The 72,089-nt window shown below is 46.8% G+C and overlaps 1 protein-coding gene across 1 annotated transcript; it reads left to right on the forward strand.

Annotated features, from left to right (window-relative positions):
- The first annotated feature begins 24,388 nt into the window (after positions 1-24,388).
- On the forward strand, positions 24,389-25,435 carry LOC136483984 (uncharacterized). Its single transcript, XM_066481149.1, has one exon. The coding sequence runs from the start codon at positions 24,389-24,391 to the stop codon at positions 25,433-25,435; it is 1,047 nt and encodes a 348-aa protein (XP_066337246.1).
- The last annotated feature ends 46,654 nt before the right edge of the window (positions 25,436-72,089 follow it).

Genomic DNA, 72,089 nt, shown 5'->3' on the forward strand with positions numbered 1-72,089 from the left:
GGTACAGGATCCTCGATCATGGCTTTGACAAGGACTCCTGACATAGAACGATCTTCAGAGTGCCAGTGGAGCTACTGACCAAAACACTACAGACTTGCTTGAGAATAAAAGGATATTTGAATTCTAGAGGGTATCCAAGAAACAAGATCTAGCTCTTTTTAGTGAAAGGAGAGCATCAGACATTCAGAGCAGCAGCATCATTGCCTAACAAAGCAAATTTCTACAATGCCAGTTCAGTGGGGGTTTATTCGGGTTAGAGTGGAATTTTGTTTCTACTTTTCATTTTTTTGAATCTATCCTCACATATGTCCCTGAAGACTACATCTACTCAAGATCATCAACCGATATAGGATACGTACTGGCAGTGAAGCACACGGTACTCCGTTGCCCATGACCCTCACGTGTCTGCTGCATCTGATATGTATTTCCTTTTTGCCTCCCTTTCCCACAGGCAATGGCTTCTCCCCAAATATACTGAACATACACTGCTCCCTGTGCCACTAACCATGTATGTATAATGTATTTCCTTTTAGCCTACCTTTCCCACATACATTGGCTTATGCCCAAACATACTGAACATCCTACTCCCCTGTGCTGCTAACCCATTATAACTAGTGTGGCAGTGCTAGCTTCCATTCTATTGAGGTATTGGGGAACAGAAAACTTTATATATATACTTATATATAAGGAGTCATGCATGTGATCCTAGCGAGGGTGGAACTCATGTTTTAGTCAGTGCAGAAGGTGTATTTGTGGCAGTAATTTCATGTTATTGCTACACATTCAGTCTTGAAAACAACCATATATTGCATGGAAGAGAACAGCTCATCAGCATGGAAAGACAAAGGATTTTGATTAAGAATAATAGACTGAAAATTCTGGTCCCTCATATGAGTTAATTAGGTGCTCTCCTACTACTAACATAAAACGATGCATGTCCATAGGTGCTTACAAATTACGAATAATATATATGTGGATAGATGATAATTATCTACCATGATGCAAATTTTGAGCTGCAACTGAACTTGTGCGAGGAGAATAGAAAGGGAGAAATCTTTGTGTGAATAATAGTGGGTCATTAGTATGAGATGAACAGTTCCAACATGCACTATTCATAAGACAAGTTTTATTTGCAACTCCAATTTTGCATGATGGCATTTTATATCACTTTCATATTTAGTGATCTTTATATGCAATTTAATGTTTTATTTTCCTGTGTAAGCTCAGAAGTAAGTGATTAAGGTGGACTAGAGGAATCGCCATAACTGAAAATTAAGTGCAGATTATGGGCACATACTAGACTATATCAAGGTGTAACTACACAATACACAATACAAAAGATCATATCATTTTACATTTATTTCTTTTATGACGCTACTTTAGTTCCCCTCATCTCTCCCCTTCTAGAAGTATTTTCAATGGCTAGAGAAGTGAGGTCCTACTTGGTCATGGTCTCCCAGTTCTTGTAGTCCAAGAATACATTCTCCATAATGATCACACGATATTTTGCCACCCTTGACTGGCATGCTTGTGGTCGAAGACTTTTGTATTATCCGATGCCGCCTCCCTTGATGTTTGATTTGACCTGACATGCATTTCCTTATTTCCTCCTGTTCCCAACACATAATGGCTTCTTCCCAACTATCTATTGAACACCTGGGTTCCTTCAACTACTAGATTACTATAAACAACAATAGCCAGTGCTGCGTTGCCATATCTTCCATTCTATCGATTTATATAGTGGTTGTGCATGTTATGCCAGTGACAGTGGAACTTGTTGTGGCAGGCATACATATCATTTTAATGGGAGATCTGCTGATCTGAACTGTGAATGCACTGACATGGGAAATTCATTTTTGAAGGACTATGCATGTGCACGTAGGCAATATAATATGTTGAGCTCAGTTTAGATATTTGTAGCCTGAGAGCAGACTAGTATATTTCAAGAATAATAGATGCACAGTGTGTGCTGCAGTGATATTTGCATCTGCTCCAACAACTCAAAACATAGCATTTTTTTACAAGATTGATCGTTAATACACAGAAAATGAAAAAAAGGGAGCGCGGTAAGAGATATAGACAGACAGTTTTCTATTTTGTGGTCCGGGTGAAACTCTACCTCCTCACAACTGAATATTATGGTCCATAGATGAATGAACAACATGTGTGGCTGTGCCTTCCCCAACTCTTATCCATTGATCTTCGGTGAGGTTACTGGTGTGGCGTTATGGGTTTAAGGGTGCTCTTGCTGTTATCTGACACCCTTAGGTTTGGCATTCGTAGACCGCACCTGAGGTGGTGGCAAGCATGACGAGGTGAGGTGGCAGTATCGTCACTAGGCTTACGGTGAAGGAGGTCCCTGTTGGGTATTCTAGCTAGGGTGGAGGCGATAGTGACAATGACAGTGAGAATCGAAGATGGAGGTGGGAGCGACAGGCCGGGATCATCTTGTGGTAGCAGCCACGATAGAATCTTGTTTGAGCCCTGTGTTGCAGTAGGGTGGGGTGGTGGCGATCACACTCACACCGGAGTATAGACTTCCAGCAGAAATAAGAATGGATGAAGAAAAAGAAGTTCCAACTGCTATATGCAGACCAGGTTGAGAAATTTGGGTGTGGGAGTGTTGATCCCTGGCTGCCCTGCACAGGTAAGCAACTACCTTAACAATACACACACTCAGTCACTATGGCTAAAGGTAGAAGAAGAGATTGAGAACAGCGCACACACACACTCTGCACAAGCACCAGCGTTGGCCGAAGCCCTGCCCTTTGGTTTGTGGTAACTGAACTAAGTATTTCATTGCCCTTTGGATGGAATATATACAACTCTAGCTGTACCTTTACCATGTACATAGTTGTTGACCAACTACCTACTCCTGAGTACAAGGGTACACCAACTACCTACTCCTAAGGTACAGGGTACACCAACTACCTACTCCTAAGGTACAGAGTATACCAACTACTCCTAGCAGTACAAAGCTTACCTCAGCCCACTACCAGGACATGGCTGATGTAATAGCTACCAAATAATGTACTAGAGGTGGCCTATTACAATACTACTACAGCTACAGGAACTAGTCAGCAGAGCCGATCAGGCCCCAACTCCCAACAGGGAGTGATCGGCCGAGCCGACCAGTCTCCAACCAAGGAGAGAATGGGGAGCAGCAGATTATGTCTAACAATTCTTCCCCTAATCCTGCTGCTAGCTATCCTGATGCCTTGACCTCATCCATGCCAATCATCTTCCTCAGCTCCATGAACCGCAGGAGTCCGAGTGACTTGGTGAGGATGTCAGCGAGTTGTCTGTCGGTCTCGACAAACTTGATGACAATCTGCCCTCCATCGATGCAGTCCCGGAGGAAGTGGAACTTGATGTCGATGTGCTTGCTCCGGTCATGGAGGACAGGGTTCTTTGCGAGGGCGATGGAGGGCTGGTTGTCCAACATTAGAGCTAGCGGGTGAGCTTCCTCACCGATCAGCTCGCCCAGCAGCCGGCACAGCCAGGCAGCCTGGCACGCCGCCGTGGCCGTTGCGACGTACTCCGCCTCACATGTCGATAGCGCCACAATCTTTTGCTTCAGTGACTGCCAAGCAATGGGGCCGCTCCAAAGAAGACGAGCACGCCGGAGGTGCTCCGTCGCCCATCAATGTCGCCCGCCATGTCCGCATCGCTGAAAACAGTGAGCTCCGGCTCACATTCCTTTGCCTTGGGGGGTGCCTCACTGAACACCGTGAGCCACAACCCTCCCTTACCACCACTCTTGGGGAAGATGATCGCTTGATCGAGCGTCCCCTTGGTGTAGCGCAGCAACCTTTTCACTAATGAAACTCCAATGATCTTCACGTGGGTCCTCCATGAAACGGCTGACGTACCCAACCGCGAACGCAATGTTCGGTCACGCTACTACACAAACTTTACTGGAGGCGGGCGTTTTTGGTTTCCCGCGGCGGGCAAAGCCGTCCGCCGCGGCCTAGAGGCCACGGTAAATCGTGGCTTAACTGCGGCGGGCGGCTTTGCCCGCCGCGGTTAACCAATTTACCACGGCGGGCGGTGTAACGTGCCCGCTGCGGTAAATATAGTTTTACCACGGCGGGCACGTTACACTGCCCGCCGCGGTAAATTATTTTACCGTGGCGGACACCTTTTGTGGCCCGCCGCGGTTATGTTCATTAGCCGTGGCGGGCTTTATTATTTGCCCGCCTCGGTAAATTATTTCCTGAATTAAAAAAAAATTACATCAGGCATATAAATTCAAATTCAAATCACATCCAGATTTTACAGATTAAACTTAAAAAGTATGCAGGCATTACACATGAGATAATATACATATATATACATTCATTTAGTCGTTCTTGTCATCGTTAATTCATTATATTTACATATTAAAGTCGTTATACATGCGCTATGGTGTAATCCTGCAGACGCATCATCGTGGGCCATTTCCTCAGCCTCTCGTACTCCGGTAAAATCGCTAGCGGGATGTTCTCATTGAAGAACGTGCCCCCTTCAAGCACGCATTTGTCTAAGACAAACTTACATATGTCCGCCTTTGTCTGTTTGAAGCTGTGTTGGGTGCTCTGCATGTCTCTCGACCAGTTCAATCCATTCTTGAGCACCCTCCAACTGCTGCTGTACTGCTTGCACACCCTTAGGAACTCACAGGCGTAGAAGCCACAGGTTTGTGATCCTACCGGTTGTTTGGCACACTGCATGATCGATACACAAGCATTACAACACAGGCATTAGAACGCATATGAATGGAAAGCATAATTAAACCTTTCAAATACTTACCGGAAAGTTGGGTCTGATTTTGATGCGGTTCTTATGCTTAGCCTTAAAATTCTCTATTCTTCGATCATAGCATTCAGGATCCTTCACGTACTCCTTATAAGCGCTATACGAAATGTACTAGTATTAGGCAGGGCATTAGAACGCATATGAGAAGACAGTTCAGTCACTTACACTCTGAGGCAATCTTCAAAGGCCTTGTACCCTTTTAAGTTTGGCACTGTCAATGAATCAAATACGCATGCCCTGCCATCCTGAGGGTAGATGATAAATGCAAAATGCAACCCAGTGACCCTCGAGGCCTTGGTTGCGCCATTGAAACAAAATACATATTACGACGAGAAATAATAATACTGGCTAGCTACCCACTTATCTCTACAGGCATGTCTTCGACTTACCCAAAGTGGTAGGCAGCTAGGATACACCCATTTCCCCTGATCTTCTTCATTGCTCCTAGTATGTACCTTGAAATGTTCAACTTCTCATTGTCCATCAGTTTCTTCCTGTGCGCCTCTCTCTGTCACTTGGTCAAGTCTTTCATGGTTGGATGATTGTCATCTAGGTGGTAACCAATGATGATTCTTTGAGCAATATGCATTGGAGATAGATAGATAACATCAAGTTTTAGTTCCTTGGATATATAGGCCATCAACCTGCAAGGACAAGCCATCATGGCATATATAAGTAGTCTTGACCGATTCAAAGGCAGGTGATATGTGAAACTCGCAATTCATCACTTACATAGAGAACAAGGTGACTTGGGCGATGTCAAGGTCTTGTTCCCGCAGTAGTTTGTACATGTCGTGGAAGTCCACGGGGAGTTCTACATCGTTGCCGGGCAAGTGGAAGTACTCCGCCACAACCTTGACTAGAAAACCATGCAGGCCAGCTTTTGCCGCTTCCATGTACTAGAGATGAAACCTCCTTGTCTCCCACCTTTCCTCGTCGACGAGCTGGGCCTTGGTTATCATGAACTTCCCATGCTCGTAATGGCCGGGGCAGTCATCCGATTCAGGAAATAGATGGAAAGGTGATCTCGGCCTGGGATAGAAATGTTAGTACCATATTATGGCAAAGAAAAGTTATTAGCAAATTATGCTCGCCGCTACCATACCTTTCGAACTCAAGTGAGTATGTGAGCTTCCCTTGGTCGCCTTTAGTCTTCGCTGGCGGTGGAGGACAGTGGCTTGTGCTCGCAATGGCAGTAGGCGATGTCTTTGCCCCCGGTTCCTCCGTGCCTCCCGGTCCTTTGCTCGTGCCCTTAGACGGACTGCCGGGAGGGGGAGGTGGACTTGTTGTTGGAGGAGGAGAACGAGGGTGAGGGCTTGTGCCTCCCGGTCCTTTGCTCGTGCCCTTAGATGGACTGCCGGGAGGTGGAGGTGGACTTGTTGTTGGAGGAGGAGAATGATGGTGAGGCCTTGTGCCTCCCGGTCCTTTGCTCGTGCCCTTAGACGGACTGCTGGGAGGTGGAGATGGACTTGTTGTTGGAGGAGGAGAACGAGGGTGAGGGCTTGTGCCTCGGGGTGAGTTCCTTCCCTTGTCATCCCCGCCATTGCCTTCGTCATCGCCATCGCCGTGATCCGGATCATCGGGGGGACAAGATTCGGCAATGGATGGTTGTGATGCTGGTGTCGCAGTCAGCGTAGAAGTTAGCGTCGAGAGAATTATCTCTATGTCGTCCTTGTTCCACAGGACTTCGGAACCCAAGGCAGCTCCAAGGATCATTACCCCTTCTGCAGTTGGATATTCCATTTCAAATTCTTCGTATTCGGTCGCATACCATGTAAGTATCACGACAGCATAGTTGGTAGGGATCTGGTCTTGGTTGAAATCTTTGATATCTTCTTTGGGGTGCATGTAACCCTCACCCACGGTCAACTTTTTCGCCCTACCGAACGGGTCATGAGGTGGACGCGCATGGGTTCCCAGATGTCGTCGACGGGGTGCCTTGGGCGATCATCGATCATCGGCAGTGGTTGCCCTTGTGTCTGCCCTTGTGGAACTTAAGGCACGGCCACGCCAGCCTGGCGAAGCATCTGTGACCTCATCGACACCATATCTGGGTCATTGCTCGTGAAGGCTTCTTTTATGGACCGACTGATCATTTCGGCCACACCTTGATCATAGCCCTTCTGAAAGATGCCCTCCTTGTACCTCTGCCTTGACCGGTATGTGGCAGCGTCGGATTGCCATGACTCCACTAAGTTCCAGCTCATCTTCGACGACATGCCACGGACGCAGCCACGGTGCTCGGGGGTTCCCAGCGCCAGGGTCAGCAAGTCCTGGCCCCTGCGAACCTCGAAGCTGTCCTTGGATTTAGCGGCCTCAATGAGAGCCCTCTCCACCTCCTCGAACTTGGGCTCATTGAACTTGCTCGCGCCCTCCTTGAGCTTCTTCGGCTTGTGGGCATAGATGAAGTCCTTAGCCCTCAAGTCTACACCGTCGTACGGATTGGGAAGCCCGGTGGCAGCTCTAGCCCTTTCTTCCTCCCACCACTGGGGCCTCTTACTAGCAAACCCAGCCATGCCCAAGTGGTGGGGGTGCAGGTTCTTCTTCGCGAGTGCGCTGAACTTGGCGCTCTTTGCCTTTGCTTCTTCTGTTGTTCTTTGTTTGCAGAACTCTTCCCAGTGATGTTCCTTCACCATAGTGTATTTGACACAGGGTGACTTGCCTAGCTTCAGGTAGTACCTGGTCAGCATGGACTTGAAGTTTCTAAAGGCTCTTCCTGCCACGTGCATGACCCACTCCCTGCACTTGTTCAGATCGGGCGTCCTCGGGATAATGGAAGCTCCTCGTCACCTCACCCCAGATATGTGTCTTGTAGTTGACCGGGACATTGTTCCACTCCTCCCAAGTGATCTCCACCTTGTCCTTGACTATACATGCCACTTGGTTGCTGAACTTGGCAAGGACCATGGGTGGCGACAACAGGTTTCCCTCTGGTCCCACCTCATGGATCACATGGACTTCGCCATGGGTTTCCCTCCGGTGCCTCCCGTGTTCCCCCCCTTCTCAGCTTTGTCCTCAGACCCCTAGACTTGCCTGAAGTGGTTGGAGATGGAGCGGGGGGTTCTTTGTCCCTGACTTGTTCCTCCTTGAAATTCAATTCTCGAGGCACCACCGGCATCTGTTCAGGGTTTGGAGACCGCGCACTTTCAACTTCGTCGTCCCTCGGTTGGTAGGTCGGATCATCTTCGTCCTCTGTATGATGTTTCTTTGTTGGCCTCGGGGTCATAGACACTTGGCTCTCGAGGCTAGTTGATGATGATGCACTAGGGGTAGGGTCGCGCCATTCGCTTATCGGTTCCTCCGCCATTGGAAAGCTACAATGAATACATATTTCAGTTGTATAGACACAGTTATAGAGTAGTAAAGTAGAGTAGTACGAGAGTAGTAAAGTAGAGTAGTACTAGAGTAGTAAAGTAGTAGTAGTTGGCTCAGATTTGCCCCATTGTCATCACATCGCTTTTAAACTGGTTGCTTATATCTAGTATACAAGCCATCCTAGTTTAGCGGGGGCACTCGATCATCATCGCTGCTACCTCAGCATAAATGGGTTCACATCATTGCATATGCCACTGCCTCAGCTTAGAAGTGTGAAAAGAATCATCATTGCAAACACCAAACAAAAGCCATCAAGATAGTTTCAAAATTTGGCCCCAAAGGGCTAAGTCCTTCGGCCATCAAGATAGAGTAGAAGACTAGAGGAGGTGAGAGTAGAGTAGAGTAGAGTAAGAGGAGTAGAGTAAGAGCTGTACAGCTCAAAAGTTTGTTTGGCATCATAGGCAGCAATAAACCCCCATCACAGCTCAATCAAATTTAGTCAGTAAGAGTAAGAGTAGTAGAGGAACTGCTCAATTTAGTCAGTAAGACAGCAGCCAACAAGACAGTAGTAGTAGAGTTCAGTAGTAGTAGTGTTAGCAGAGTTTAGTAGAAGATTGAGTAGAGTTTAGTAGTAGATTGTATAGTAGTAGTAGTAGTAGTATTCTATAGTAGAAGGACACTGAGCACTCAAACAGAGCACACAGTAGTAGGGCTAAGTCTTCGACCATCAAACTGAGCACTCACACTGTTGTAGAAGGAAGCAAGGGAATGCAAAATTGCATCATAGGCATCATAACCTATTAGAGGCATCATAGGCAGTGGCATTGCTCAGCATTGAAGTCTGGCATCACAGGCAGCAACATAAATCCAAAAATTGACACTACCAAAAATAGCATTGAAGTCTAGCATCACAGGCAGCAATAGAAATCCAAAAATAGGATTAGATACAAGCCCACTTGATCTCATCACCAAAAATAGGATAAAATAGCATCACATCACAGTATAGTATTATAGAGAGATAGGGGTAGTAGTAGGGATAGGGGAGGGGGGACTGGGGATGAGCTGCGTGAGTTGATATGCATGAAACTAGAACTATCTCATCGTCGCTGCCTCAGCGCAAGAAGAACCACATCATTGCATGCCACTGCCTCAGCACATGTTTTTATAAGTTTAACAAAAAATCATCATCGCAAATGCCACACAGATAAGACAGTGTCAAAAAATAGATCCCAAATCCATCCCAATTTATCAAAATTCATCCCAATTCCATCCCAATTCATCCAGGCATTATGCACAGTCAACAAAAAAGCATCACTAGTAGCTGCAAGTTGAAAAAATCATCACAGGCAGCATATAGGCAGTGGCATTGCTCAGATTACTATTGAAGTTAGGCATCACAGGCAGTAAGGGCATCACATATGCCATTCATCACAGGCAGCAGTTCGAATTCATCACAGGCATTGCTCAGAAATGGACACAGAAGGGAGAAATCACATACAGTTTCAAACCTCGGAGATGGAGCTGGGGAAGAAAGGAGTGAGCACGGTGCTAGGGTTCCGGCGCGCAGACAGAGGTGGCGGCCCTTGGCGTCGGTGTGGTCGACCAAAGTCAGCGGGGGCGACGGCGGCGGCCCTCGGTGTCAGTGGTCGGAGCTATGGCTCCAACCTCCGAGGACGGGGCCCGGCATGTGGACGGTGACTGGGGAGGAGGACGGGGGCGGGGGGCGCGTGCGGTGGCCACGGAGGAGCTCGGTGGCTGGCGCTAGGGTTCCAGGGACGGGGTCCAGCGCGGAGGAGCTCGGCGGCTGGAGCAAGGGTTCCAGGGAGAGGAGGATGGGGGCGGGGCACGGGCACGGGGGAGGAGGACGGGGCGGGGGTCACCGCGGAGGAGCTCGGCGGCGGGGATGGCGGCGGTGGCGCTAAGTTTCGGCAGCCCTTCGGGGTCGAATTCGAGGGCGCGAAAGACTTAGAAAATTTGGGCGAGTAGCGGCACATATATAGCCACGGATTAACCGCGGCGGGCAATATAATCCGCCCGCCGCGGTAAATGTTTATTGCAGCGGGCACCTTAGACTGCCCGCCGCGATTAATCTATCAACCGCGGCGGGCGCTGTTATGTGCCCGCCACGGTTAATATTTTTGCATTTGCTCATTCAATCTAACACTAATATTTATTATCAATCTAAAACTTATTTTTGCATTTTGCATTTGCTGTGTAGTAGTAGTAGTAGAGTAGTGCTATGTAGTAGTAGAGTACATGTGAGTAGTAGAGAGTAGTATTAGTACAATAGATAGTAGTAGTAGGTTGAGTAGTATTGTAGAGTAGTAGTAGTAGATTCAGTAGTACTAGTAGAGTAGTATGGTTCCATGATATTAATAATAAGTTACAAAACTTGTCTTCAATAGATCGAGCTATATTATTACATATATGTCTCTGGGATACATATATCATTTTGGTGCAGGTGTTTTCACCGTCCTCTTCTCACCGTCGGGGCGGGCCCACGGCATCATCCTGGACTTGTTGAATCGGTCCTCGACGGCCTTGATCTTCTTTGGATGATCGGTAAAAAGCTCGAGCTCTACGTAGTTCTTGTATTGTTCGGGACTCTGCACCCATCAGCTCCCACAATCCGCTGCTTTCCAGACACAACCACATGCCTTTTTGGGTCCTCTGCATATATATAGTAGGCCACTTGCGCGACATTGGTTGCTAGTACCCACGGGTCATCTTTGTAGCTGATACTTTTGAGGTCCACGGTGGTTAGCCCATAACTGTCCACTGCAACTGCATTCAGTTTGACCCACTGGCAACGGAAAACGGTTATTCGTAGGTTTTGGCCGTAGTCAAGTTCCCATATTTCTTCGACTTGCCCATAGTATTGCCTCCTCTAGCCCGTGGACTCTTCTTCGCCCTCGTATCGAACACCGCAGTTCTGTGCCGAGCTCTTCTTGTCCTTGTCTTTCGTGTGGAACCTGTAGCCCTGGACGTCATACCCTTGCCACGTGGTGATTTGGCTGGATGGGCCTAACACAAGCCTCTGAACGGTCTCCGTATCTTCATCAGGGCATCCTTCAAGGGGTATGTGTTGCTCTTTGAGCCACTCTATGAAATTGCTCTTGTGATGGTTCTGGACCAATGCCTCCGTGCGCTATCCATCATTAGTGGCGCGGATCTCTTCCAGGTGCTTTTCAATGTATTTCTCCATGCTCACTAACTGATGAAGGATGCTGTAATGAGCTTCTTGCACCGTTCGGTTTGCCACATTGGTGCGTACTTTTCGGCCTGTGCACCCCATCCCTGAGGTTTTGCATTCGTGGTGATGGACAAGCAGCCCAATCACCCTCCCATCTCTTATGTGCCTCATACACCAGCTCACAGCCTCCTTCATTGTGTATGTCTCGATCATAGAGCCCTCCGGGTAAGCACGGTTATGAACGTATCTATTGAGGGTGGACATGAACCGCTCGTACGTCCACATCTGGTGTAGGTACACGGGGCCCAGTTGATGGATCTGATCAACCATATGCATCATTAGGTGTGGCATAATATCAAAGTAAGATGGTGGAAAGCACATCTCGAGCTGGCAAAGGGTCTCCGCGATGAACTCCTTCAGGGCAGGCAGCTCAGCCTTATCAATGACCTTCTGGGTGATGCGGTTAAAGAAGTATGACATCCGTGTGATGACCATCTTCATGTACTCTAGATGGATAGCCCTAATCACAATTGGTAGGAACACCGTCAGCATGACGTGGCAGTCGTGTGAGTTGTAGCCGGTCATTATGAGGTCTTTCATGGAGACTAGGCTCTTGATGTTGGAAGAGAAACCAGTCGGCACCTTGATACCCCTAAGCAACTTAAGAAAAGCCGTCCTCTCGTCTTGCATTAGGTTGCAGGCCACACCCGGGATATCGACTTTACCGTTCTGAGGCGGTCCCAGGTGAAGGTCTGGCCTGATGCCCAGATTGACAAGATCCATCCGTGACTTGATACCATCCTTTGTCTTGCCCTTGATGTCCAGCAGGACACCGATCGTGCTTTCGAAGACATTTTTCTCCAGCTGCATGCAGTCGATGGCATGGGGTGTATTCAGTGTTTTCCAATACGACAGGTACTTGAAGAAAATTGACTTCTTCTTGAAAGGAACGGCGGCGGGGACTTCCTCCGTCTGGTCCCACTTTTGCTTCCTTGTTTGCTTGGGCCCCTCTTCAGGCGGCTTCTTCTTCTTTCCAAACTCCACCTGATCCATGTCCTTGACCATCTCATACACCTTTGTCCCCCAACTAGTCTACGTCGGTTGATCACGCTGCGGCTCGTCCTGATTGTCAAAGTATTTGTTCATAATACTTCTTCTATACCTATGATTTTTGGTGAGGAACCGTCTGTGCCTCGTGTACACCATCTTATTGGATCCCTTAAGGTAAGTGTAGCAGGTCCCGTCGATGCAAATTACGTAGCCGGTCTTCCCTTTGATCTGCCCCAACAGTGAGAAGAGACTGGGGTAATCGGTGATGGTGACAAAGATGATTGCTTTTAGTGTGAACTTCTCCTTGTGGGATGCATCCACCATCTGGACCCCAACATCAAATAGTATCTTCATTTCCTCCATGAACAGCTCCAAGAACACATCTATATCGTTGCCGGGCTGCTTCGGTCCAGAGATAAGCATGGTCAGCATAAGGTACCTACGCTTCTGACATAGATGGGGAGGTAGGTTGTACATGGTGAGCATGACGGGCCAAGTGCTGTGCGAGCTGCTAAGCTCACCGAACGGGTTCATCCCGTCAGTACTCAGCGCAAACCTAACATGCCTGGGCTCCTTGCCAAACTCCAGGTAGGCCTCATCGAAATCCTTCCACTGCTTGCCATCGGATGGGTGCCGTAGCATGCCATCGTCTTTCAGGTAGTCAGCTGATGCATGCTAGGACATGAGCTTGGCATCATCTAGGTTCCCGAATATTGCACGCAGGCGATCGGTCACGGGCAGGTACCATACCGACAGTGCTGGACTTTTCCTGTGCGTGTAACCCTCTTCTTCATCGTCCTGCTGAGCCGAGATCTGTTTGGCTACACTGCTCTTCTTTGCCCCCTTCTTGTTCTTCTTCGACCACCCCGCAAGCCTCCCTCGTGTTCTGCATCCACGCAACAACCAGCATTTTTCTTGTACCGACTAAAGCCGCAGTGCGGACAACTCGTCAAATTCTCATACTCATTGCCCCGATACAGGATGCAGTGGTTAGGGCATGCATCAAACTTTCTAAGCTTCATCGCCACTGGCCGGATCAACTTCTTGGCTCGATAAGTATTGGCGGGCACCTTGTTAGCCGTTTGGTACATGGTGGCAAGGTAGCTTAACAACTCATTGAAGCTAGTGTCAGACCAACCATGATGAGCCTTCAACATCAACATATGGAGGTTAAAACGGAGCGTCGTGCACTCCTTCGGACAATCGCCGCCGTCCTTATAGAGAGGATCAACTGCCGCCTGCTTCAACTCTCTGAAATTCTCCAACCACTTTGGGCAACCCAACACAACGTCGTCTTCATCGAAGTGTTTGACTAGATCTTCAACAAGCTGCACATCCTCGGGTTGGCTCACAGTATCCTGACCATCCCCACCATCGCCGGCTTCATCGGCCATGTCTTGCATTAGATCATCCATCGTGATGTAATCACGACAACTGTTGTCACTGTCGGCTGGCGCAGCTGCTGCTGAAGATGATGAGGAGCCGAGTGCTCCTAAAGGATCTTTATTCACTGGTGGTGCTGTCATCGTCAGCGTCGAAGAGCTCACTCCAGACGCACCGCCACTCGCACAAACTCTTTCGCCGTGAAATGTCCAAACTGTGTAGCCCTCGACGAAACCATACATGATCAAATGAGTTTGCACCTCACTGTCTCGGTGGGCTTTCAGGTTCTTGCAACGAGAACATGGACATATGGTTGTCATCCGCTTCAGTCTCTCACGGTGAGCTTTACCAGCAGCAATAAACTTCCTTAATTCAAAGAGGTACCGCGGATCATTCACTCTATCGATCCGGTACATCCATTCCGACCTATCCATCATACCTGCGAATATTATCCGTCACAATCAACATTAAATAAAGAAGAATTAGGAGAAATTGATGATTTTTACATCCAAATCATGAAAAAGAGAGGAAATGACGATGTGAAAGATGAAGCATGCATCTATGATGAATCTAAAGTTAAAGAAATACATGACATCATTTTTTCCATTAAAATTGATCTAGATCTAGAGAGAACTCTAGGTGATGGAAATAGAGAGAGAGGATGTAAGGAGAGAGGGAGAGCCTTTATGAACCTCTTATGATGTCCTCCCTCAAATCCAAGCCCTTCAACTCAAATCAAAAGTTTCCTCAAATTTTAGGGCAAAGCCTCCCCCCATGAGTTTGAGAGAGGAAGACCCGTGGAGAAGATGAAGGGGTGGTGTTGTGTATTTGTACAGGCTTTACCGAGGCGGGCAAGATAAAGTGCCCGCCTCGGTAAATCAACTCTTTACCGCGGCAGGCAGTTTAAAGAGCCCGCCATGGTAAATCGTATTAACCGCGGCGGGCGATTCATACCTCCCGCCACGGTAAATAATGATTTCCTACGGCGGGCAAGTAAGGTGGCCCACCGTGGTAAACCATTTTCCCGCAGCGGGCGCCTCGGTGGCCAGCCTCGCTGGCCGGCCACCGGTTAACCGTGGCGGGCAAAAGAGGTTCCCGCCACGGAGCCCATTTTGGCCACGCTGCGCAAATTGATTCCTGTAGTAGTGTCAGGTATGAGTGAGGTAGCGCAGCCCACCAATGAAACTCCGGTAGCGGGTCACGTCCACCTTCACAGTAGTGCTGTGCTTGCTCAGCTTTAGCCGCTCCTCCATGCCGCCACGCTCCAGTAGCTTCTCTGCATAGGCGCGCTGACCTAGGGAGATGCTCTACTTTCCCTACCTCACCTCGATGCCGAGGTAGTAGGAGAGCGCGTCAAGATCGCTCATCTTGAAATGAGCTGCCATCTCAAGCTTGAAACCGTCGATGTCCTCTACTCGCGCTCTGGTGACAATTAAGTCATCCACGTACACGCGGACGACGAGCTCCTCCTTTCCCCATCTCCACGTCTTAGCACAGCGAGTGAACCCAAGCTCGCCCAAGGTGGAGTCGAGCTTGGCATTCCATGCCTGAGGGGCCTACCGTAGCCCATAGAGCGCCTTGCGCAGCTTGAGCACCATGTGCTCAGCGCCCTTGATGGCGAAGCCCGGAGCTTGCTTGACGAAGACCATCTCAGCGAGCTCGCCGTTGAGGAACATAGACTTGATGTCAAGGTGGTGGACACGCCAATCCTTCGCTGCTGCCATGGCCAATAGCAAGCGAACGGACTCCATTCGTGCCACTAGAGCAAAGACTTCCTCGAAGTCGATGCCCTCATGCTGCACGAAGCCACAGGCAACGAGCCAAGCCTTGTACTTGACAATGGCGCCACGCTCGTCCCGCTTCACCTTGTAGACCCACTTCAAGGCGATCACCCTATAGCCCACCGGTGGATGTACCAGCTCCCATGTGCCATTGTCCTCGACGGCCTTCATCTCTTCCAACATCGCCCATCGCCAATTGGCATCGCATTCAGACACTGCGAACGTCGGTGGCTCCTCGGCACTAACAAGGAGTAGCTCTAGATCATCGAGCAGTCAACTCACGAGGCCTATATCCCTTGCATTGCCGACGATGTTGTCCAGTCTGTGGAACTAGACCTCCTCGCCATCGTGGAAGGCATCCAAGAACTCGCTGATGTTGCTCGGAGGGGAGGTGAACTCGATCAGTGGTCATCGGCTTCCCTGTTCTGCCGGAGTGGTCGGCATCGCTGCTGGACCGCTCGGCACCATTGCCGGAGTGGTCGGATCCACTGCTGAAGCGGTTGGCACCACTCCTGGAGTGGTTGACTCTACTGCTAGAGCGCTTTGCACTACTATTGAAGTGCTTGGCACCCCCTCTACAATGCTCGGCACTCCTCCCGGAGTGCTTGGCACTACCCCAGGAGTGCTCGGCTCTGTTGCTGGAGTGGTCGGCACCTCCTCTCCAACGTCTCCACCACCGTGGATGACTATGTGTTCAATGATGAAGGTGCAGGTGAAGCCGCTAGCTTCCCCCATGCCTAGACTGTTCCTAGTCCCAGGCTGCTTTCTGATCGAACACCACATCCCTAGAGATCACCACCTTGCCTCACTTAGGATCATAAAGTCGATAGGCCTTGCTGCCCTCCTCGTAGCCCAGGAGCACCATCGGCGTGCTCCTATCTTCCAGCTTGTCGAGGTGAGGCTTGGTGTTCTTCACATGGCCGAGGCAGCCAAATGTCTTGAGGAAGGACACATTCGGCTTGCATCCATGCCAAGCCTCGAACAGCGTCTTGCCCTTCAGGGCCTTGGTGGGCGTGCGGTTGAGGATAAACACCGCCGTGGACACCGCCTCTCCCCAAAACTCCATCGGCATCTTCTTAGCCTTCATCATGGATCGAGCCATGCCGACCATCATCTGGTTCTGCCGCTCCACCACGCCATTCTGCTGTGGCGAGTATGGCGCTGTGTGGTGTTGCACCATGCCCTGATCGGTGTAGTACGCAGCAAATTCCACTGAAGTGAATTCGCCGCTGCGATCAGTCCGCAGCACGTGTAACTTCTTGCCGCTCTCCGCCTCCACGCGTGCCTCGAACTTCTTGACCGCTTCCGCCGCCTAGGTTTTGCTGGTCAGAAGCTGCAGCCACATGTACTGGCTGCAGTCATCCACCAGCAAGATGAAGTACTTGCGCCCGCTAGGCATCGTCGGCGTGATCGGTCCACAGAGGTCACCATATACTAGTTCGAGGGTCTCTGTCACGCGGTACTTCGCCGTCTTCGAGAACGGCAGCCTTCTTTGCTTCCCAGCCAGGCAGCTATCACATAGCTCGCCTACGTGCTCAATGTGAGACAGCCCAGTCACCATCTTCTCTAGCCGACCAAGAGCATCGAAGCTAAGATGTCCATACCGGGCATGCCATAGCCACGGCTCCTCCGTGTGCCGTGCAGCCAAGCAGATGGGCTCCTCCACCTTGAGGTCGAGCAGGTACAGCTGATTCTGGGACCTCTTAACCTTACCAAGAAGCCGCTACTCTCGATCCCTAATCCTAAGCACGTTGTCCTTGATCAGTACCTCACTGCCGCACTCATCCAGCTGGCCAATGCTAATGATGCTTGAATGCAGCTGCGGGTTATAATATACATCTGTTAGTGCGTGGTGCTTGCCATTCTAGCACCTGAAGATGATGGTGCCATGCCCTCGGATGGCCACCCTTGAGCCATCACCGAACTTCACCGTGCCGGTCACATCGTCGTCGAGCTCGTAGAAGGCTACCTTGGAGCCCATCATGTGGTTGCTAGCGCCGGAGTCCAAGTACCACCGCTGCTCTTGCTCGCCGCCCACACGTCCGAGGTGGACTTGGGCACGTGGTTCGTTGAGGTTGACAGTCTTCAGAGCCTTCCCAGGCCCTTCCACCGCCATCCCCTCTCCCTTCTCCTTGGCCTCAACGGTGTGCAATGCACAGAACGTCGCCATCAAGAGAGTGGCCTCATCATCATCATCAACCTGCGCTAGATGAGCCTCAGCCTTCTTCTCCTGCTTGTGATTTGGGCACTCTTTTGCCCAATGGCATGTCTTCCCGCAGCGCCGACAAACGTTGGGGTCGACCTTCTTCTTCTTCTTCTTCTCCGAATAAGCCTTGCTGCGATGCTTGCCATCGCCACCGCGGCTGGAGGAGGCTTCCCCGGACTTCTTCTCCTTCATCCGGGCAACCCACTCCTCTTCTGTCAGCAGCAGCTTGCCGCTGTCCGTCGTTGCTGTGGCCTGCTCCATGCGCTCGTCCACCGCCCACAGATGACCTATCACATCGTCAATGGTGAGGGTGGACAAGTCTAGCATCGTCTCTATGGAGAGAGCAATCTGGATGTACTTCGCCAGCATGGAGTGGAGGTACTTGGAGACCGCCTCTTCTTCGTCGATGGTGACGCCGTGGCTCCTCAACTTGTTGATGAGTGTCTACAGGCAGAGGGAGAAGTCATCCACCGATTCACCATCCTTGAACTTGAGGTTGGCATACTCCTGCTTCAGCGACTGGGCCGTCGCCTTCTTTGCATGGTCAGAACCAACGCGCATCGCTGCAATGGCCTCCCACGCCTCCTTAGCAGAGCTCTTTGCCCCCAATGGCTCCCTGTACTCCGCTAGCACAGCAGTGAGGATGGCTTCCAACGCTGACATGTTATCTTCTTTGTTGTCAGTGCCCTTGTCAATGGCATTCTAGAGCTGTCGGGCTCTGAGCTTGACCTTCAAGGTCACCGCCCATTCGCCATAGTTGGTTTGAGTCAGCGTCGACAAACTGATACCGCTAACCTCCCGCACCATGCGCACAACGACCTCCTGTTGTGGTTGGGCAGCCACAGCAGCGCTGCTACTGTCGCCCATCTCCAAACTGTTCGTCATCGCCAACGGTTAGTCCGGCGACATCGCTTGTATAGCTCCGATACCACTTGTTGATCCCTGGCTACCCTACATAGGTAAGCAACTAGCTTACAAGCACACACACTCACTCACTATAGCTAGAGGTAGAAGAAGAGATTGAGAACAACGTACACACACTCAGCACATGCACCAGCGTTGGCCGAAGCCTGCCCTTTGGTTTGTGGCAACTGAACTAAGTATTCCATTGCTCTTTGGATAGAATATATACAACTCTAGCTGTACCTTTACCAGATACATAGTTGTTGGCCAACTACCCACTCATGAGTACAAGAGTACACCAACTACCTACTCCTAAGGTACAGGGTACACCAACTACCTACTCCTAGGGTACAGAGTATACCAACTACTCGTAGCAGTATAAAGCTTACCTCAGCCCACTACCAGGACATGGCTGATGTAATAGCTACCAACTAATGTACTAGAGGTGGCCTATTGCAATACTGCTACAGCTACAGAAACTGGTCGGCAGAGCCGATCAGTCCCCAACTCCCAACAGAGAGTGGTCGGCCGAGCCGACCAGTCTCCAACCAAGGAGAGAATGGGGAGCAGCAGATTATGTCTAATATGGAGCAGATACAGTGACCACTATTGATGAATAGCTTATTGACGAAAGATGCATAGTTGTCTATCATGTCTCTCAAGGGAGCTCCTTTACAGCACGCCACATACTAACTTTTGACTAGACAAAGCATGCTATTCTTTCTGTGTTGACTTTTTTAAATCGTTTATTTAACATTTCGACCCTACGTTACTTCGAATGCAAAATTACAAGCTATTGATATTAAGATCTTGTTGGGCACTAGTTGCAAATTTGATACTGAGGGCTCCTCCATACACATTTTCTATCGAGACTTCTCTGCTGCTGCTATCTGCCCCAGCCGCGCAGGCTGGTGTCCACTGACCATGGCTTGCTCGCTCCAAGGAACAGCAAAGGTCATGGTTGATTTCCATTTATAGAAAGAATTTGATCCCTCTGCTCCTGCCCCCTCAATCCCTATTACAGTGTGTACCTAATATGTATTTCCCTCTCACCTCCTATTCCCATCAGAACACACATGGGCGCCATCTCTCTTGCTCCTTTGAACATCCTACTCCTATTCCGCTAACGAGTGATTGCATTTTACATACTAAGTAGCAGTGTATATAGGCGGTCAGGTTGTGTAGTGCCAGTGGCTGTGGTATTTGCTTTCTTCCCTGCTTTTAATCAGCACTGCAATATGCAACTGCATGCAGTGTACTTTTGGCCCATACATTCATTCGTCACATTCAAGCTACCATGTAGTGAATGACAGCTCATCATCACCATGAATGAGCAAATAGGGTGGTAACTTGGCCATGTACAAGAATCAATCATGGTCGCTCCACATATAGACAACCATTTGAAGACCTAAAACTACTGCAAAATTGATTCTAGAAGATAGGCCCATCTATTTTATGGAGATGTTTAAAAATTGTTGTTGCCTCTGAAAATACCCAAGTGAACTTTAGATGCAGCCAGTCCGTCTAGGAAGATATTCACAATAACAACAGCAACACATAGCACAAGAGCAAGCAAAACGTCATGTAATCTACCAGATGCAAGCGGCATTTTCAGCTAGATGCAATGGCAATATATTGAACACGAGATAGATAGATCAAATCAAGAAATTTGCTATGGCAGAGTAAATTAGACTGTATGGTAAAACTGAAACAATCACTCCCTAGCCAAGTCGCCAAAAAGTGTGTCAATGCAAAGATCATTTTCCCACAACAGAAGCGCTGGAATGTGCAGACAAAAAACACAGTGGAAGTAGGCCAAGCTGGCCTATAATATCTCAAAGTTGGCCATGCCGATAAAGGACTGAGAAAGGTAATAAATTTGCCCTAACTGAGTTACAAGGTCACTTTAGCTGATCCGCCATCGGCAGATCTGAATTCCCATAGTTTTTTCCTTGGGAACGAGATAAACAACACGCTTATGTGTTAAAGAACGGTAACATTTATTAGCAAACTAGCAAAGGATATATAACTTATCGCACTTATGTGAGGAAGAACAACTAGTTTCCTAGTGAAACTAGGAAAGGAACCATCGAAAGTCTAGCGAGGAGTGACCCCGCTGGGCTGAGGATGCCGGCGGGTTGCACTAGATTGGCCATCAAGCCTAGGGCACCCACCTTGGTCATCGGATCAAGAGAGGAGAAGCATAATGTGGTTGTAAGAGATTAGGGAAAAAGAGAGGTAAAAATAGATTGATTTGTGTTTATTTCCAATGTACTCTACGCAATGAGATGTTTCCCTTTATATTTATATATACACAGCGGATGGACTTATCCTACGGGAGATTAAAATATCTTGCAAATCACAGAGAAAATATATCTTGGGCAACTCATTTATTCATCAATATCGCCACATTTTTTAGTGTATATTGTGTATGTTTGTGGACTTTACGCTAGAGGTGGCATCGATATACCACTATAGGTAGTAAATATTTTGGGTCATTACTACCAGTGATTTTTTTAGTCACTTTTATAGGGGAACACTGGTACATGCTTCTCTATGGCTATGCATTTACTCATCTAAACAGCTATATTTGTTATCAGGGATGCGTTTTGACAACACACATTTGTGATCACACATCAGAGACGCATTCCCGCATCTCTATATTCGGTGTCTTCTTTATACTGTTTTGGCATAGTGTGAGATAATGTGCTGGGCCCAATACATTTTTTAGAAGAGCCACCGTAGGGCAGCTCATGAGGAGATAATGCTATGTAGTCTTTTAATACTGCGACATACATAGGATTTTTAGCTTAAAGTTAAACTGAACAAACCGGCCAATCGAGTACAAGAAGCTAGCAAACTACGGAGTACCACATAGTCCTGTGTTTTCGGCCGTGTGCTCAGCTGCTCCTGTAGTGTGCATAGTTCCCTACTCTCTCTTCCACTAACTAGTGGTTGCATTTTGCGAAGTAACTTGTGGAATCAAAAGCACTATGCGAAGTGTGGGATTGAAAAAAATTCTTGCTTTTGGGCCCGAATTTGTAATTTCTAGACAACGATTTCTAGAGGTGGCTCAAAATGCAGCCGCCTCTGCATGTGTTTTCATTTTTGTTGCTATGCAATCACTCATGCATCTACAAGGTTGGCACACTCTATATTATATAGGTCTCGTGGAAGAAGCTAGTGGTGGCGTGACATCACTGCAACACTTCCCCCATCTGAAAACAATTTATGGGAATCTCCTCCCTATAAAGAGCTTGCATATGCATAGATCTGAATTAAGGAATTGAAGAGACATGTCTCCCCGCAGCGCACACTTAGCAAGAATATTACCACCATCAATAATATTGTCTCGCGTCCAAAAGGAGTGCAAGGCATAGCATGCAACACAAAAAACGCTGAGATCGGCATATGCGAAGTACGCGTGCAATATCCTGGTGAGGAGCTGCCGGGCGAAGATAGGAAGGCGTCCATTGAATATGTAAGCCACCAGCAATCCACAAAGTCAATCAGTATTATACATTATATTATTATATTTTGAACGGTCCTAGAAATGCTTGTAGAGCCACACATTACTTAATGGGCACCCCTAAAAATCAATTTTTAAGGGTAGTCGGTAAGGTGGCCCATCCCCGGAAATATCTTCTATATAAATAAATTTATAAGTCTTACAATTACAGTAAAGACGAAGACAAAATTTATGTCAAAATTGTAGAGACGATTAGATCTAACACTCCGTAGTTGATAACTTTTTAATATTCGATCATTATAGATTCTCAAACACATGTTTTACATTTTAAAATTATATTAGTATCTCAAACAACGTCCGATAGATATATTTTATATGATAAACTTGCAGCACCAGAAGAGATCTGCAACTGTATTTCAGCCCTAAAAATAGTTTTTGTAATAGTTAGAATTTATGTTTTAAGTTCTTAGATTTTTGAAATTCAAATTTACTTTTTCAAATGACCTCGGATGGAGATATCACTCAAGCAAAACTTATAGAACTCGACCAAATCCACAGTCCATACTATTTTATTTTGAAATCATTTATGGCCTCACGTATTTAATTATTACAAGATCATCAAAGTGAATATAATGGAAAATGTCATTCACATAGTCATAAAGTGAATTTCGAGCGGAGTGGTAATCTAGGCTCCGGCATGACCATAGGTTGTGAGTTCAGTTCCGATTAGCTGCACATGTTCAAAAATCATGTGAACTTTTTGCAACATATGGCCTTGGCGGTTGGCATATACATGATTGGCTCCCCCCAGAATTTTTGGCTATCTATATCCTTGAAGGATTGGATTGGCTCCTTCCAGAATTTTTTTGTAACACCCTAAAATTTGAACTTTTGAAATAGGATTAAAATGATTTATTTTGGTATTTTATGTGCTCATGAAAATGTAGATAAATAAAACTTTTTATCAAATTAAAATATATCATAAGGTTTAGCAACTTGTTGTACATACATGCTGGTGCATAAAGTTTATTGTGATGAGTGGTGTTGATCTAAAACTCCAAAACAATTTGAAATGTTTTTTAAAAGAGTTTGAAAATGATTTTGAAATAAAAGAAAAGAAATTTATTTTCCTCCCTCCTCACTCTCTTTGGTTTTGGCCCGCCTCCCCTCTTCAGCCCGAAGGCCGCTTGGCCTTCCTTTCATTCGCACGGCCCAGCTGAGCCGCAATATCGCTTCCCTCTCCCTCAGACCAGCACGCCCCACGGCCCAGCAGCGCGCAGACGTCGCCCTCTCTCTCGCTTTGTCGCTGACACCTCGGGCCCACATGTCAGTCGGCGTTGTCTTCTACCTCGCGCCGTATCCGCGTCGGACACCGCCGCCACGATTCCTCGCCTTGGCGTGCGCCCCAAGCTTTTTTCCCCTCATAAATATCGAGCCCCATGTCCGCCGTCTCTATCCCCAACTCTAATTCGAGCCGCTATGCCGCCCTATGCCCTAGCGCTGCCGTTGAGATCTCGCCGTGAAGAAGCTCTACGCCGCCGTGACGATTAGCTGCTCCTCCGTGCCCGTAAGTGCCTCCCCGAGCTTCGTGTCATGTTCTCAAGCACGCCAAGCCTTTTCTTTCTCTTTGCCTTGCTTTGCTTTGCCTTAACCGTGTCGCCGTCGCTCCGCCGCCGCTGGTGCTCGCCGCCAGCCACCTCCGTCCACTCTTAGCCGCCGTAGATCGCAGTGTTAGTTTCGCCGTGGTCCCCTCTAACTCCCAGTATAGACCCTGAGCCGAATAGTGGTCTCTACTGTTAGACTAAGCAATGTGTGGTTGCTTGTATTAGACTAGGCACCGTGCGGTTGCATGTGTGTGTCGCGTGTGTGGCTGCATGTGTGCAGAGGTTGTATAAATATGTAACCGATGCGATCAATAGAACTATCCCTTACATTCTTTCATGGTATCACAGGGGGTTACGATCCCCGCTTCCGCAACCCTAGCCGCCGCCGGTCCTCACGACCGACGCGGCCTCGCCGTCGCTGGGCCTCGCGCTCGCCGGCCGCACGCGTGCCCCTGCGCCGTGCCTTCCCTCCGTCGCTGGGCCAAAGCTCGCCGGAGTACCACACGTGCGCCGCCACGACGCCGTGCGTTCTGATCGTGCTACCGACCGATCCATCCGCGCCGGCCGCCGATCCCGTCACCACGTCGCGCGCCGCCACGACCGATCCGTCCACGCCGCCACGGTCCGTCCGCGCCGCCATGACCCGATCCGTCCGCCCGCCGCCGGCTTCCTGCCTCTACCCCAACCATGGCGGAGACCGCGGCCGAGCGCGCCGCCCGGGAAGCCCAGGAGCAGCGCGACCGGGAGGCGGCCGCCGCTGCCCGCGCCAAGGCCCTCGACGAGTACGAGGCCAAGTACGCCGACGTCCACGCCGCCGCCATCGCTGTCCTCAACATCAAGGTGCTCGTGCCCGTCGTCCTGGATCGCGTCGCCAACAACTACACCCGGTGGCGCGCCCTCTTCCTCGTCGTCTTGGGCAAATATGCCCTCACCGATCACGTCCTCACCGATGTGGTCAACGATGATCGCCCGGCGTGGCTGCAGATGAACTGCACCGTCCTCACGTGGATCTACGGCACCATCAACCCCGACCTGCAGCAGTCCACGATGTTGAAAGAGCCCAACGCGCGGGTCGCATGGGTACATCTGGAGGACGAGTTCCTCGGGCAGCGCGAGTCGCGCGCCCTCTTGCTGTCCGCCGAGTTCCGCACCGTCAAGCAAGGCTCCTCCTCCATCACGGACTTCTGCCGCCGCCTCGAGACGATGGCCGCCTCTCTTCGCGAGTTTGGCGACCCCGTTGGCGACCGCACCCTCGTCCTTACCCTGCTGCGTGGCCTCAGCGAGAAGTTCCGCCCCATGGTGACGAACATCAAGCTGCGACAGCCGTTCCCCAGCTTCTCGGAGGCGAGAACCCTGCTGCTCCTCGAGGAAATCGACCTCAACGACTTCGCCGGCGACGCCGGCACGTCCTCCAGCAGCACCACGCCGGCCGCGGGCGCACCGGCGCTCCTTGCGGCCACGGGCTCCACCAACACCGCATGGCGCCCCCCTGCCGGCGGCCCTGCTCCTCCTGGCCGCAACCAGGGCGGCGCGCCCACCGGCCAAGGCAACGGCAACCAGGGCGGCCGCCCCGGACGCCGTCGCGGACGCAACAAGCAGCAGCAGCAGGGCGGGCAGCAGCAGCAGCAGGCGCCGCACGGGCAGCACCAGCGCCCGCCGGCGCAGTACCAGCCCTGGGCGTACTGGCCACCGCCCGCTCCGGGGCCGATGTACAGACCGCCTGCTGCAGGGTAGGCGCCGCACGGCTACCAGGCCGCTCCACCCGGCTTCGGCCTGCCACCAGGCTTCGGCGCACCATCCGGCTACGGCTACGGGGCGCCTGGCTACCACGTCGCCCCGCCGCCACCATAGCAGCAGCAGCCGTGGACGCCCATGCATGGAGGCAGCTTCGACACGTCCTCGCTCGCCAGCAACTTCAGCACCATGACGCTCTCCCCTCCCGGCACGGGCGAATGGTATGCTGACTCGGGCGCTGGCTCCCACATGGTCAACAACGCTGGTATACTCACCACCTCTCACCCTCCCTCGTCATCGCATCCTTCATCTATCATTGTTGGTGATGGGAACTTACTTCCCGTTACTTCCGTTGGATCACACTCTTTTTCGAACACTGGGCGTCCTCTAGTTCTTTCTAATGTTTTAGTTTCTCCAAACATTATTAAGAATCTGATTTCAGTTCGCCGTTTTACTACTGATAATAATTGTTCCATTGAGTTTGATCCCTTCGGCCTTTCTGTGAAGGATCTTCAGACACGGAGCGTGATCGCCCGGTGCAATAGCACGGGAGACCTTTACCCGTTCTTCACGCCATCCAGCACCACTGCCCTCACTGCTGCTGCATCCTCCACCACTCTATGGCATCGTCGTCTCGGTCATATCGGTTATGAGGCTTTGTCCATGCTCATTAGTTCCAATGCTATTCCATGTAATAAGCGCCATGATACTCATATTTGCCACGCTTGTCAGCTTGGTCGCCATGTGCGCCTTCCTTTTAGCATGTCAAACTCTCGTGCCTCGCACGCCTTTGATTTAATACATTGTGATCTTTGGACATCCCCAGTTGTTAGTGTGTCTGGCTACAAATATTATCTTGTTATTTTAGATGACTGCACACACTACACTTGGACGTTTCCTTTACGCCTCAAATCCGACACGTTTGGTGCCATTACTCACTTTTTTTCCTATGTGCGTACGCAGTTCGGCTCCTCCATCAAGGCAGTCCAGTGCGACAACGGCCGTGAATTCGACCAATCTTCGGCCCGCACGTTCTTCCTCACTCATGGAGTCGTTCTTCGCATGTCCTGCCCTTACACTTCACAGCAAAATGGGCGGGCCGAGCGCATTCTTCGCACTATAAATAATATTGTGCGCTCCATTCTTTTTCAGGCTAGTCTTCCTCCCGTTTATTGGGCTGACTCCTTGCACACTGCAACATATCTTCTCAATCGTCACCCCACTAAAACCCTCGACGGCCTCACTCCTTTCTTTTCCCTATATGGCACGCAGCCTACGTATGATCACTTACGCGTTTTTGGCTATGCTTGCTATCCCAACCTATCATCCACAGCTCCACATAAACTTTCACCTCGATCCACTCTGTGTGTGTTCCTGGGATACTCCACTGATCATAAGGGTTATCGGTGTCTTGATCTTCACACAAACCGTATCATCATCTCTCGCCATGTCACCTTCGATGAGACGGTTTTCCCCTTCGCCGATATGTCCTCTTCCCCCAGGACCACACCACACTTGAGTTTTTGGATGCTGATGATTCCTCTTCGCCCGATGGCGCAAGAGCTGTGCTTGCAGGTACCCGCCTTCCCGGCGGCATGGATGCTGCTCCGGGGGGTCATACCGACTCTCTGGCCACGGGCGGCCTCGACCCCACCACCTCGGCCCCGGGCAGCCACGGCCTGGCCTTGGGCGGGCACGGCGCGCCGGCCACGGGCGGCCACGGCGCGTTGGCCACGGGCGGCCACGGCTCCTCTCCAGCTGAGCCGGCCACGGGTGCTGCTGGTGGCCCCGCTTCGACCGCGCTTGGTGCCACTGCCCCTGCGGACGGTCCGTCCCAGGCTGCTGCCAGTGGCGCCGGGCGCCCAGCCGGCCGCACCACCGCCACAGTTCCTCTCCAGCAAGCACCTGTCGTCAACGCGCACGGCATGCGCACACGCGGCAAGGACGGCATCCGGCAGCCCGTTGACCGTCTCAACCTTCACGCGGCACCGCTGTCCCCTGTGCCTTCCTCAGTTCGTACTGCCCTGACTGACCCCGCATGGCGCCGTGCAATGCAGGATGAGTTTGATGCTCTGCAGGCTAATGACACATGGACCCTGGTGCCTCGACCGTCCGGTGTCAACCATGTTACTGGGAAATGGGTGTTTCGTCACAAGTTCAAGTCTGATGGCTCTCTGGACCGTTACAAAGCTCGTTGGGTACTCCGCGGCTTCACACAGCGTCCAGGTATCGACTATGATGAGACTTTCAGCCCAGTGGTCAAACCAGCAACCATCCGCACAGTTCTTACTCTGGCACTCTCTCATTCATGGCCTATTCATCAGCTTGATGTGAAGAATGCATTTCTCCATGGCATCCTGAATGAGACAGTATATTGTGTTCAGCCTGCTGGTTTTGTTGACACCTCCCGCCCAGATTATGTGTGCCGGTTGAACAAGTCACTCTACGGTTTGAAGCAAGCACCCCGAGCCTGGCATCATCGCTTCGCAAGTCATATCACTTCTCTCGGATTTGTTGAGGCGAAGACTGACAGTTCTCTGTTCATATACAGCCGGGGTACTGATGTGGCATTCTTGCTTCTCTATGTTGATGACATTGTTCTTACAGCCTCCTCTACGAGTTTTCTGCAGCGGATCATCCATGCTCTCCGCCAAGAATTCTCTATGACAGATATGGGGGCTCTTCACCACTTCCTCGGCGTCAGTGTGCAGCGTCAGAGTGACAGCTTGTTCCTCTCACAGCGTCAGTATATTCTAGACATTCTTGACCGTGCTGGTATGCTTAGCTGCAAGCCTTGCAGCACACCTGTGGATACTCATTCCAAGCTTTCTGCCGATGGAGCTGCCGTCACCGACCCCTCCTCCTACCGCAGTATTGCTGGTGCTCTTCAGTATCTCACTTTTACTCGTCCAGATATTGCTTATGCTGTCCAGCAGGTGTGCCTCTACATGCATGACCCCCGGGAGCCTCATCTGGGCGCTATGAAGCGCATTCTTCGCTACCTTCAGGGTACCTTGGATCTTGGTCTTCATCTTCACCGGACCTCACTAGTAGATCTGACTGTCTACACAGATGCAGATTGGGCGGGCTGTCCTGACACGCGCAAGTCCACTTCTGGCTATGCGGTGTTTCTCGGGGACAATCTCATCTCGTGGTCATCTAAACGTCAGCCTACAGTGTCTAGGTCCAGTGCTGAGGCGGAGTATCGAGCTGTGGCAAACGGCGTTGCTGAAGCCTGCTGGTTACGACAACTACTGCAAGAGCTTCATCATCCTCTTCGCCGTGCTACCGTGGTCTATTGTGATAACATCAGTGCTGTTTACCTCTCCAGCAATCCTGTCCAGCACCAGCGGACCAAGCATATTGAGATTGATTTGCACTTCGTGAGAGAGCGAGTCGCCCTCGGTGAAGCACGCGTCCTGCACGTTCCCACTACGTCTCAGTACGCCGACATCTTCACCAAAGGTCTGCCGACATCAGTCTTCACGGAGTTTAGGTCCAGTCTTAATGTTCGTGGTGCTCCCAGTTAAAACTGTGGGGGAGTGTTAGACTAAGCAATGTGTGGTTGCATGTATTAGACTAGGCACCGTGCGGTTGCATGTGTGTGTCGCGTGTGTGGCTGCATGTGTGCAGAGGTTGTATAAATATGTAACCGATGCGATCAATAGAACTATCCCTTACATTCTTTCATCTACGGCCAATTTCAAGTTCGGCGGTGAGCTTCTCGCCGCTGACCATGGCCAGTCGCCGCGCCTGGCACTATTCCGGCCGCCAGCGTCTCTCTCTTCGCATCCATTCTAATCTAGGCCGTCCTGATTCAATCCAATGGTCCAAGATCGCTCGTACCCCTTCGTTGTGGCGGTTTTACTAAAGGGCCCCTCCATTTTCCAGTATTAGAACCCGCCATCCCTACACTTTTGCTAAAGAGACCCTCGGTTTCTAGAATATTCCGCCCGCAGTCCCTGGCCTGAATTCAAAATCTGATTTTATTTATTTTAAATCAAAATTGAGTTCTGTTTATTTACAAAATTGCCACTATCTTCAGTAGGCCATATCTTCTCCGTTTTAACTCCGATTTGACCCGTTTAAGTTGCGTTAGATTCGTAACGACATAGTCTATGCATTAGTATCAATGTTTTCCATGTCAAGAGCTCTAGAATTTTAAGGTTTAACGCCTAACTTGAATAATGATTATGCAATTGGATTTTTCTAAGTAACTTAGGCTTTTCACCTTGGTCAATTATATGATTAGTTTTACCTTGTTATTCTAATTCAAGTATAATTGGACTTAACTCAATTAAGATATTTCTCTGAAGTATCTTATACATGTTTTATATAGCTAAAATAAATAAAGCCTATAGTTTTTCTTTTCGAAGCAAATCTATCTATAGATGTATCTTTTTCACCGTAGCTCCGATTAGCGTGTTTTCACGTCTGTGTGATCGTAGCAACACATAAATTTGATTTCTAATTCTTTTTCACTGATTGGTGTATTGTTCTAATATAGTTACGTTTGAATGTTATGCATGTTTCTTCGGATGCTTGTGTGGTGCTTAATGATCTTGTCCAGTCGGTGAGCTATACGTGGTGAATCAAGAAGCAGATATTTGAAGGTTTGGACTAGAAGAAGGATCTAAGTTTAAGGCAAGTATAGCATGGGATCTTCCTTGTTGTCCTATTCACCTTAATATCATTTTTATCATATGCATGTGTCTACCTTGACTACCATTAAGGACTTACTAATACTTTGTTACCCTGTACCTTGATACCTATGGGGTATTGCATTGGGTAGTATAATGCTAGTGCTCAACTAAAGCCATTATCTTGTAACTTGACTAATGGTATATGCAATAAACACTAAAAGATGCTTTTTAGCAACATGGAACAAGGGGGCTAGAGCATTGGGCTATTTTTATGGTGCTCTAGATTCCTCTCCCCAAGGACTTATCTATAAGTGATCATCTGGGACTTATAGTACAGGTGTGAGGGCTATATGGCTCTGGCTTTAGCTCAGTATGAGGACCTTTTTCTAGCCTATTAGTGGTTACCTTTATGGCATAAGAATGGCTTGACGAATCGGGTATAGGACAACCTCTACTCTTATGTGTATAGGCTGCGTGTCATTGTGCCATTCGATAGGGGGGTTCCTATATCTATTTGCCGAGTGAAACTAATTGCCCTAACTTGTTAGACGAACCATTTAAAGGCTTCATTGTGAACCCTGCCGACCTTCCTTGGAAGTGGGTCAAGAGATTAGCTACCTCGGGCGAAAGGGTAAATCATGACTCACAGTAAAAGTGTACAACCTCTGCAGAGTGTAAAACTGGTATATCAGCCATGCTCATGGTGATGAGTGGCCTTGGAACCCTTATGGAATAGATGATGAACACTGATGATACTGATGATAAAGATGCTCCTTAATGATTAATGTTTATGCTATTCATTATTCATGTTTACCTGATCATGTGTTTATATGGGCTTGTGAATAAACTGGTTGCCACCCAATTGCTATAAGATGACTCATTAAAAGCTAATCGCAGTTAAACCATTGTCAACCTTTTGAGCCTCATGAACCCCATGTTATATTTGTTGAGTACGACATGTACTTACGCTTGCTTTACTTTTTAAATCTTTGAAAAAATCCCAGATGGGTACTAGATTGCTAGAGTTTAGAGAAATTAGGCTTGTGATCAACCAGTCAGTTGTCCGTGTGGAATTGGAGTCTTCACCCGAAGATCGGAGTTGTCTTTCCGCTGTTTGCTACCTAAGGCTATATTCTTTATACTAAGTACGTTATATATTGAGCATTGTCTACTGATATTACCCTTATTTGTAACTATATGTGAGATTTGACTTCCTGGGCTCACATATGGTGTGTATCTGGTTTTGTTCTTAAAACCGGGTGCTACATTTTTTATATATGTATCCTTGACGGTTGGCATATGCATGATGAGCTCCTCCCAGAATTTTTGCTATATATCGTTGGCGGTTGGCAAAAGTAACTTGAGGGTCAAGAAAATATATATCCTTGATGGTTGGTATAAATACCTTGGGCATGATCAGCCCTCAAATATGTATATATATCCTTGGCTTTTGTGATATTTCTTTGATAGCCAAACCTCCATGAAAATCATTTGTGGTGGCCATACTTGGAGGTTATAGAATTTCTCTTTGCTCTCTACTTTTAACCATCCATTCTTCAGGTTTCTCCGCTAGGTCTAATTTCCTTTGCAGTTTTCATGATTTCCTTGAGGGTTTTTGGCCTTCAAGGGCATTTGTTTTGTGGTATTGACAACCTCAGCCAAGCCCCTAGCTTTTATTCTACACCACACCATAACTTTAAATCTGGCTTCATTTGCCACATTGCTCAGACAGATTAGGCTGGTGGCCTTCGCTTGTTCATTGCTGGCCTCACGGGCACTGAATGCCGCAGGTACTCTAGTCATTGGTTGACTACTGCACCGCCTGTTTCTTGTAGGCATCATTGCTCCCTGTTACAATTGCCTTGTCTATTATTACTGGAGAACAAAGGGAGACGAGAGAGATAAGAAACTGGTTTTGATATGATGGTCTATTGCATGCCTCTCCATGTGTAGTGGCTACCACTTACATCACATCCAGTAAATTTCTTTTTCTTTACGATTGCATTAGCTTGAAACAATTTGTAAAACCTGGAAAATTGGAGAAATATTTGTGTGCAGTTGCATAGTTTTGCCACATTTCGTGTGCTCGATCATGATTGAAACATTAAACACTTTGGGGACGACACTCAACATGGATAAGCTCAATGGTCACTTTAGTGCTATACTGCTACTGGTTTAGCATATCCAGCAGGCTTCCTCGAAGCATTTCGACATTGATGTGCAGGGCCCAATTCAAAGCATTGTGCCAAACCCTAAAGGAGGGAGACATTCAAATATTGTGCCAAACCTTTATATACCCACGGATTAATTGCTGCTGTGGGACTAACGTTCCTTCCTCTAAAAACATGACCGAAAGCTCCTCTTCAACACAGGTTAAGGGCACCGTAGGTTCCATCCAAACTGGCAGAGCAACCATACATTGGCAGTCTTTATGGTGAGCCTACCTGTCTCATCAGCACCAGTCGCCACCTGTTCTGTAGTCCCAGGGGAACCATCGTGCCATCCCAGCCCCGTAGGCGTAGGCATCACCGCTCCCTGTAACATTTCCCTTTTGCCTCCTATTCCTAATACATAATAGCACCTTCTTTGAAACTCTTTTCGTCTCATGCTCCCCCCCCCCTCGCCCCCCCCCCTCCCGCCTCTGCCCTGGACGGTGGAGTCTACTAACCTATCCTGCAGTGGTAGCTTGCCTACAGTTGAGTATTTCTGGAACAAGAAACACTATATATAGGCAGTTCTGTATGTTCTGCATGTGAAAACAGAACTCGTTTCTACGCATGCATTCTAGAAGCTAACCATATCCATGGTAGAGCTCTTCTACGTGGTAGAATCCATCGAGCTCTGTGAATGGATTGACATGGGTATGACAAGTATCACTAGATATAAATACATAGTGAATGCTGCAGCTTCCCATCTGTTCCTATATATAAATCAAATTATGGCTCTCGTTATTGCTACATGGAGCATCAATACGGACATTGAAAATGCAGCACAAAAGTACAGACATATATTTACTGACGTGTCCACATTTTTTTTGATGAATAGCTCATCAGTGACCGAATTCATAGTTGTGTTGCATTTGTTGTGTTCCTTCATGAAACCAAACTTGTCTCATTTTTTTATTAACAGTTGAACCCGTGCTCCTGCTGGACTACAATCTTAGGAGACAAAAAAAATTAGCAGACATCCGATTGTGATAAACTCATCAAAATATATTTTCACCATATAATTGTTGATTTTCTATCATAGGAGACATCCGATGATTATGATAAACTTATCAAGTAGTCTCTAGGTTTTACCATCCATAAGCATCATTGTTTCTCGCAACCCATGACATTAATTTTCATGAGTCTTGATTATTTATTTAATTAAAACCTTAGCTTAATTATGGAGGCTTATGTTTCGAACCATGTGTCTTATATCATAGGGTTGATCTCTCTCATGGTATGAGATGCTGAGATGATCTGCTTTTACTTTCCAGTTGCGGCTTGCTAGCTCTTTTTTTCGTTTCTTCTTCTTTGTTTCTTCATCTTAGTCATCAACATCATTGTCATCATCTTTCTTTCTCCTTCTTCCTTTATTTTCCTTTCTTTCTTTCTCTCTTTATGTTCGTTAATTTATTTATTTTACTTATTGTTTTCTTTCCCACTATATTACTTCTAGTTTTCTCTCATTGTGCTATAATTTCCCATATACATGATTAATCTAAAAGATGCTTTGTTGATGGAACATTTTCTTACTATATTTGGGATGATTTTTTCACTTAGTTAGCACATTTTTGTTGTGATGCTGGAATATTTTTCTCCTGAAGCTAGATTTTTTAAGATGGAATATACTTTCCACAATGCTGACAGATTTTCTTTCAAAATTGGAGCAATATTGATGTCAAGCTAGAACTTTGACATCTCAATCAGGAATAAATTTCCTGCAGTCATGATCAAATTTTTGTTATAATTACTTAAATATATCATAGCAATTTTTTTCTTCCTCTCTATATATTTGTTTGAGATATTTTTGAAGCAAATATATGAGTTGAATACATAGAACATGATTTCATTACATTTTTCTGGCAACAATTGTTACATGGCCGAAGAATAAACAGTTGCATGCTCAGACATGCTATTACTCCTACTTGCTCCCTGAGCTTCGTGGTTGGTTGATTAACTACAACAGATGAGATAATGCATTGGACACCGTAGCGTGCTGCTCATGATGAGATAATGCGCTGTAGTGTTTTTATTATCGGAACCAAGGATTTGTATCTTTTAATTAAAATGAACAACAAACCAAGTAAAAAACAGGTAAGAAACTACTTGGTCCTTAACGACAGCATAAGCCCATGTTTCTGGCTGTGTGCTCAGCTGCTCTGCTATCTCCTCTGATCTGCCAGTGTGCCGACGTCCACAGATAACTGCTTGGCGTTTCCGGACTGCGCTATGATGAAGTCAACTATGGGTTCGCCTGCCAAACTGTCAACGGAGCAATCAAATTGAACAATAGGTTATCGCAGATTTCAGTTCAGAGAAACAACTTGGCAGTGAGCCCTCCATGAAATGAACCAGGTTGATCCCTCTGCACCTTTGGCCTTTGTTGCCCTGCATGATGCAGTATAAATAATATTGTATCCCAATTAGTATAATTCCAGTGCTAACGCTATGGCAGCAATAACCATATAAATCAAATAACTAAAAGGCAGCACATAGATTTCAGATTTTTAACTGAACTGCAATCTGCAATCTGCAATCTCAGCATTTCTTCAACGTCATTATTTCTCACTTCAGTTCACCAGATGAAAAGTTTGTTCGCTCTTCAGTTCATCAGATGAATATGAAATTATGCAATCATGTTGAGTTCTGCTAACAAAAGCATGCAGGATTTGGATTTCTCAAGGAGAAGAAGAGAGAGTAACAGGTTTACAACAGCTTTATCAGAATCGAGCAGAATTATCACCTCACGGCTTCCACAGAGGAGAGAGTAACAGGTTTACAACAGCTTCATACACACACTAGATAGTTCCAAGAAATTCGAAATTCATCTTTAGTCAAAATTCAGCATTGTCTTCCTTCATTGCCTGTATGATTTTTTTGTCAAAAAAATCAGGAAACAACCACATTCTAAATAATCTCTAAACAGGAGAAAATAGTCTTTTAGGGAGGCTGCTGGTGGCTTGACAGAGTCACAGAACAGAACAACATCCTACAAAACGGCAATCCTTAGTTCAAGATAATGGAAATACCTCTCCCTCTTAGGGTAGCGCAGTTGAATGCCAACCTCCAGAGTAGTACTGTCAACCTACACTTATAAGCTACAGAAGTTTATGGAACAAGTGAGAAATCAGGAAACCATTGTGATGATAAAATCATCAATTTATCAGCAAGCAGTGGCGCCCTGATGTTCATAGGCACAGTGAATGCCACATGCTGATCATTTGGTGACCTAGAATTCAGGATAGAGAGTGAACGTGATTAGGAAAAAAAGAACAGCATGCCATAACATACTAAAATAGAGGATTGATGAAGAATAGTGGGAAAATTACCATCCTACAAAATTAATCTTTGCATTATCCTTATATCCATTCACCACTTCAGCAAATGGATATCGATCCCAGTATAAAAGGACAAAAAGAGGAACGGGAAATGAACTGCAGGAAAATTACAAGCACGTATTCTCATATACAAAATCATACAAATTCCATTACTTACATTCGACTCCTTGTATTAGAACTTGGATCAATCCATACACCAGCAAGTATTTTATCAGGTTTAGCAAGCTCTGAGGATTTTTTTAGCTTCAACTGTAAACCAAATAATATATGACAAAATAGAATTATGGACACTACGTAAAAAACGATTTTAGCAATGGTTCGATTTTTTTGTAGGGGCGGCTGGTGATGGAGCTGCCCCTACAGTGGCGTGCTCGGGTGCCCAGACACCAGCCGCCCCTACAAATGGAACAGCTGGGGCGGCTAGTGATACGAGCCGCCCCTACAAATGGGGTCTGATTTGTAGGGGCGGCTCAATCACCAGCCGCCCCTGGAGTTTATATTTGTAGGGGCGGCTGGTGATTGAGCCGCCCCAACAAATGATCCCGTATACATAGCTTCGATTTGTAGGGGCGGCTCAATCACCAGCCGCCCCTAGAAATGACCCACATATAAAAAGGTTGCAGAACATTCTTCCTCCTCGGGTCACTCACTCCAACCCGCGAAAGAAAGGTGGGGAGGCCTTGGGCACCTCCCAAAAATTGCTCTACTAAGGGGGGAAGGTTTTGGTCTCAAGTCCTTTGGTGGAGAGGTTGTAGAAGGTAAGAAAATGCTATTCCACACTTTTTTTGAAGTTTTAATGGTTGGTTAGTGAGTAATTAGAGTTTTGTTTTTCTCTCTCTTCTATGGTGCTTGAGCTACTTATGAAGCAAATTAGACCCAAGTTTTAAATGTACTAGGGTAAATTAAGGAGGGGAACAAGATCATACCTTTATTTGGTCCATGTTTCTTGATTTTAGTGAACAATTAGTTAGTTTTATGGATGTTTCATGTGCATGTGGATCTAGATCTAGGGTTTGATTTTTTTATTAATTTCATTTTTGTAAATTTATGTTTGATGAAATTGGACTAGGGTTTGTATGAAAGATATTGGGTAAAGTATAATTGTTGCTAATTATTGTCTTTGAAATTGTTTATTGTAATCAATAAATATGTATTTTAATTATTTATGGATAAATGGGCCATTAATTAATTTTCCTCTACCATGGTGTGTTTGTATGCTTCATGTAATTATATTAGATTTATATTCATATATATCTGAAGTATATACAATTATTCTCAAGTAATTATTACTTTGATTCATTTTTATATATATCTGAATAAGTAGTCCTTTAATGTTTGTTTTGTTGTTGTTGTAAAAGATGGAGTACAGGAACTCTTGGATGTATGGTTCGTTAAGGTTCAAGGCAGGTTTCCATGAAGAGGTGGATAAATTTATCGAAGCCGCAAAGAAGCATGCAACGACATTGAAAGAGAATAAGGATACAATTATTTGTCCCTGTAAAGATTACAAGAACCGTATGGCATGGACAGATGTGACTATCATCAGATCACATTTGATTATGTGAGAATTTGTTGAGGACTACATAGTGTGGATTCATCATGCTGAAACGGTTATTGTTAACGACGAGGATGAGGAGGAATACGGCGACGAAACCATAGAATCTCTGTCCCAATATTTAGCAGAGCTTGATGCACGAATGGATTTCAAGTTTGGTAATGAACAAGGTGGTGATGCTGGTGGTTGGGATGGTAACGACGAAGGTGGTGCCAATAATGATGGTGGAGCACGTGTCGCGGATGAAGATGATTTGGAGGACATGATTTGAGCCCTTGGACCAGAGATTTTACTAAATAGCTCGAAAGGTCTAGAAAATTTGGAAAGGGTGACAAAAGCATCGAAGGAGACTGTGTATGGTGTTGAAAAGGGCTGTCCGACACATTGGACATTGCTACGTTTTGTGCTTGAGCTGCTCATCCTGAAGGCTAAGTACGGCTAGTCAGACTGTAGTTTCAATGATCTATTGCATCTCTTGTCATGGGTGCTGCCACAACCAAACTCAGTTCATGCCAACACATACCAAGCAAAGAAGGTCATAAGTCCATTGACAATGGGGGTTGAAAAAATCCATGCATGCCCCAACCACTATATACTTTTTCATGGCGAAATGTTCAAGTCACTAGATAAATGTCCCTGGTGTGGGGCCAGCCGGTATAAGAACAATGACCTTTACGGTGGGGACGAACCCTCCACGGGGAATAAGAGAAATAAGAAGGGTATAAAAAAGGTGGTACAAGAATCTTAGCCCCTAGAGGACACTCCATTAGGTAATGATGCAAAGCAGAGAAGAATTCCTGCCCTGGTAATGTGGTACCTGCCAGTGACCGACAGCTTGAGACGTATCTTCCTAAACCCTGAAGAAGCTGCACTCATGACATGGTGGGATGATGAGCGCAAGGTGGATGATGATAAGATTGCACACCCGGCTGATTGTAGTCAGTGGCAAAGGTTTGACGAGAGGCACAAAGAATTCATCGATGACCCAAGGAATGTACGGTTTGGCTTGAGCACCAATGGAATGAATCCCTTCAATGAGAGGATGAGCGACCACAGCACATGGCCAGTGATCTTGACCATGTACAACATCCCAACATGGTTGTGTCAAAAGAGAAAGTACCTTCTCCTCACTATTCTTATTTTAGGTCCTAAACAACCAGGCACTGATATAGACGTGTTCCTCGAGCCCTTGATGCAAGAAATGGAGAGGCTATGGAGGCATGGGGAGCTGATGTACGATGCATTCCGAAAGGAGGACTTCATATGTAGAGCAATAATATTTGTTACTACCGATGATTACCCCATGCTATTTGCTTTGTCTGGACAGATCAAAGGGAAGACGGGATGCTTGGTTTGCTTGGATGGTACTACATGGGTATACCTAGATGCATCCAAGAAGATAGTTTACCTAAGGAACCGATACTTCTTAAAGACAAGTCACAAGTACCGCAGCAAATTGTTCTTTAGATTTTATGACAATGCCCCGGAGATTGAACCCCCTCCGGAGAGACGTCATAACGGAGAACACGTGTACAGAATGGTGAAAAACATACGCGTCGTCTATGGAAAGAAGAATCTGGACGGGACAAACAGAGATAGAAGCACACCTCCTGTCGAAGGCGTACCTTTTAAGAAGAAATCGATCATACCCAGAGGGCTCCATGATAGAGGGTTACAGCACTGAAGAAGTCATCGAGTGTTGTCAAGAGTACCTAAAAGTACAGAAAGGGATTGGTAAACCCGATTCTCATCACAAGGGTAGGCTGGCTGGGAAGGGCACCAGTGGTAGAAAAGTGTTCATTGACCATGATTACAAAGAGGTAAGTCAGACGCATTACAGTGTCTTGCAGAGTACACAACTGATGCAACCATATATTGATGAACACTTGGCTATTATTATGGCGGAGAGAAATAGTCGTTCGGATGATTGGGTCATGAAACAACATAAGCAACGACTAACTACATGGTTGAAGGACCAAAACATACCACCTGGAGATACCATAGACTCTATTACCATCAGTAGGTTGGCGGAGGGGCCATCGAGACAAGTGACATCTTGGAATGCTTATGACATCAATGGGTATACGTACTATACCCACGCAAAGGATAGTAAATATGTGAACCAAAACAGCGGCGTTCGAATAGAGGCTCTCGATGGATTAGGGTGAAAGATCCAATACTTTGGCATCATTGAAGAGATATGGGAACTTGACTATGGAAGGGATATAACGGTAGCCCTGTTTCGATGCCGCTGGATCAAACAACACCAATTGAACGAGATCGGATTGAGAGTCCTGGACCTCGAGAATCTAGGCTACTAAGATGACCCTTGGGTGCTCGCTTCACGTGTCGCACAAGTTTTCTATATGTCTGACCCACAAAGTAACCTCCCCCCGAAGAAGAAGACAAAGCACGTGGTTGCCTCCGGGAAACAACACATTATTGGAGTTGATGGCGTGGACGATGTTGAAGCTTACAATAACTACGATGAGATGCTGCTATTCATAGACTTTCCTAAGAAGATCAGTGTTGTCGAAAAGAACCTCCCCATAGACATAATGCCATGGGAACAAAAAGGTGTCAAGGGGAAAGTCGTTACAGCGGGCTAGCTAGTTGTTGAACGTGGAGTGTTTGTGTAAGTGTGTGTTTGTAAGACTTCATTTATGCATGCGTGCGAGACTATATATTTATGTACGTATGTAAGACTACATATTTTTGTATGTGTGTGAGACTACATTTTATGCATGTGTGTAAGACTACCCTTTGCAACATCCAGATGACTCTATTTGAACATCCACTCTATTACTACTAAAACTTTATAAAATCACTTAACACTTTATGAAATGAAGAAATGACCAAAATAAAAGTAGGAGATCTTGATGAGTTATACAACTCTTATATTCATAGCCTTTACTAACTCCAAATGTGATGATTTTTTCCTAAAATTTTCTAAAATCTTGCCCTATCAAGTTAGTATGTTGATTTGGTCATTCTTTTCATATGACAAAGTTTGAGCACTTCAAATTTTAAAATTTAAAAAAATGACAAGTTCGAATGAGATTTTTAACCATTAAATGATTTCAGCTGAAAAAGTGATGAATACCAAAGTTGTATAACTCATCAAGATCTACAACTTTTATTTTGATCATTTCTTCATCTGACAAAGTGATAGTAAACATTGTTCACAAATCAACATATTTCTCGTATAGTTCATGAAACTATGAGTCATATGTGAATTTATGAACAATGTTTACTAATACTTTGTCACATGAAGAAGTGACCAAAATAAAAGTTGTAGACATGGAGGAGTTCAACAACTTTTATGTTCACGACATTTATTGTTGAAATCATTTAAGGTTTCAAAATCTTGTTTCAAGTTGCCATTTAGTGAAATTTAAAATTTCAACTATTCAAATTTGGTCAAATGAAAATATGATCAAAATAAAAGTTGTACATATTGATGAGTTCTACGTCTTTGGTATTCATGAGTTTTTCATCTGAAATCATTTACTCTTTCAAAATATTGTTTCAAGTTGAAATTATTTGAATTTCAAAATTTGAATTGTTCAAACAAAGTCACGGGACAAGATGACCAAAATAAAAGTTGTACATGTCGATGAGTTATACAACTTTTATGTTTACAACATTTTCATTTTATTTCATTTAATGTCATAAAATTATAGTCGAAGTTTTAAATTTCAAATTTTTAATTTTTGTTTTTTTTTGTTTTCTATATTGTTTTGACTACAATTGTTTATATATATATTTATTCATATATAGAATAATACAAAATATTATATTTGTGCATATACACAATTTTTTTATATTACTTTGTGTTTTTATGATATAAAAAATATAGAATTTATAATTTAAAAAATAGAAACTATTTGTAGGGGCGGCTGGATCAGGAACTGCCTCTAGGGGCGGCTGGATCAGGAACCGCCCCTACAAATGTATTTGTTGGGGCAGCTGGATCAGAAACCGCCCCTAAAAATGACCCAAGGTATAAATAAGAGGGCGCACGGGAGTCTGACTATATGGGCGCTGTCTTCTTCCTCCAACGCCGTCAGGCTGCCCCACGCGCCTAGGGTTTCCGCCGCCGGTCCCGCGCCCGCGCCCGCCCACACCCGGCCCCCGGCGCCCGCCCCCGCACGCCGACGACGCAGGCTCCCGGCGCCCGGCGCGACCGCGAGGGAAGGGCTTCTTCTTCGACGGCTACTCACCCTCCCGTAGCCGCCACCAACTCACCCCGCCGGTCCCTCCCCCTCCCCCAACTACTCCTTGACGGCTGCTCACCTCGCCGCCGGAGTCGACGGAGGCCTGAAGCGAGCGCTCGAGCCGGATCTACGACCTCATCCGCGCAAGGGCGTGCCAGGCAGGAGACGTCAAGATCGACGACGAACTGGGTTCGTCTCGGACGGTGTGAGCGAGGACAATCTAGTGAGGTACGGATCAGTGGTGAAGAGGCCTGGTCCACGGCTAAACACAGAGGTAAGCTTTGTGCGATGTTTCGTGTCTCACAATTTCTTAGTCAAACTTCTCTATTGCAATACCCACAGTAGCTAAGCTAGTTAATGATATGAATCAACCTGTGTTAATGATCATGACCGGGCGGTCTGCATGCGCCGGGGACCCCCTGCGGATTGCCAACGCAAAGGGGCAATTAGTGCCGTCTTTTACCATTTGGTTTGTGATTACAATGTTCTTCGTCGTTGCTGTTAATTTCGTTTCCTGTTTGAAGCGACTGGATTATATGGAATACATATATGTAGATTATCAGTAATTTGGTATTGAGCAACTAGCAAAGCTGGGGCTGGTTCTAGGCCTGTTGATCCAAATGCAGCTGCACCCCATCGAAACAATTCAGCAATGGGGAAAGAGGTAGCTTAACCATAGCTTTCTGTTTGCATTCTCGGTAGGAGTATGCTATTGCTATCCTTGGCAGAGTCCATGCTATCCATGGCATAAGCTGCATTGAACGTTACTACTCCGCTAGCATCAGCTGAAGCAAAAAGCTCCATGGATTATCGCCCTGTTCGTTTGGGCCATGGATTACTAGCAATGTAGGAGCAGACGAAGAGGAGCAAGCAGCAGCTTGCTTTTCCACTGATGAGAAGCATAGAAGCAGCATACAGTAGACAGTGTTGAAAGCCACACCGGCAACGCCTAGCACCACCACTGCAACTTTGTTTTTTTGTTCTGCTGCTGCCTTTCTCTCTCTTTTGCCTTCTGGCTTGGCAGCAGCGCCCTGCCACACCACCTGCCTGCGCCGTTCCTTCCACCGCTGGTATGAACAGCGCCTCGTGCACCACCAGAAGTAGTTGAGATGCCAGATTGCGTTTAGGTTCAGTGTTTGTTAATATTTCTATGCTTCCATGCACCACCAGCAGTAGTTGAGATGCCAGGTACTACTACGAAGGTATGCAGCCAACGGGCGTCTCAGTAGTGAGCTCTGTGTGGCCAGCAAGACTACCTTCTAACGCCAATTTATTAATGCTCTAATAAGCCTGTTCGCTTGCTCGTATACGATCGTGGATTATAAGATGATCATTATCTCGAATGTAGTGATCACCAGTTTGCGAAGAGCTATGATGCATTTAGAAATCATGAACTGCATATTAGGCGTCCTTTAAATGATCAGTGATTTTTTTTTGGTGTTGGGCAATGCTCTTACATACTGAAGTGTTTGAAAAATAAGTGGCAATAATGATTATAAATAAGTGGTACTTGCCAGGGGCCACGCTCCTTGCAGCCGGCCGTCCCCGCGAGCAGCCACGCAGGGCCACGACGTGGTCACACGGGATATTGAGGATCAGCTAGCAAGCTCGGGAGCGCCTTGACTCGTTCGTAGACATCGTTTTCTCTTAAGAAATGGTTTCTTCCTGTTTTCTCCCTCTCACTTTGCCGATGTAGACCATTATTAATAATGGACATAGTACGTAAAGCTTGTCATATGATTCATATGTAAGCAATTTTGAAAAGTGGTTCAAGAAAGACGACGTCCCAATGCTCCAAGTTGTGAGATATAGTGTTGAGTGGTAGTCTCGTTGCCGAGTTTAATAATATAAAGAATAAAGATGTTGAGATTGAAGCACCATTGCTTCGTTAAGCATCGACAGCTTAGAGTGCTGCTTAGTCTCAATGATCTTCCTTTTACTATTATATATTTGACATAGTGATTGTTTAGAAATCATGAACTGCATATTAGGCGTCCTTTAAATGATCAGTGATTTTTTTTGGTGTTGGGCAATGCTCTTACATACTGAAGTGTTTGAAAAATAAGTGGCAATAATGATTATAGATATGTTAATCCATTACAGTTCATCTTTATCGGTCAGTTTACACTCTGATGCTCTTCTTTCATTGTATGCTTGCAGCCTTGCACTTGTTTGTTTAATTAGTGGGACTTCGATTCATCCAGTTTCATTTTTTAGGAATAAATATCTGCTGAGTAGAAATAATCCTTGCATTTATATTATTCTTCTTACATTGTCATTTGTCAGTATTATGATGATCCTCAAGTTTTAGTAAAAATTAAAAATACACTATTGTGGCCGGTGGCTACTAATCTTCTCTGTACTTGCTGTCTTCTCTGTACTCCTCTTCTACTACTACTCTCCTCTACTCCACTCTACTCCTCTCCTCTCCTAAGTAGCTGTTGCTTTTTTTGCTACTTCTACTACTTCCCTACTACTACTGTCTACTACTTCTAATTGTCCGATCTGCTTATCAGGTTCGGAAGATATTAAGCATATGATGTTCTTACATTGTCATGTTGCTTTTTCTGAGAAGCAGCACCTATTTTTTTTTGCCAAATCTCCCCTCTCCTCTATTTGTTGCCACCTTTCCTATCCTCTATGTTTTGGAAGCAGCACCTGCTTTTTTTTGCCAAATCTCCCCTCTCCTCTCCTCTCCTTTGTTTTGCCGATGATGAAATTGTCCAAGTCCATACATTATATGGAATATGAGCTGATGATCAAGAACTTGTGAGGAACTTGGCATCATTAGCAGCCGCCCCTACATTACCTTCTCCTCTCTTCTTTGTTATGATGCCTTGATGTGATGATTGACATGTTTCTGAGGCCTCTACTACTGCTACTACTAGTTTTTTTGATATATTGTTGTTTTATAGGACTTTTTTTGACATGTTTCTAAAGCACACTTTCTTGCATCTATTAGAACAAAGCACGAAATAATGTCACGGACACCAGACTGTGCAGCCCGATGCCCCGAGCCTAATGAGCAGCCAACCCTTGAGGAGCAAGCACTAGAGGACTAGCTTACTCAGGAACGGTTCGATAATGAGGTAGAAAAGGATCTAGAAGTGATGCTTACTTAGGAGCAGTGTGACGAGGAGGAAGGCCCCGAAGGAGAGGCTGCTGAAGGCGAAGAAGAAGAGGATGATGATGATGATGACTTAGAAGAGGGATATGAAAGTCCCAAGGATCCTTTCCCACGTGAAGCCAGAAGGAGGCCAACGGAGGAAGATTTGATAAGGATTTTGACCCGAACGAGGAGGTAGGGAAAAGCCTTAGCTTGTAAATTTTGCTAAAGCTTTGGCTATGTTACCTCTGCTAACACTTTGACCTGTTGTATATACAGGTCCCTCCTAAAACTCGGAAAAGACGACGTCGACGTCCGCGACATCTCGCTGGACAAGACGGAGTAGAGAAAAGGAGAGCAGAGGCAACAGCCACAGAGACGGATCACGATGCCTCTACTCCACAAAATCAAGACACAACCACGACTACCAAGCCTAAGAGGAAACGAGGGGATAGAAAAGGAAATCTATATCCAGATAAGGCATGCTATGTGATAACGGAGGTCAGGCCAGCAGGGGAGATCCTTAAGCCGAAGGAATTAAGAGGAAAATTCCATAATGCGATCGGGGCCCTAGTAAGAGATAAATTGAACCCAACAATCCCTAACTGGAAAGAGGTACCAGAGAACACAAAGAATGCACTATGGGATAGGCAGCTGAAGGTCAATTTTAGATTTCTGGAGGATAAGCACGGATTGGTAAAAAAATGCTATCAAGATGATGGGAGAGTCATTCCGACGTTGGAGGTCGGAGCTCAACACGAAGTATATCCAAAAGGGGTTAACTCCCTTCAACGAGTTCGGCAAAATAACTCCTAGTCAATGGGAAGAGCTCGTGGCTCAAAAGACTTCACTGGAGGCATTGGAGCTCAGTGCCTGTAACACCGAGCTGGCGAAGAGGAACAAACACCACCATCATTTAGGCCCCGGTGGCTACTATGCCAAGGAAGAGCAGTTTAGGAAGATGGACGAAGAGGCCGTAGCTGCTGGGAATATCGATGTGACGAATTTGAAGGTACGCTCAAGGAACTTGATATATGCGAGGAGTACAGAATCATCCGGCAGTAATCTTAAGTTTGATAAGCCGGAGACCCAATAGGCGGTATCAAGGATATTGAAATATGCTGAAGACAAGGAGAAGGGCTCATTCAATCCTTCCAGAGAGAGGGATGAGCTTAGCCTTGGCTTGGGAAACAAGGAGCACACAGGCCGCACCAGGGGGGCTAGGGAAAATGACAACCTGGAAGCAAGGATTCGAAGAGGATAGGCACATGTACAAGAAAGATGGTCAAGACTGGGAGACTAGTCTTGAGCTCCAAGTGAAGGCTCTAGTTGCGAAGGCGCTGGAGGAGCAAGGACTGTCTACGGAGCCACGGATATTAGTGACGCCACTGGGCGAACTGGCATTAGTTGGCAGCCCTTCGAAAGTTCCTAGCAGCCAAGGTTCCACTGCAGCCACAACCCCAGTCGATCGCATACGGGTACCAACTAGTTGCACCTTGGTGTTTCTCAGCGGCCGGCAGAACACTGTGATGGAGGTGGCAATGGGTGTGGCACATCCTCCCAGTGGCTTACACCACAATAATAAGATACCGCCGGACTACACTAGGGTCGAGGTGGATACAGTGAAGCCTGAGTTCATACAGTAGAGGATAGACTATGCAACTCCCGAGGGGCTGGTGTTACTCGGAGACGTTATGGGGCAGTTCATCCTCTGGCACAAACGGGACATTATATTGACTGCTTCTTCGCCGCCTCCCCCTCTCCCAAATTTGGAGCGAGTTGTTGAGGTCAGGGAGATATTTTCACCGTCTCGTGACCCCCACATTCCTGAGATGCCACATTCTTCGACGCCTCCTAGCGAGCATGTGCCTGATGAGATGTCACAACCTTCTCCAGCTCATACCGAGCAAGTGCATCATGAGATACCACAGTCTTCTCAACAAGTACAGCCGATACATGAACAACAAGTGCCTCCTGAAGAAGCTGCAGCACAAGAAGATGAGGACGTGCCTGAATGGGAACTTCGAAAGAAGCATCCAATCACCATAAGGCCAGTTTATGTTCTGATCAAAGACGTCTCGTCGGTGTCCAAGTGGTATTCCCATGACCAGTTCAAGCCTGAGAACCAAGTTAAAAAAGTCCCATCACGGGGTTCTGAGGAGGCCGTCACTAGCAAACTCCACCAAATTGCAAAGAAGTATCCAAAATGTTAATGCCATCAAATGGTCAAAGGATTGCCCGAAAACATATGAAAGAGGCAAGCCCTTCCTACCAAACCGGGACATCCAACGCCTACCACTTGGAATGAGAAGGTTCCATGATTGGTACTTGCATGTTCTCCCAACGAGCATAGATATCATAGAAGCATGCTTCCCCACCGGCACATTTGAAAGCCCAGCCGAGAAAATTGTCTTTGACTTCAATGGCATGCAAACATGCTTTCACCTGGGAGAAATGGAGATGAATCTAATTCGCACGTGGTCCCTATAAGTCATTGTCCTCCCGATATGATATGAATGTAATCTTTGAATTTTGTTGTAACTAACCCACGCCGTGATTTGTAGAATGCAAGTGCACATTGTCAAACAAATGCCAAGTGTGAAAGCCGGGTATGTGGACCCTCAAGCTATAGCCCAAACAAATTTCAATTACCCTAAACGGTGGACACTGGATGCCAAAGAGCTAGCTGCTGCAAAGACTCTTCGGGAGAAAGAGCACATCCGTACGGTGAAACTAAGGGAAGAGTCCCTTAAGGTTGCGGCATACATTGCCCTGGCTTTCAAAAATCTCCAACAACACTCTACTACATGGCTACCATACAACTTTGAGTAAGCTCCACTCTATACTTAAAGCTTTGTTCGATATATTTTATTCGATGCAAAAGAGCTTATCTAGTTCTATGATTAAATCCATGCAGCAACCACTGGATTTGTATAGTCGTCGATGTCGGGAGGAGCATCGCATGGGTCTTTGATTCATTAGATAAGGACACGGTGACATACAAAGACTTCATATCGATTCTCAAGACGTATACATATCGACAATCATCATTAGCTTATATGTTTGTATACATACTTGTAACGTTCACTTTTGGATACTAACAAGTTGTATTTGCTAAAATAATTCGAACAGGGCATTTAGGTTCTATGTCACTAATCATCATGGAAGGCATGATCCAGCAAGGAAGGAAAAGCTGGCTATAAAAACACTATGTGCAGTAAGTGTAACTTACTTCTTCAGTACTCCGTTACATGGCTGTCAAAAGCATTACTTAACATTTTCATATGCAAAACACACAGTGCCCCAAGCAGAGGCCTAGGAGTGTACATTGTGGATACTATATATGTTCTATGATGAGTAACACCGGTGCCTACAGGAGACACCCCTTAAGGGTAAGTTTGAACCTCTTCACCCATAGTATAAAAACTTCGTACATGGTATGAAATACTAAACCGAAACTTGTTCTCTTGTAGTGGAGAGAAGAGAAATGAATGAAAAGAGACCCATACAAGGATGACCAACTCTTAGAGCTCGTCGGCGACCTTTGCAACTTCATATTGGACCAAATTGTACACGTCAGAGGCGCCTACCATGACCGAGAGTCTGAGTTAGGTACAAATCCTCAGTACCAACACCTTCGTGAGACTGAAAGGCTAGCTCTAGGATGTTGATAACAATGTGTATGGAATTTGTATATTTAATGATGGATTGTATATATTCTTGTGAATTGGACTTGTAATTGTAGTTTATAGAATACTCTTGTGCTTGTAGTCGCTGTCGCGGGGCGTTTGGCAACGCGAACGCAGTTCGGAACGTTGGTCGCGGGGCGTTCGGCAACGCGAACGCGGTTCGGAATGTTGGTCGCGGGGCGTTCGGCAACGCGAACGCGGTTCAGAACGTTGGTCCTGGGACATTCGGCAACGCGATTTTGAATTGTAAATTTGAATTTTTTTTGCGGGAAAACGTACTGTAGGGGCGGTTCTAGATTGAACAGCCCCTACAAATACCTGTTTGTAGGGGCGGCTGGTACTACAGCCACCCCTACAAATCGATTTGTAGGGGTGGCTTGTATTACCAGCCGCCCCTACAAATCAATTTGTAGGGGCGGCTGGAAACACCAGCCGCCCCTACAAATCGATTTGTAGGGGCGGCCTGGGAACCGCCCCTACAAATGCATGATTTGTAGAGACCCTTGCGTAGGGGAGGCTGGGCAAACCACCCCTACAAAGGGTTACCAGCCGCCCCTAGAAATGCTTTTTGTAGTAGTGTGACCATTTGTTGCTTTAACAATATTTTTCAGCCAAATCTCACCAATGAACAATATCTTCCTGAAGTCCATGGTGGCCTCCAGCTGCATTGAGCTGTCGTCTTAGAGAAGCTCCTGCACCATCACCGGTAAACCTCTCAATAAGCATGTAGCATAGGCTGACAGAACACATCCAAATCTGCCAAACTGACACTTATATGAAACAATAAGTTTGCTATACATCATTGAGCTTTGAGTTTGAAAGATGACCCCCCCACACACACCAAAAAATAAGAACAAGCACATGTGCACACATATATCTTGCAACAAACTGAATACATTCGTGAAAAAAAACTTGCCACATCAAGCATGGGAGAAACTTAGTAATCCTTCAGCTAATAATTTCTAAATGTAGAATCACAAGCATACATCTTGGCACATCTTGCACACTCACAATATTCGTTATACCTTCTTTAAAACCTTATCCATAAGCCCTTAGCTTTGGAAAGAATGCATCTAACAGACTCCAAAAAATAAAGTGAGTGTACAACAAAATATATCCAATTAGAACCATACTCCATAGACTATGGAAGCTTACTCCTAGGTAAAAGCAGTGAAAAAAATGCAGTAAGAGTTTGGGTTTCATAATAATGCAATTGAAGAGATGCACATGATTTTTCAAAATGTCTAGGCATAAAAGGGTTGTGGTGAAGAGACCTTCGCAGTCTGGCTTACCCATGTTCACGTGCCTGTCTCCTAGCATCACGGCCTGCTTCTTCCTCTCACAGCAGGTCTTCCTCTCTCCTTGGGCTCACCGGCGGCCGGAAAGGAGAGGGCAAGGCCGCGGCGGAGCTCGTGCCCACACTCGCGCGGCGGCGACGGAGCCTACGAGGTCGCGGCGGAGAACCCAAATAATCGGAGAAGCTATCTGAATGTCGTTAGAAAGTTAGAAACACAAGGTGTCACAATATAACCCTTAAATCAATTATCCAAAAATTGGCTGAAAGAAATAGCTCACTGTAATTTTAGTCTTTTCCAGTTCTGAGTCCCTTCCCTCCTCGCTTCTTTTGGATCTCCTATGCAGTACATATGATTGCTAAGTTCATGACCAAACCCATGCGTAAGCCATAAGATGAGCACCATTATTCACCAAGAAAAATAAAAAGAAATGATGAACAGTGATCTTGGTCTATTAACTGAATCAAGATGAAAGCGAAAAAAATATCAATGAAGCAATTACAGATTTACACACCCAAGCCTTGGAAGAGACTTCTTAAGATGTCTTTCCTCCTTTGTGCAATTCTGCTAGTTCAAAGGTAATTCTGCTAGTTATCAATAATGGGCAATCCCACCAGATCGAACTTATCGGCCTGCAAACAACCACCAATTGGCAGAATCCGTTCAGAGTCACGCACGACTGGGCATGCTACTCGGTGTAATGGGGTTTAAACCTTCTGGTATACCTGAAAGGCCCTGTCGTTGAGGACGCCATCCACCGCGAACGGTGACTGAGTCTGGGGTGGTCCTGCGGATGAACCACAGATCCTTGCCATCCACCGGCCGGCTCACCATTGGCCACACCCTCACCACCACCTGCGCATCCCCACAAATCAGGAACAAGCTCGCAAGTCGCAAACCTCCCAAGTTCTCAAATTGTCATGGTACGAAGTCGAATCGGGTGAAGCGATGCATGGCATGGTAACTTGACGGTGGGCTCGTCGTCGGTTGGTGCAGTGGTATCGGCCATGGAGTGATCCTCTCGGTGGTGGCCACCAGCAGCGGAGCCACAGCCGCTAGCTGCTTCGAGCGTGGCGAGGATGCCACGGACGAGGTGGAACCGGCGGCATCGACGGAGGCAGCCAGACATTTCTTTTTTTTTGCGGAAGAGAAGAAAATGAGGTCCTAGGGATGGGAATCGAACCCTCTCCGCTCGAGCGCCGTGCGGGTGCGGGGAGGAGCATTTGAAGCCTGCGTCCGTGGGATGAAGGGCGCAGGGGGTGATAAGCCTGACATCACACATCAAAGATCTATTGTCGGATGGGTTTTGGTGTTTTATTAGCCCTTGATTTTAATGAAGACGAAGTCCTGTATGCATTTTTCTGGGTGCAAAATGGTTAGAGGCTCACAGCGGGGGACGTTTTCTTGAGGGGACCTAGTATAATTTTGATTGGTCCATTATAGTAGAAGAAGATACACATGGGCTCCAACTTTCTTAGTCCTTTGAACATCCTACTCTCTCTTGGGTTATCTTGTGGTTGCATTTTGTCATGTTACCTGCTGAATAGAAAACACTATGTAGTAATGTATATAGGAGATCAGGTTGTGGTGGAACTTGCTTTTCATTCCCCTTTGTTTTCATCAATATTTTGGTTGGAAACTGGAGGCAGCGTACCTTTTTTTTAGCCACCCGTTCACTCTTGGCAATGGCCATATCATGCAGTGAATATGAGTTCATCATCACGATGAATGGGCTGATAGGGTGGTTGTTTTGAAAAATGTATTGGCAATTAATCAGTAACATAATACCGTGCATAAATCCATCGATATCGTTCCACATATCTGTAGCTTGAGAGAAGACAACTATTACAATATCTAGAACCATAGCAAAATTAACTTTAGGATGTCCCAAAATTATTTACAGAGGTATTAAAAAAATTTATCTAGAGAGTGCTCCGAGCTAAGCAATTATATGTGCTTAGACTAGCACAATCCCGAATTGCCTTGAGTGGAAAGGGGTTAAACCGCCAAGGATATGATCCATGGCCACAACAATGAAGGATAGAAGACAAGGGAAATTAGTTTCCTTGGATGATTTCCTTGGAGACAGGCTGCCAAGTAATGTAGAGCCATACTTAATTTGCGAAGGGCCAAGGAATGTTACAACCACCGAGGAAAGTAGTTCTCTTGAGGGTCGACAACCGCCAAGTAAACTAATTTTCTTGAGGGCCGACAACCACCAAGGAAACACTCTAGACCGTCAAGGTAATTGTTGTTTCCTTGGCTGTTCTTCACCTCCAAGCTCCCAGGAAATTATAGTTTTCCTTGACTGTCATTAGCCGCCAAATTAATTCTGATTTCCTTGAGGGCCAGCCCCTAAGGAAATCTATACTGGTCCCCAACTATATTCAATTGAGTGATGATGACATGCATATAGACATTTTATTATGGTCCACAACCATTAAATTGATATAAAATATCCATATGAATATTACAAGTGCATTTGTCATTAATCCTTACATGAAGTCCATACATCTTAACACACAAGTAACTGATAGTTTCCAAATTGGTGGGGGTATTACTAACTCCTGTGTGAAGCCCTCACACTATCTTTTGCCCTAAGTTGTACATTTGCTGGTAGCATACCTACATGAGGAAATAGAACTAGGAATCAATTATTAAGCATGTATGAAATCAGCATGGCTCACGTAAAGATAGATGGACAAGTTCAGATCTCTATGCAGCAGTAGTTGCCAAATGTAAATTGACAAAAGTGCATGCAAATGTTAACACAATTTATTAACCTATATCTATTTAATAAGGCACAGCTCAGTAAGGACAAATGGACTGCATGTCTGTTCAGCAAACCAGTGAAAACTGCAGCTGCCAAATACAAATTCAGTGCTTATTGTTTAAATCCAGTGTTGTAGCACCTCTATAGATGTGTAAATAAATTGCCTAAAACAATATAAAAGCATTTGCTTCTTGTAGATTGTGCACTGTTGGATTATATCTCATACATATTGTGCACCTAAACCAGAGGCAATGTAATTTTTTAGTGTCCGATCGACACAGTACAGTTAGTGCTTCACAATGTGTAGTAATAGATGAGGCCAGTAGTTCTGTGTTGCTAAATTGTCAATCCATTATCTATTCATACAAGTTATAAATCTGGTAGTCTACTCACAAAAATATATGTTTCCCACAAAAGCAAGTATAGGAAGAACATAAGGTAGACTACATCTTACCCTCAATGCTGCAGAGCCCTTTATTTGCAAACAAACTTTTTGGTAAGTCAAATCATAATATTCAGTGTCTATTGTTCAGTGCTCTAGCACTCTGTTGAAGGGCAATATCTAAAAAATTCAGTGCCAAAGCTGGATCTATGCATAACTAGTATTTATCTCAATAAGCTAGCTAGTAGTGACAAGCAATGAATAGGATAGCTTGCTAAAAGCATTTAGCTCAACAATTCAGTGCTTTATGTTACCTTTAATCAGATTTATCTCCAAAAGGCTCCTAGCACAGTAGCTTTTTTAGTAGCTCTTTCAGACACCTTTAAGATATTATTATTTTTTCAGTTGGAGTTACCAAAATACTTATAAGCATTTCATTGGGTGCCAACCTCCAAGAAAATTCAATAACCCCCAAGAAATAGGTATTTTTCTTGGTGGTTAAGAATAACACTCAAGAAAATAGTAGTTTTTTCCTTGGAGGTGATTGGAAACCGCCAAGGAAACGCCCATATTCCTTGGCGGTTTACTTCAACCTCCAAGAAATATATGTTTCCTTAAGAGTTCAGTAGCACCGCCAAGGAAAACTATATATTCCTTGGCGGTTTTGTTTTGGCCCCCAAGGAAATTCCTAGCACTCAAGGTTATTCCAGTTGCATGTAGTGTCAGGAATGGGCTCTAATCTGTTTCCAATTGCAACCTGTGGCCATTTTTCTTCTTCTAATTTTGATATGTATCACTGCATGAAACTAGTAATGTAATGCACGATCATGGAAAGAAGCAGGGCAGCAGCGATCGTCAGATGAAAAAAGTAGGAACAGCTTAAGGAGAACACTGCATTAGCAGATCCTCGGAGACAATACTTGGATTTGTTGTATTTGCAATCTGACATCGCGCTGAAACGAAGCGGAATTGTCCAAGCTGATGCTATAGGGCAACTGCTCTCCATCCCCCATCCTCGTTAACATGGTGATGGCAGGTCCGGCCATGATGATGCAAACATGTTGATTAAAAGTTGCCTCAACTTCACTGGTGCCTCCTATTCCCATCTCGTGCAGTACCAGCATCTTCTCCAAACTCTGCTAGGCAGTCATCGTCTGTTTTCCTTCCACTAGTCTGATAATCAGTGGTGGGTGCAAGCTGAAATTATATTGTGTTCTGTAAGCTGAAAGTGAAGCGACATTTACTGCTGGTGGGTACTGCCAGTATGTATTTTCACTATTGTTGCTATGAAGTCACTCATCTACAAGGTAGGCACACTCTCTCACAGAAGAAGCTCCTCGTAGCTTGAGACGAGGGTAAACATTTTATGGAAAAACTTAGAAGGGCAAACACAGCTAGTTAGAGTTTTTTTAGCTGGAAATTTTTTACCCCAATATAATGTTGACACATTTTCTATCAGAATCGGAGCAATATTTCTTGGAAACTATAACTTTTTCCTTTGAATCGCTAACAATTATCTAGCTGTCATGAACAAATTTATCCGGCATCAAATACAATTTGTTAAATTTTTAATATAGTTTTACATAAATATGTGTCATAACAAAAAAAAATTCCTCTTTATGTAATTTGTTTGAGATATTTTTTTGCCGCTCATATATGTGTAGAGCACAAAGCACAGGATTTTAATACACTTTTGTTGGTAACAATTGTTAATTGGCCGCCGGAAGAATATCCAGGTGCATGCTGGTGTTGATTTCATTTTGTTTACAGCTTATTGGGCCCACGTGATGAATAATGTAACAGACAAGATTATGTGCTATGTGAGCAGCTCTGGGCCCAATATAATTTAGAAGAGCCATTGTAGCGCCCTGCTCGTGATGAGATAATGCGCTGTGTTGTTTCTACTGCTGGAACCAAGCATTTGTATCTTTTCATTAAACTGAACAACCCAAGTACAAAGAAGATAGCAAACTATTCCGTAGGAAACAACAGCAAAGATGTGATTGTGAGTTTGAGTTCTGTGTCCACACATCCTGTTCCTGTGGACTGCTTGTGCTAGTAATTATTTTGTGTCTGTTTGGCTGTAACTTTGTCTCTGCTGTGGGTGGTTCGGCCTTTGTCAGAATGAACACCCATCAGGCTTCACCTAATGTGAAGCCCTCACGAACCTTGGTTGAAATCTGCAAAGGGACCTACAGACAAGGCAAGCATTCTGCCTCCAGCACTACCGTAAACAGGAGCTTTGCCGTGTGTCCAAGGCACACTGCGAAGCCCAAAAAACACTCGGCAAATGATTTACCGAGTGTTACACTCGGCAAACAGCACACGGCGTACACTGTGACGGCAAAAGTTTCTTTGCCGAGTGTTTTTTATCGTGCACTCGGCAAAGACTTTGCCGAGTGCTAAAATTGACGTCGGCAAAAAAAAGTAACGTGACGGCGAGAAGACGGTCACGGCGCGTTTGCCGAGTGTCTAACGTCACGGGCACTCGGCAAAGATGCCATGTTTGCCGAGTGTCCACGCGAAAAACACTCGGCAAACATCCAGAGAGGACTATAGAAGTGTATTTCTAAAGTTTTTTTGAATTTATTTTTCTAAAGGAAAATGGCCGTATAATGTGTGAGCATGACTTCACAGTGATGTCATCGCAAGGCATTCTGCTCGCTCCGGCCGCTCGCCCGCACGGCGTTGCGCGCGTTGCCGAGTGTCTACGCGAAAAACACTCGGCAAACATCCAGAGAGGAACCGTAGAAGTGTATTTCTAAAGTTTTTCTGAATTTATTTTTCTAAAGGAAAATGGTCGTATAATGTGTGAGCATGACTTCACAGTGATGTCATCAAGCTAGCAAGGCATTCTGCTCGCCCCGGCCGCTCGCCCGTGCGGCGTTGCGCGCGTGCGTGCTGGGAGGAGTTGCAGGCATTGTCGCGGAAGCCAGCGAGCGGCGTAGAGCTGGGCCACCCCGTCCCGAGCCACCGGCCAGCCACGCGCCGCATCCCGGAGCACCTTCGGCCTGCTGGACCTCCACGAGGAGCACATCGTGAACATAGATGCCATGCCCTCGCCATCGGGTCGCCAGCGCCTGGTCCCTGCCGCAGAGCCTGAACTCCCGGCCGTGGCCCTGGTAGCCGTCCAGCAGGTGCAGGTGCGCCTCTAGGTTGTGGAAGCACACCAGGTCCAGCGTTTCCGCCTTGAGGTACGGTGACACCCTGTGGTCCAGCGCCAGCTCCGTGCCGACATGCACGTACACGCCCAGCTCCCACTCCAGCAGCGCCTTGAACCGCGTGTTCCCACCCGCGGGCCGGAGAAGGAGAAGATGCACACCGGCGCCGCCCTGCCGTCCGGCGACACGTTGATTTGAGGATGGGGAATTTCGATTGCTGCAAGGAGAGATGTGGGGTGCAGTTTATTTATAGAATGGAGCAGCGGTCTCTGAATGGCGGAGGAATTGGTGCCGCGGATCGACGACGTGGAGGCCGCGATGTGTTTGCCGAGTGTCCGAGATCTGACACTCGGCAAATCCGGGTTTGCCGAGTGACGGATCAGGACACTCGGCAAAGGATTTTTTTTTCATTTTTCTTCTTTTCCTTATTTTCCTTCGGACGGCACACGTACTAATGGATGTGGACTTTGCCGAGTGCCTGTCTTTTGCCGAGTGTTTTTGTTCTCGTTTGCCGAGTGCCAAACTTTGCCGAGTGTTTTTTTACCTCTTTTGTCAAGTGCAATTATTTTGCCGAGTGTTTTTGTGGTAGCACTTGGCAAAGAGCTTCTTTGCCGAGTGTCCAATATAATGCACTCAGCAAAGATTCTTGCACTCGGCAAACTAAGGGTTTCCCGTAGGTTCCCATTCATCAACACATAAGTAATTCCCTTTTGCCTCCTGTTCCCAATACAAAATGGTGGCCTCTTTCCAACTCTTTTGAACATCTTGCTGCTCTCTAGTCTCTACCAGGAGTCCACCCTGATACCCTCTGATGCGGGGCTAGCAAGCTTGCATTCAGTCGAGTACGTTTTTTTTTTTTTTGCACATAAAAGTCGAGTACGTATTTGCAGAACAGGGAACCCTATATTTATTTGCAGTTATGTATATTATGCTACTGACCGTAGAACTCATTTTTATATCAGTATATGTAACAGATGTATGGATGGTAGGATTTTCATTTTGTTGCTATCCATTCAGTTTTCAAAACAACCATATCTTGCACGGAAGAGATCTGCTCATTAACACTATGAACTGAAAGACACAGGAAGTTTGATTCACTAAGTGGACCGACAATTAATTAGGTGTAGATAATAGGCACGTACTGCAAACGAACTCCCTCCTGATATTTGTAGTGCTTCACGTCCGCTCGTAGGACTAAAAATGTGGTATGTTGTTATATGTTACAAGATGCAACACCGGTATGGAAAGTGAAAAGCATGCAAAAAACAGCAGAAATGATAAAAGGGCCACAAAGAGTTATAGGCATATTCACTGATGTGTGCATATTTCTATGACTACAAAGTTCTAGATCATGTTGAAGGCTGCAACTTTGGTGTAGACCACGTCAAAATCATAGGTCGTTTGAAAAATTAAAAAAAAAACTAGATCTCAAAATTAGAGAACTTCAAATGAATATTTTGTCCTCTAATAATCTCAAATAAAAAGGTTATGATCTACAAAGTTGTATATCTGACTGGGAACTAGAGCTTGGGTATAGACATCTCAACATCCGAGGTCATTGGAAAAATTCTAAAATTTGAATTCTGTTATGGTAACTTAAAATAATTTTTTTAGCATCTAAAATATATTAAATCAAAATGTTATGAACTACAAAGTTGTGGATTGTGTCGAACTCTACAATTTTGATATAAAGTTTGTAAACGTAGATATGCACCAGTTGGAGGATGCAAACCAGCCTGGGCCTGAAATATTTTGTTGCTAGTGTACTAATGCACTTTAGTTAGATGGAATACTTATTGGTTTTTTAGGAGTGATTGATGTATTTCGTTGCAGAGTACAAAAATTTTTTTAGGCATAATATTTTGTTGAGGAGTATTAGTATTTTAGAAACGACATTTAGTGGTAGATGATTTTACAATTTTTGTAATAAAAAGATAAATACAAATAGTTTAATTGTTTTTCGTGCAAATTTGAATCCATGAGAGAACCTGTTGGATCGTTTAACTGTAGCGATAGCACGAAAAATCGAGCGGTTCTTATCACAACCGTTCAGCAATGAAAGAATAGAGAAGCTCGTGTGGGGGGAAACATAAAGTATGCCCAAGGCAACTTCTGGAGAAGTTGTGTTTTGGAGCATCCGTTCATTTTCTTGAGACCTACCAACATGTATACAGAACATAAATTTTATTCTCCTAGGACCTACCAATTTGCCTCATATATTTTTTCTCATGAAACCATGCTTCTCTCATGTGTAGTGTAGCGACTTGCCAGGCAGACATTTCGAAGTGACACCCATTACGCGATCGACTTGCCTGGCAGGCATTTTGTCTTTATTTGAATTGCAACACATTGCTTTATTTTGCAAAATATTGACACACGTTGGCTCTCATCTAGATACAAATAATTGGTGGCATTTGATGTTGAAGACTTGGTGATATTTGTCAAAAAAAAACAAGGTTGAATGCTACAAATAGCCATCCAGCACAGATGCCTGCGTCCATATTATCCTTCATACAATATGTGTTTCCCTTTTTTGCCTCTATTCCCAGCACACAATGGCTGCTTCTTCCTGACTCCTTTTAACATCATATTTGCCCTTCCGCTAGCCTCCTACCACATGCTGGTTATAGTGCTTGCATTCTGTTGCGTCATGTGCATAATAGAAAGCACTAGATAGTATTAAAAAAAGAAAGAGAAAAACAGTATTTGTGTTGGAAATTGGTACCTGGTGTACGTTTATTTTTATTGTCTTGCATTCACTCTTCAGCACTGTGAATAGACTGGCACCAGGTAGTACATTGCAAAAAAATACAAATACAAATAAAACGTATGGTGATATTCGTGCAAATTCATTATGAAATTCAAAACATACGTATTTTATTTATTTAGGTACATACGAAATACAAGTATATTTATGCTCTATTTCAACCTTTCTGCATGCTCCCAGTCCATGTAGCTTCCGGTGAATTTATATTATGTGTTATCCTAATGGGACGATAGGTACCAAAATCATCTTTAGAAGTTATCAAATTCCTTTATAAATGGAGTCTTTTCTGAGCACACAAGAAATTAACAAATCAAAATCCATTAGTCATGATCTCGCTAAACATTGCTGCAGTTGTCTACATACTACCTGTAATGTATGTTGATTATAGCTACTTAATGTGTAAATAGATTTTGGACCAAAATTTAAACACCAAAGTCCTTATCATGTTTTGGGATACTGATAGAGTACAGTTATGTGTGGTTATTAAGAAGAAGAACCAAACAATTAAGGTCCAAGTTATATCATATTGTGAACCAAATCAAGAATTTTTGACATATATTCATTGAACACAGGTTCTTGGCTGTTGAACATGTTTTTCGATTAGGCTAAATCCCATCGTTATCAGTGTGCTGTCGACCGATATGTAGTGTCCCTTATTAGAGAAATCATTTTGTCCACAAGCTTGTGTGAACACAGGAGATAATTTCTGTCAGTCCATCAAGCACCATATATCCCTTGCCTAGTGATCCTAACTATGCAATTGTGTGCCTTGGGGTCTGTTGGGCAATGAGCTCTTCATCAGCCGGCCACAATCCATGACACATTGCCAATTCTGCAATAGATCTATTGTCTTCATATGTTTCAGCAAGAAACCAGAGCAGAATCACTTAATGAGAAACTGCTTCCCTTGGGCGATGGATTCAATCACCACATTTTTTTCACAACTGTCGAAACCGAATTTCATTGCCGTAGTAACAAAATTACAAAGTTCATCAATTTAACAAAACGATAACACAGACACAGACAAAACAACACTTCCATGAATATGATCACCAAAGGATCAACCCCATGAACGAAAACTACTGCCACAGCTAGATACAAGGAACGCCCCAACAAGTTGATCACCAAGTGATGTCTTCTTCCGTGTTACCTACTATTCCCAACACATTGCACGCATGTATCTTTCTCATTCCTAGTTCTGCTAGTCATCCTCGTCTCTCTGTTTTTTGTCTACCCGGTGCTCGTGTAGTAACACTTTCTTGAGGTAGGCCAGGTATGTATACGACTATATATAGTCTATTGGTGGTTGTGTATACACATATTGTACCACTGCTGTAGTTTTTCTTTGTTTTTTGTGCTAGCTAGTTGGACTTACTTGTAGGTGTATTGTTTCTGCTCTCTCTCTATACATGCATATAATGTCCATGCGAAAACATATATCATGCATATGGATGACCACTATCACTATATATAACACATGCCTACCCCATAGCTCCAGGCTAATGGCATTGTGAATACACACAGTGCCCCAAGCAGAAGCCTGGGAGTATACATTGTGGATACTATGTATGTTCTATGATGAGTAACACCGGTGCCTACAGGAGACACCCCTTAAGGGTAAGTTTGAACCTCTTCACCCGTAGTATAAAAATTTTGCACATGATATGAAATACTAAACCAAAACTTGTCCTCTTGTAGTGGAAAGAAAAGAAAGAAATGAAATGAGACCCATATAAGGATGACCAACTCTTAGAGCTCTTCGGCGACCTTTGCAACTTCATATTGGACCAGATTGTACACGTCAAAGGCACCTATCATGACCGCGATTCTGACTTAGGTAGAAATCCTCAGTACCAACACCTTCGTCAGACTGAAAGGCTAGCTCTAGGCCGTTGATAACAATGTGTATGGAATTTGACATTGGTATTAACTTGTGGGACGGTTTGGACTTGTGGAACGAATTAGACTTGTGAATTATGTCTATATAATGATGGATTGTATATATTGTTGTGAATTGGACTTGTAATGATAGTTTATATAATGCTCTTGTGTTTGTGGTCAGATTTGAATTATATATATATATATATATATATATATATATATATGTTCTGGTCGAATTTGAATTGTAAATTTGAATTTTTTTTGGCGGAAAAATGTACTGTTGGGGCGGTTCTAGACTGAACTGCCCCTACAAACAGGTATTATAGGGGAGGCTGGTACAAATCGATTTTGTAAAGGCGGCTGGTGTTACCAGCCACCCCTACAAATGCATAATTTGTAGAGACGGTATGGTAGGGGCGACTGACCGAGTCGCCTCTACAAAGCCTCACCAGCCGCCTCTAGAAACCATTCCTGTTGTAGTGTGCACCTAATGCAAAAACCATGTTGGCAAAACGAACTGTACCTGCGCTGCATGCTTGGAACCACTGTGCTTGCATCTACAGGCCGCTTAAGAAACTGCCTCAGGAAACTGGGATATTTACAGAGATGGTATTCTTAAGGGACCACTTTTGGAAATTGGTTTCTAGAGTCAGCTTCTTAAAAAATGTCACAGTAAATAGTTATCACACAAAAGAATTAATAAATTTTTAATATAAACTGGGATGAAGAGACAGTAAAATGAAATTGTAGTGCTCGTGAGATCTACTACTTTATAGTTGTCAACCTTTTGATTTAAGAAAGTTTAGAGTCCAAGTATATTCGATCATTTTATATCCTTAGATTTTCATATTGAAATTTTATTTGATCTTAATATGTTCTATATCAAACTTGTAGTCTGGACACGATCTTCTACTTTGTAGAGGATAATATTTTTATTTGGGCTTAATGTTCATGGGCTCAATGCCCCCTACAAACTATAAGTTCTGTTAAAATCATAAAATGTCTTTCGTTTTTTTATTTCTATAGACGGTCCAACAAGAGGACCACAACTTGAAATCATTCTAACCAAAGCTACTCACAAAAAGGTTCTCATTTTGTAATCAGGAACAGGCTTGTAATGAAAATGGCTGGTAAAGCTCGTGTGTGTGCATACGTCCTAGGTTCCAATCCTACAAAACACATGGCGTATTTTGTGCAAAAATCAACATGACATCCAACTTGTGGCTTGCACCCACGGTGCACTAGCTAGTGGCCTGTCCTCGGTTAAAGAAATTTATTGTTGTTTTTTCAGTCTAAAATTGATATTGTGAAGACATATGTCCCTGGCCCCTATGAATTTGTTTTGCACACCTGTATCAATCATTTGCCGCCGCCTCTACCCAATGACTATGGTTTACCAGCTCCATGACTCTGTGGACCCACTCGCTATGCCTTCCATGCTTTGAACTTTAACCATCACTATGTATTCACCACAAAGTGCTGCATCCGGTGGAGGGATCAGCATGGCGGCATTAGCATGTTGGTATGCCCCTCTCGTCGGACCTGAGCTAACTGTAGGCCATGGATGCCTACTTGGGTTGGGCGTTATAGACATGTTTTTTTTTTTTTGCGATTAGGGCGTTATAGACATGCCAAGGGCGGCGTTATAGACATGCTTGGTAATTATCACCATCGTTCTTGTTCGTAGTTGAACTCGCCCAGAATGCAGTACAGAGTGAGAGTTGTTTGGTTTGAGCATTGATCTGTGAGTTTGGTGGTTGCATTGGTAATTTTGTCCCAGCATAGCTTGCTTGAGAGAGTAGTGCTAATGATAAGTTATTTGTCATGGAAATTTTGTTGCGGTTCTTTAGGATTGCAAATGGTACTAGCATAGTCCTGCAACTATTTACTTACTGAGCTTTGTTATGGTGCTTGGGAGGAACCGGTGGTTCCTCACTTGCGAATTATTTACGGCAGCTAATAATTAAGAAAACTAATTAAATATGCTTAAGGGCAGTTTAGTACTTTTCCTCTTCTTTACACTATCTCTAGCTCCCTAACCTAATTCCACGAACGGAGGAGTCGCTGCTGCCTCCGACGCGGCCTCGCGGGACATCGCTGGATCTCGCTGCTCCCTGCGTCGCTGCCACCCTCAGCACCACCACCACGCGCATACGTAGGTTGATAGGGCCTGCAATGGCCAACCGTCGCCAACCTCCAATGCTTCACCGCCGCCAGCATCTCGCATCGAGTTGCGCCGCCGCAGGCCTAACGCGCCGAGCTCTCTCGCGCATCGCCACTATTGGCATCTCCCCTAAGCTGTCTCTACGGAGGATGCAGGTCTATGCAGTGCTCCTCGACAGTGTCCCGAGGTTGGCGCTGTTGGACGGCGCGTCCCGGTCTGTGCTGGGCTGCAGGCACAGGACGGCTCGCCTCCTCCGACAGCAGCAATGAGTGCAGGACGGCTCAACTCCCCGGGTGGTTGGTGGCACAGCGCGGCAAGCAGTAGACCAGCGCGGCGCACGTGCGCAATTGAGCGGCCGCTCTAGCCTTCTTTGGATGGTGGATACGAAGTGCTAAAGTTACGCCAGACTTTCAGGAGATGGAGCTGGAACAGGGATATAAGGGGCAGCGAAAGTACTATTATACCCTTTAATTTTTGTACAAAATAATTGTTTGCTCATATATTTTTGGTTCCAGACCCACATGTTTCAGGTTCCGGCCCACAACTTAAGTTCCTCCGCATTGGTCCTTCTTATTTTATAGCCATCTCATCTATCCAAATGGATGGCTCTAGTTTTTTTTTCAAGCACGGTAAAATTTCACTTACTATAATCAGGAAATTGGACATGTGTAGCAACTAGGCATGCTTCTGTGTAAAAAGTTGAATTACACTGTGGAGAAGTAAGCTTGAACCACTTGATCCGAAACCATGGTGATCGAGATCTTCTTGTTTTCACATATCTGTTCATTCATATTCGGACCGCCAGCCAATCATGTTCAACTCAAATGCTGACTTATGCTCGCTCAGAGCATGATCAAGCGTCCCTGCCACAGATAGAATGGCAAAAAGCTACGTGGTACACAAAAGTGAGCACGTCAAGGCCTACGGTGCCCCCTTGCGTGACGACCAACGCTACCACAAACTGCGCCAACAAGCAGTTGACTAGACCAAGCCTCCAGTAACTGGCCTCCTACGGAATGGTGCGTACACAGGGATTGAGCTGTAGATCCAAATGCATCATTGGGTTCTTTGCGAGCAAGGTGCTTTCCGATGACAAGTTCAGGTTGTGGCATACACTTTGGTTGGCCCCAAGACTAGGTATCTGGTGCGTGCTTTCCCTTGGCCTCCCATTCCAAACACAACATGCATGCACATTTCTTTGCAACTCTGTTCTCATCCATATATCCTCTTTCTGTTAGAGTATACTCTGCTAGTGTTGTTTGGGCACATTATTTGTGGAGCAAGTTGTGGAACTGAGACCACTACTTACTGTACATATATTGAGCTTGAGGTGATTTTCTATCACCGCTATTGGGAATTGGTAATAGATAATTTTCTCTCACCATATATCCTTTTTTTTTATCACTGCTGTTGGGAATTGCCAACCGGTGATTTTCTATTGCTATGCATTTACTCGTATAAATAGCCATATCCTGCAATTCATGTTTCCTCACCAGTACCATGAATATTTCTGTCGATCTGGTAGTTGATCCTATATTGTAGCATTGATTGGACACTGGACAGTGTCACTGTTCAGATCAATGCTATCTAGTCATCCCTTCGCATCAATATAGGGGATTCAGAGGACCATCTGTGTCAATACAAAGGGGCCAATCAACAAGTGCTAGTCATAAGAGTGGCAAGTTGCATTCAGTAATATCAAATAACAATGGAACGAACATGTACTATAATCTATCGAGGGCACACCAAAACTATTTGTTTTTTGTTTTAAACATGACAAGAGTAAGACGCTAGCATTTGTCGGATATGGGCATACTATTCTGCCGTTTTGCTGGTTTGTGGTCCTATCACTAAACATATGAGACATTATTAGATTTAGCTGCACCAAAAAAAAAATGAAAACAGAAAATGAGTTAATTGCAGTATATGTGTGTGTTCAAATTTTACTACAGATTAGTACGTAATTACGTAAATTGGACTGGTTGCCTCCACCCACTAGATTGAAATATATGTTAAAGAAAACATCCTGGGCTTGGAGCTGTTGAAAACGCATGCCATGAATAAACTGGAAGAAGAATGAGAACAGAGTATGTGTTTTTTTCTCACGGGACGGAGCTCCTTTCTCTGATATTGTGAATGTTTCAAAACTAGTTACAATGGGAGGTACTACATGCACACCACACGTTAATGACTCCAAGTGAAACGAATGCTTAGCACACTCACCAAGATTTCCCTGCATAAGCTCCGGTGGACCATGCCGAACACCAACGGCCCACGAACAGGATTATCTTGAACATTTTCATCATGTAGTGTCCATTTTCCTTTGGCCTCCCGTTACCAGCACCCCATGCAGGCACCTTTCTTTTCAAATAATATTATTCGTAGAGGTAAGCTGCATAGGAGTGAAAGGACCGTCCATTTCTGTCCTTCTAGTCAGAACATATCTAGATGGGAGCACATATGGGTCACCGCCTGCAAGGCCACCATGACGTCTGGATATGCCATAGGTATTCTTCTTCTCATTGTTGTAACACGGCTTCGGCGGGTGACGAAGGCCCCCGACAGCAAGGTGTCGCCAAGGCGTCTTCGACCGTCTTAGGGCGGAGACCTGGCGCTTACTAAAGGAACTTTCCTGGCTATGCTCATAGGGCACTACACGAGGCTCGGCGGGCTTGTCGCGAATTCCGCCCAGGCCGGGCGCTGAGACCTCCGTCCTATGCCCAGGCGGACGCCTCCCCGCTTCGGCTCACGGGCGCCTCCGGCGATGAGGGCGGAGGCCGCCTTACCTCTGAACTAACCAAACAAACAATCTTGCCTAAGTGTGTGCAGGTACTCAAACGCAGGCGCCCGTGGTCCGCGCGAGCGCGCCAGCATGGCCCCCGCGCGGCCGGGCGGAGACCCACGGTTGACGTCTCCGACCGGACCGGTGGAGATCCGCCAAGGCGACGGCGCGGCCCCGATGACGCAGGCCAGCGTCGGGACCCACGGCCCCCGCGCGGCCGGGCGGAGACATACGGACGATGTCTCCGACCGGACCGGCGGAGACCCGCCAAGGCGACGGCGCGCCCCCGAAGACGGAGGCCAGCATCGGGAACCCGGGCCTTTGGGCCAAGGATCGAGGCACGGTGGGCCGACCGCTTATGGAGGCCCGTTACTTGGAGACGATGTGGCAGGATTGCCCCGCAAACAAGAGACCAGTGGCGGAATATTCCAGGAATGTACTGTAGCAGTTGAGGGGCATTGTAATAAATTTCGTCAGGAAGTAGTTGAGCCCTATAAATAGGGAACACTTATAACCGTGCGGATGGATGGTGAATGAATTAATGAAACCCTAGTTTCTCGTGCCAGCTTCCCACAAGTTCACCTGTCGTGCCTATCCTGAGCCTCCACCCGAGGGCGACTCCTGGCGGGCGGAGGCCCCTGTCTCCCTCACTCTGTCCGGAACCTCTAGTTCCAACATTGGCGCCCACCGTGGTTTGGCCAAGACAAACCAACGATGGCAGGGAAAAGAAAAACCACCACCAGAGCAGCAACGACCACGGGTCAGAGAGGAAGGCCTAGGCGCACCACCCGTAGCACCTACGCAACCTCGCCAGCGGAGGATGGCACCAGAGCAGATGCCCAGGGTCAACAACCGGACCCCCAACATCCAGAGATCCAAGATCCGGAGGCCCAACCAAACTCAGGTACAACACTCGAGCAAGAATTGCAACAGCTGCAAGCATAGTTGCAAAGAGCGCAACAAGAGAGGGACAGAATGGCAGCAGCATTCGCAGCTAATCAGCAAGCCACTCAAGCGTCAGCACAAGCAGCAGAAATAAGGCAGCAGTTGGCAGTCCTACATGCTGAGATGCTAAGTATGCAGCATGCAGTACCAGCGTCAACCTCCGCGATCCCAGCCTCCGTAGCAACACCAACCGCAAACATGCCTCCGCCAGTGACCAGCCCAACCACGATGCCATCTCAGGCGATGCGGAGGCCTATCGACCCCAAGTCCCCACTCTCTGAAGGCATACAACAATCGCCATGGCCAGCGGCGTACAAGCCAATCACACTACCAAAGTTCAACGGAAAACATACCCCCATCAGTTCATTATGAGTTACGAGGCAGCAGTAGCCTCCACCGGCGGAGACGACGCCATCCTGGCAAAGTCATTTGTTATTGCTGCCGAAGGTGATGCGTTGGCTTGGTATTCCATGCTCAAACCCAGCACAGTCTATTCCTGGGAAAATCTCCGGGACAAGATATTGGCAAACTTCAAGGGGCTAGCAGCACAGTCGTTGACATCCACAGATCTATTCCAATGCAAACAAATGTAGGGAGAGACACTACACGACTACTTTCAGAAATTCGTGCAACTAAAGGCGAAGGCACCAGATGTCCCAGAAGAAATCGCCATTGAAGCAGCGATCAATGGGCTCTGAATCGAGCCGTTCGCAGCACACCTAGCAAGAAAGAAACCAACTTCCATACAGCAGTTGTACGACGAGTTCGAGAAGTACTGCAGATCAGACAATGACCTCCGAAAAAGGCTGGAGGAGCAGGGTCAAAACAGACAGCAAAACAACAGCAAAAACTCACAGAAGAGCTATGCGAACCAGAACGCATCAAATCAGAAACCAGGCCAACGACAGGTGCTCAGCATCGAGGGTCAACCTCACCCCGAACAAGGGCAACTGCTAGGGCCAGTAGGGCCGGAGACCCAGACCAGGAACCAAGGTAGGCAAGGCTACCAAGGCAAAAACTGGAACAAAAACCACAACCACAAACAACGCAGGCCATATTGCGTTTTTCACGGCGAAAGCGCAGGGCACAGCACCAAAGATTGTCCGGAGACAAAGGAGACACAGGAAAGAATGAAGAACAAGCAGATCTCCCAAATGGAGCCCAAAAGTGCCCAATGAAATTTCTCAAGTTTTTTCGCAAACCAAGAGAAGTCTCACCGAGCTCCTCCGGACCAGGCAGCGCTCCTTCCGGAATACTTTCGGTATGCGTACACCCGCCGCGTGCCAAAAGGTTGGCATAATTCGCTACTCCCGCTAGCGCCCCGTAGTCCGTGCAGCCGTTGATCACACCGAGGAGCTTTGCAAGGTGACGCTTTAGCTAGGAGGCGAGGGTGTACACGCTGTCTTCCTCCGGAGGAGCGGTGGTTTCACCTCCGAGCTCGGCGACGGTGGCCCGGTAGTGGCCAACGGTTGCAGCAAGGACTCCCTTGACCGAGTCCAAGCGCCTCGTCGTCAAAGACAGCTGCTCCCTCACCGCTGCCACGGATTCCTTCTCAGAGGCAAGCTCTCACCGGAGACCCTCGGCCAGCTCGTTCGCCCTACGGGTCTGCTCGATGGACAAAACCTCTGCATCGTGGGCCTTGGCGAGATCGACCCTCAAACCATCCTTTTCTCGCTCCTTATCCACCAGAGACAGGCGGAGAGCTGTAAGGGAGTCGGATAGCCCCCCCTTTCACCTTCCAGGCGCTCGATTTCCGCCTTGAGCACTTCAATCGCAGCGTCTCGGTCGGAGACCTCGCGAGTACAGCGCTCTTCCATAACCACGCCCGTGTGATACCCCTACGACCAGAGAGAGAAAAGCCAAAGCGATCAGCAACGGAATCGAAAACAAGTCTAGAAGCAAGCATACACAAAGAAAAAGGAAAGGGGCAAACCATCGAAGACGCACCAGGCTCTGGTGTTCTAGATGAACACAGAGAAGTTGGAAGAAATCCATGTCCCTCAGACACTGTTTGAAGCGATCTGCTCAAAGAAGAACAAACAAGCACAAAACGATAAGGTGAGAAAAGCAAATCTCACGTTAAACACACCAACAGCCAAAGACCACCTCCGACGTCTCCAAGAACAGCAAGATAACACTCCTCCCAACCTGAGATAGAGGTGTCGGAGGAGCCTACGTAAAAAAAACAACAACAACAGCTCAGGTCAGAGGGCAGATCAGCAACAGGCAATAACAACAGGCCAAACGATGATCAAAATAAAAGCATTCTATACTCACTCGGACCCGGCGCCGTCAGCCCCGGCTACCCCGGACCAAACCTAGCGCTGGCAGCGGCTGCTCGCTCCTCCGGGGTGAGGAGTCTAGCCATGACATCACCTGCAAAGCAACAGATACATAATATTAGCACTTGGCACAATACGTAAAGACATGAACCGGGCGAGACAGTAAACACAAAAGGTGCACCAAACAGACTTACTCATAAAAAGCCCAGGTTGGGTGGCTTGCCATGCCCCCTGGGCAGAAGTCCTCGCCATATCGTGCGACAAAGGCCCAAAGGGCCGGATCTCCTTAGCCAGCGGCCTGGCGGGCGGAGGACTCGAAGAAGGCCGAGCCGCCGGGGCCTGCTCAGTAAGCATGGCCTCCGGCCGCCAGACGTCGGCCGCCGGCACGGGCGAAGGCGTGACAACGGAAGGGGATGAAAGAGCATGCCATAGGATGGCCTCCGTGTCCTCTTTAGAGCTTGAGCATAGCCCGCCGAGAACGTCGGGCATGGGCTCGACGGCGCTACCTTCCGACTATTTGCCGACGCTCATAGCACCATGCGAGGAGCGCGCCGGGGCAGCGCTGGCTTCCGGACGCCCAGCACCGCTCACAGCTCCACTCGTAGGGCACACCAAAGCTATGGGAGGGCCGTGATGCCCTCTGCTCGCAACCCGCGTGTCCGCTGACGGGACAGAAGAACTCTCAACATCTTCACTGTCGGTGGAGGCAACGCCCGCACTACCGGCAGAAGACATGGCCGGCGCGATCAATGGAGCACCGCTCTTCTTCTTTTTCGCAGATGCCCGAGCAACAACATCGCCCTTCCTCTTCTTAGACTTGGCCTCTGCCGTAACATTCTTCGCGAAGGCCTTCTTCTTCTTCTTCTCAATCGAAGCCAGGACCTCAGCGGGAACCTCGCGCTCTCGGTAGACGATCCCAACCTCAAAAACTCGATTGAGCCGCGGCATGGTGCCTGCCACGGCCGTCCAAGACGTGTACTCACGCTTGGAAATCTTGCCAACCAACCCTACGGCGGCTTCCTCAACCTCGGAGACAAAACTGTCCTCCGTCACCCCCTCCCCCAAAGATTGACCGAAGCGGAGGGACGGAATCCCGGCCTCCGGTCCAAACACGAGAACCTTCACCTGTTCCAACTGAAAGGCTGGGTTGTTTTTGCCCAGGGGCTAGTAGTTGGAGGCCATAATCTTCTCCACCAGGTCGTGGCCACCGGAGTAGCGGCACGCTGCCGCAAAAGCCTGATCACAAGCCTCCCTCGTCGGAGACACCTCCTCCGGCGGATCCACGCGCGTGAGCGGCGCCATCTCCTCCATCCTTGAAGTCAATGGATACTTCGAGAACTCCGCGCCATCCTCGATAGTGCTACGGACCCTGTAGGTCTTCACGTAGAACCATTGCTCAAGCCAGCCACGGTCCCACTTGCCCTTCTGGCAGAAAGAGATCTCCAGGCGGTCCGCGCCTTGGTTCCTCTTAGACATAAAGGTGCAACTACCGTACTGGTAGGTTACCTCCACCTCCTTGCCCTCTCACACCTCCTTCTTCTTCTTCGGCTGCTTCTGCAACTCGTAGTACGCGCAGAAGGTATCCACATCCGGCTCGGCACCGTAAGAAACGCACGCCCAGCAAAATTTGCTAAGCGTGAGGAAGGCAGTAGGAGTCAGATGATGGAGCTAGACATTGAAGGTCTCCAACACCCGACGAACGAAGGGGATGTAAGGAAGGCGGAGGCCGCAGGTGAAGAAGTCCTAAAAGACCACCGCATATCCCTCCTCCAGTTCCGGAACAGTCTGGCCCGGCGGAGGGATTTTTACCCTTGAAGAAGGAAAACATGACTCCTTCAACATCTCCGCGATTGCCTCTTCAGTAATAGAGGAGGGGCCAAAATCCCAAGACTTTATCGCCATATCTCTGGAATCCGCGGCGATCAGGTCTCTGACAGACGTAGAGACACTTCCCAAATCCTCCTCCACCAGCTTTTCAAACTCCAACGCAGAGGCAGAGGCAAGCATGCACTCCTCAAAGCGCGCACCCCAGCCAACAGCCCTAACACCGAGAAGGTGGCAGTAGGGTCCGAAAAAGGCAGGCCGGCGAGTTTGGGTGGAGGTGGAATGGAAAGCCACCATGACAGCAGCCTAAGCGCGAGACGCAAGTAGAAGGACGGAACGCGCGAGGGCAGCGAAAGGCGAAAGCGAAGAGAGCAGAGAGCAATTTCTCAAATGCAATGAAAGCGAATGAGCAATGCGGGGGGGGGACCCCGCCACCAACAACACCCTTATATAGGCGGCGGGCAGGCGGTCCGGCTCCCGCCATGCAACGGTCACCTCCGAAAAATTCGCCTGCCGCACAACGGTCATCTCCAAAAAAGTCGCAAGGTATGCAACGGAAACTGACACGGCATAAACGGCCGCGCCGTAGGACAACGGCTAGATTTGCTGCCCAACAGCTACTCTCAACGAGACCAGCGGCCACGCCAGAGCGGGCCAGGGGGAAGTAGCGGGGCCTCGCTCGAAGACACCGATGAATATGGCCTCCACCCCCGCGGACGCCTTTGGCCAAGGCGTTTTGAGCTCACGGCATGATCTGGTGAACCATGGTCTCAAAAGGAGGGAACTGTTGTAACACGGCTTCGGCGGGTGACGAAGGCCCCCGACAGCAAGGTGTCGCCAAGGCGTCTTCGACCGTCTTAGGGCGGAGACCTAGCGCTTACTAAAGGAACTTTCCTGGCTATGCTCGTAGGGCACTACACGAGGCTCGGCGGGCTTGTCACGAATTCCGCCCTGGCCAGGCGCTGAGACCTCCGTCCTATGCCCAGGCGGACGCCGCCCCGCTTCGGCTCACGGGCGCCTTCGGTGATGAGGGCAGAGGCCGCCTTACCTCTGAACTAACCAAACAAACAATCTTGCCTAAGTGTGTGCAGGTACTCAAACGCAGGCGCCCGTGGTCCACGCGAGCGCGCCAGCATGGCCCCTGCGCGGCCGGGCGGAGACCCACGGTTGACATCTCCGACCGGACCGGCGGAGATCCGCCAAGGCGACGGCACGGCCCCGATGACGCAGGCCAGCATCGGGAACCATGGCCCCCGCGCGGCCGGGCGGAGACATACGGACGATGTCTCCGACCGGACCGGCGGAGACCCGCCAAGGCGATGGCGCGCCCTCGAAGATGGAGGCCAGCATCAGGAACCCGGGCCTTTGGGCCGAGGATCGAGGCACGGTGGGCCGGCCGCTTATGGAGGCCCGTTACTTGGAGACGGTGTGGCAGGATTGCCCCGCAAACAAGAGACCAGTGGCGGAATATTCCAGGAATGTACTGTAGCAGTTGAGGGGCATTGTAATAAATTCCGTCAGGAAGTACACTAGTAGAGAACAGACCTTTAATCCTCAGCCAAAATGGGCTCTAGTCCCGGAATTTTTTGCGCCCGGGACTAGAAATACCTTTAGTCCCGGTTGGTGGCTCCAACCGGGACTAA

The sequence above is a fragment of the Miscanthus floridulus genome, chromosome 9 (assembly GCF_019320115.1).
Source record: "Miscanthus floridulus cultivar M001 chromosome 9, ASM1932011v1, whole genome shotgun sequence".
Lineage (NCBI taxonomy): Eukaryota > Viridiplantae > Streptophyta > Magnoliopsida > Poales > Poaceae > Miscanthus > Miscanthus floridulus.

What these genes read in the sequence shown, in the direction of transcription:
- LOC136483984 (XM_066481149.1), top strand. Translation starts at nt 24,389, where the DNA reads ATGGCGGAGACCGCGGCCGAGCGCGCCGCCCGGGAAGCCCAGGAGCAG.